Source organism: Setaria viridis, chromosome 8 (assembly GCF_005286985.2).
Source record: "Setaria viridis chromosome 8, Setaria_viridis_v4.0, whole genome shotgun sequence".
Classification (NCBI taxonomy): domain Eukaryota; kingdom Viridiplantae; phylum Streptophyta; class Magnoliopsida; order Poales; family Poaceae; genus Setaria; species Setaria viridis.
In genome coordinates, this window is record NC_048270.2 from 15,931,840 (window position 1) to 16,003,928 (window position 72,089).

Genomic DNA, 72,089 nt, shown 5'->3' on the forward strand with positions numbered 1-72,089 from the left:
TAAATGTGTGAGTGTTTTCAAATGAGAAAATGGGTTTTCGGAAATAAAGGAAAGGAATGTTTAGATGAGATGAATGAGTGTTTCTTGTGTGAAATGCCAATAAGTTGGGCTCGTACCTTTGTGGTTGAACAAGGTTGGGAGATATCCATCTTGTCATAGTTACGGACCAAGTTGATGTGCCATCTTGCCTAACTCACTATCGTGCAACCACTCGACCGTTGTGTGGGCAGCGGCTTGGCATAAATCCCACTAGCTGGTCTGTTAGCCATCAGGAGAGTTAGTGAGCAACGGGAGACCATGGAGAAGGACTAAAAACTTTGTGAACTTAGATCCCGGTTAAGACCTCGTTGGAAGGTCGTTAACCCCTTGGTTGCTTCCGTGTTGGCTAGTCGGTCTTAGCTAATGGGGAAATGGCTTTGATAGGATCTACACTGACACTAAGGTGATCGTGCTGCGGTACCCTACTTGTGGGTAAACTGTACAACCTCTGCAAAGTTAAAACCTATTGGGGTAGCCGTGTCCACGATATTAGACAAGTTACGGCTTGGACACATAACTAGTGTTTGGGTGATGGATGGTTTTCATGGTGTGAGTTGAATTTTAGAAGGTGTCTGGCAGTTGTGCCGTGAGCTACTGTGGACGGGGAGTCCAGTAGTATTAAAACTTGGATCCTTTGTGTAGGATCAACCCCTCTTATTGATTCGGTTACTAAAGAAAATGCTTTGTGAAAACCCCTTTTGAAAATGAACCCCTACATGTGTTGGAAAACCTAGCTTTATGGCAAATAAACCCGAGCCTTCTCCTTGATATATCCTATGCATATTCTTTATTGTATCCCCCTCCGTGGATGGGGTTGGACTTGTTGAGTACTTTTGTACTCATCCTTGTTTTGTTGCTCCAGAGGAAGACCCGGACTTCATCACCGAGGATTTCGAGTAGAAGGTCGCTTTCGCATCCAACGCTGCCTATGGTGTTGGCCTTTGCAGAATGCTTCCGCTGCCGTGTAGTCCTGAGTGCTATCTCTTGATAGTAGCTTGGCTCGCTACTATTGTTGATTTACTTATCATTTCGGTGTGGCTTTCGTGCCCGCTCCCTTGGGAGTTGTACGGTTTATGAACCATCTATTGAATAAATGAGTTATCAGCCTCCTGGGACTGATATTTGTATCACATTTAGTCTCCGCTGATATGGGGACTCTTCACCCGTGCCTGGGCGAAGGATGGGAAGCCGGCGGAGGAGTTGGCGATGTCGTCGGCGGTGTTGGAGAAGCGCGGGTTGAGGCCGTGGAGGAGGTTCAGGACAAGCTGGGAGTCCTGAACGGGATGGCCGACGTCGCGGAGGGTATCGGCGAGGGTCTTCATGCGGCTGTAGTACTCGGCGATGGAGGAATCACCTTACGTCATGGAGTGGAAGTCGTGGTTGAGGAAGATCGCCCGGGACTGCTTGTTGGCACGAAAGAGGTCCTCGATGGCGAGCCAAAGATCCCGAGCGGTCTGATCGTCGTCGGTCATGGCGAGGTCGAGGACAGAGTCGTCGACGGAGTCGAAGAACCTGGAGCGGACGCAGCAATCCGCTTGATCTCAGTCGGGGTCCTGGGGTCGGGGCGCCACCATGCCATCGATGTGCGACTTGAGGCCGAACTTGCCGCACATAGACTTGAAGGACGCCCATCAGGAGTAGGCGTTGGACTTCATCGTCAGCGTCACAGGGACGTGAGAATTGACGAAGATGGTGGCATCGGGTACACGATGAAGCCACCGCCGCTGTTGCCGGGCACGTCGCCGGCAAGAGGAGCTTGGGGTACACCGCCAGAGGAGCCGCCGGTGGCAGGTGGCAGCACAGATGCACCGCCGTTGGCAGCAAGGGGCGGTCCAGGAGGCGGCACAGGATTAGCAGTAGCAGCGGTGGTGTCGCCGGACTCAGAAGAGTCGGGGGAGGACATGGCGCACGACCAGGGGGGAAGCCGGTCGGGGAGGGGGGGCACCGCCTAGGGTTGCGCGGAGCAGGGGGAAGGTGCAGGGAGAGGAGGCCCACGATCTTAATCTCATGATACCATATAGAGAAGTAGATGGAAAAACACCACACACCCTAATGAGGGGGGTGACCTCTATATATATAGCCAATATGGCTTGGAGTACAAGAAATACATCAAGTGTACAAAGAAATACATCAAGTGTACAAGGAAAGGATAAATACATCCTAAAATACACATGTACTTCCTAATACTTGGTTTGGAGTATATTTACTCAACTAATAAGTTCCTACCCATATATTAGTGCATGAAACGTCACAGGTCGGTCAAAATTGTGCATAGCATTTGTCAATTGTAAGCATGCCGGTGTTGGCCACTTTTACATGGTATATCCTGTATTAGTTCAAATTTGATCTTTGTCAAAATGGTGGTGCTTGTGATGTAAATATCACTTGAGATGCCTGTCAGTTAATAGCTTGCATGACAATCTGTCGTCGATCTTCAACTACCGTTAAGGACCCATCCAATACGTGATGTTGAAGGCGATGATATATTATGGCGAAGACATGTAAGGATCACAAAGCACATTGCACAGATGTAGGTTTTCCGTTGCTCCTTCCTCTCCATCGACTGTTACAGATAATGCAATTGATGTGCCACTTGCGTGACTTTTATTTTTCTGCCTCCTGATGAGATGGATTGCTGGCAGTTTACACTTGTGTTGCTGTCAGCTTACTCTTTATCTCGAATGATGCATGTGCCTGTTAGTTCTCGATTGTCAGATAATAGTTGGGACTTGGGAGTCCTAGGTAGCTACATGTAGGGGGTGTTTGGATACCAGAAGCTAAACTTTAGCCCTGTCACATCGGATGTTCAAATACTAATTAGGAGGATTAAACATAAGCTAATTACAAAACTAATTGCAGAACTCTTAGGCTAAATTGCGAGACGAATCTATTAAGCCTAATTAATCCATCATTAGTGAATGGTTACTGTAGCACCACATTATCAAATCATGGACTAATTAGGCTTAATAGATTCGTCTCGTGATTTAGCCGAGAGGTTGTGTAATTAGTTTTGTAATTAGTTTAGGTTTAATACTCCTAATTAATCTCCAAACATTCGATGTGACGGGGGCTAAAATTTAACCCCCTCCTCCCAAACACCCCGTAGTGGTGCATGAGTAGCCATATCTGATTTTGTGAAGGATATTGGTTGATGAAAGCAACTGCACTCACAATGATGGCTTTGACAAATTTGTAAAGAAAATTCGAAGCTGTCAGGAATTGAAAGAAATCTGTAAAGAAACTTCGATTTTTTAAAAAAAATCAAGAAACTTTGAAATGGATTCTTTGCTTTTTCACTGGAACCGACCTTTTTTTTTCTTTTGAGGATGCACTAGAACTGAGGTTCGTAACAGCATGCCTTTAAGAAAAACTACGTGGCACTAATGTTGGCCTGATAGAATCGCCGCAAGTTTTCAGGTCAGAGGTGGCACTCCAAACTGGAGTATTTGTTCATACTCCCCGGTTTTTTTACTCCTTTCTGAATGCATGAACGATCCATCTTCCTTCTGAACTTGTTTACGCCGTTTGTGGGCATGTCTTCTCGAGAGGAAGAAACAAACAAAAAAGAAACAGGAGTTTCTTTCGTTATTGAAGTACACGAGCCTCCGCTCAAGTCGTTGCTGGAGCAGAATTCCCATATTTCCTTTAGAAATCAAGTGTCCGTACACGCGGTGAATATGGCCTTTTGGGTAACACGCGATGCTACGCTAGCTCGAAACTGTTACCTCGTATCTTGCCTCGGCTAAACAAGAATCGTCGATGCGAAGAGCAACTTCAAGAGGCTGCTAATCTTACCTTAATATCTTTTTACGAAAAAGGAGAAAAAACGAACTCCAACAGTCCACCCAACCTTCCCCAATTTTTTAGCAACGCTAAAAACAGCCTACCACCGCGTATATTTTAGCGTTGGCATTCCTCCCCCAATCCTGATTCCCGCACGCTCGCGTGTCCCTTCCGATGGGCCCAATACGATGACGTGGCCTGTTTTAAAATACTGGGGGCTATTTATTAGCGATCTGCTGTGGATTGATATATTTTTTGGGGAATTTTTTTTAAAGAACCCCCAATATATAATTTTAGGGAAGTTGCTCTTACTCGTCATCAATGCGCGCCGACAATAAACAAAGGCCACAATGCTGGAGCATGTAGCACTGAACCGTGTCTCGACGAATGTTTGGTGTTGCTTCGAAGATATGGGGGCCGGCGAAATTCCTCTTCGGCTATACTAGCTTCTTATCTTCTTTTTTTTTCTTTTTGTGACGTGCCTTATTAGGATCTAGATAAATAAGGGATGTTTTAAAGAAACTGTGCAGAAAATAATTTAAATGAGTTTTAAAAACTCATTTGAACAAGTTTCTCAAAGCCCTCCGATCCTTCCCCACAATATTCTGGCTTGAGACTGGAACCGATCAGCAGCGTACGTCTTCACCGGCGGCACGCGGCAGCAAAACAGGCACCAAACAAGGCACTCAGCATGCAGAACGCGCAGGGGATTCGCAACCGCAACGGCTGGCCCCATCATCATTCCCGCCACCTCTCGCGCGCACACCACGCGCTAGACTTTCCTCACACAGCTCACGCTCCACCTCAGCTTTGCGTCCCTTCTACTCCCCTCCACCGGGCGCACTCCCTTTCCCAGTCTCCCCTGCCGCCGCATGCCGTCTTCCTTCTCGCGCATGCAACCACCAGACCCGGGCCCCTCCCCCGCCAATCACACTCGTAAGAGCAGCTCCAGTGCTACAGCGAACCAAACTGACACACATAGCTTTGGTGGACTTTGGTTCGAGAGCTCCAGCGCTGTATTCGACTGCTGGCTGGGAGCAAACAATAAAAAAATCGGAATTGTAGGATGATTGAGCTGCATGGGCTGCGCGAGACGCCAGCTGTCCAGTTCTCTTGGTGGAATATTTTAATCAGAGTGGCGCTGCTGGTTCGAACCGTCTGCAAATATCGATTTTTTTTTTTGCCTGTGGCATGCTCAAGAGCTGTTTGGATACTGGAATTAAAGTTTAGCTCTTATCAAATCGAATGTTCGGATGCTAATTAGAAAAAATAAACATAATCTAATTATAAAATTAATTGCAGAAATCCTAAGCTAATTAGCGAGAAAAATCTATTAAGCATAATTAATTCATCATTAACAAATGGTTACTGTGCACCACATTATCAAATCATGGACTAATTAGGCTTAATAGATTCGTCTCCTGAATTAGCCTCCATCTGTGCAGTTAGTTTTGTAGTTAGCTTATGTTTACATCATACATTTGATGTAACATGGACTAAAATTTGACCTATCGTGAGCCAAACAGGCCCCCGGTGTGTTCGGTTCGGTCACTGGAGCTGCTCTAACCACCACCTCGCTACCTTGGCCACGGCCATGCATGAATCCCCTGGCCCTCTAGAGAACGAAAGCCTATCGCTAGGCAAGCTGCAGTACCGCCAGCATCCTTCACCTGCACACTAGCCACCACCAACCCAGCCTCTGACCGAGGCCTGTGGGGTCCACCTGCCATGGGGCGCGAGGGGGGGGGAAAGGAAACAAAACAATCATGCAGCGACGCTAGCAGCACGCGTGCGGTGATTGATGCACAGTGGTGGCGCGAGCAAGCATTCCTGTGTTAGCTTAATTGATGCCGGTCGGTCCACATGATTGTCGATAATGCCGCTCAAACCCTTAAATGCTGGGTTCTTCTTCCCCGGTCTCACCCTCTCACTACGTAGTGACACGATTATCATTGCACCACCCTCCCTCACTCACTAACTCCCGCCATCACCTCTCTAGACACAGAAAGCCACTACGGTTACCTGGCACCGGCAGCGCAGCCAGGGCAGAGCACGGAACCAACCAATCGCAGAGGCGAACGGGGCCAAGGGCAATCAGATTCAGACAGATGAGGAGCTCACCGCACTTGCTCGGAATCCTCCTCCCCCTCCTCCTCGCGCTCCCGCCGCCGGCGGCGAACGCGCTGTCGGCGGACGGGCTGGCTCTTCTGGCGTTGAAGTCGGCGGTGACGGACGATCCGTCCTCCACGCTCTCCACCTGGTCCGACGCCGACGCCGACCCCTGCCGCTGGGTGGGCGTCACCTGCGCCAACACCTCCTCCTCCGGCCCGCGCGTCGTCGGCGTGGCCGTCGCGGCGAAGAACCTGTCCGGCCACCTCCCCTCCGAGCTCGGCTCCCTCCCGTTCCTCCGCCGCCTCAACCTCCACGGTAACCGGCTCTCGGGCGCCGTACCGCCCGCGCTCGCCAACGCCACCTCCCTCCGCTCCCTCTTCCTCTACGACAACCGCCTCACGGGCCCGCTCCCCGCCGCCGCGCTGTGCGCGCTCCCGCGGCTGCAGAACCTCGACCTGTCCCGGAACACGCTGGGCGGCGCGCTGCCGCCGGAGCTCGCGCGGTGCGGGCAGCTGCAGCGGCTGCTCCTTGCCGACAATGGGTTCTCCGGGAGCGTGCCGGCGGGGGTGTGGACGGGGATGGCGGGGCTGCAGATGCTGGATTTGTCGGGCAATAACTTCTCCGGCGCCATCCCCGCGGAGCTCGGGAAGCTACCCGCGCTCGCCGGCACGCTGAACCTGTCACGCAACCACCTCTCCGGTGGGGTGCCGGCGGAGCTCGGGCGGCTGCCGGCCACCGTCACGCTCGACCTCCGCTTCAACAACCTCTCCGGCGAGATCCCGCAGTCGGGGTCGCTCGCCAGCCAGGGCCCCACCGCGTTCCTCAACAACCCGGGGCTCTGCGGCTTCCCGCTCCAGGTACCCTGCCGCGCCGCGGCCCCGTCGGCTTCGTCCTCATTGTCCCCGCCGGCCCCGTCGTCCTCGGCCGCAGCGTCCGGAGGCGCCCGGCAGCCGATCAGGACGAGCCTCATCGTGCTCATCTCGGTCGCCGACGCGGCGGGCGTCGCGCTCATCGGCGTCGTCGCGGTCTACGTGTACTGGAAGGTCCGCGACCGGCGCCGAGCCGCAGACAATGCCAAGGACAAGGGCGGCGGCGGCGATGACGAGGAGGAAGGGCGCGGCCAATGCCCGTGCCCGTGCATGCGTGCCGACGCGTGCACGGACTCGTCCTCGGACTGCTCCGACGACGACGGCGGCGGAGACGGCAAGTGCAGCGGCGGCGGCGGTAACTCCGGAGCAGGGGACGTCGGCGGCGAGCTGGTGGCGATCGACAAGGGGTTCAAGATGGAGCTGGACGAGCTGCTCCGCTCCTCGGCGTACGTGCTGGGGAAGGGCGGGAAGGGGATCGTGTACAAGGTGGTGGTGGGTAACGGGACGACGCCCGTGGCCGTGCGCCGGCTCGGCGGCGGCGCCGCCGCGCCGGAGCGGTACCGGGAGTTCGCAGCGGAGGCCGGCGCCGTCGGGCGGGTGCGCCACCCCAACGTCGTGCGCCTGCGCGCATACTACTGGTCCGCTGACGAGAAGCTCGTCGTCACCGATTTCGTCAACAACGGCAACCTCGCCGCGGCGCTGCGCGGTGAGTGCCCCTGCCCTCTCGCCTTCATCCCGGTTGCTCTGCTTTGAAACCCCCTCTGTTTCCTTGCGCTCGTCGGGCCGTCGGGCCCACCTGTCAGTGGCACGGATGGGCAAGCCACGTCGGCTTGGGGTCCTGCCTAGAACGTCGGCAGCTCGCGGCAGACGCGAACAAATGGAAGCGTGGCTGTACATATTTGGCTTCTCCATTACGATCGATGGAGACAAATCCATGGCCGTGGGTGGAGGACGTGGTCATCTACTCATCTCCTGTTAGGAACCGGACAATTTCACTCGAAGCTAGCAAAGGCCCGGCCCCAACTTACAATGGTGAACGACGGTTATTGGAAGAACACGTGAATCCATGATTTCCGTCACAATGGTCCCATGCTACCTAGTTTTATTCATCATACCTTTTGCCACCTTGGACCTTTTTTTGGGTGAAGCCAAGAGAAACTACATATATTGATGACTTAATTCGTCGAACAAAGTAGGCCCAAGAACCAAACTAACAATATTAAAATTGTAGATTCTAAATCGATGCTCTTTAAATAAGATTGTAATTATACGAAATCTTCAATATAAATTGTACTCCCTCCATTTCAAATTATAGGTCGTTTTGATTGTTTTTTTAATACATTAGCTTTTGTCACGTATTTACATATATCTAGATGAATAACAAAAACTATACATTTAGAAAAGTCAAAACGATCTATAATTTAGTACGGAGGGAATAGAACAGTAGAAGATGCATTCTATCAAGTAGAATCATAGAACAAAGACCTTTAATCATGATCCTGAAGTTGTAAAATCGGAGCTTATAGAGTCATGATTTCGACTAACTATGGAACCAACACAAGATAGGAGAACACCTATTGTCTTTTTGATCTCTTGTCCTCTTAAATATAAATATAATTAGTAGGAGGCAACCCTCCTATTTCTAAAAAAAAACCTCGATAGGTCTTTTTTGTTGGGAGTGGGAATGCCAAGAGGCGAAAGAAGCACATCATTGCACATGGCAGATGGCACTGGTTGATCTCACGCGTAGCATGGGTTGGAAGTATGGCAGCAGAGATTGAGAGCGATGCAACGCTAGAACGGGTAACAAACAAATATTGCGCCGGTGCCAACCAAATAGTCGACGGTGTGGGACTTGGGAGGTCACCTGTCAGCAGTGCGAAACAAATAGACATGGGGTCGAGCGAGGGACAGAGCCATGGCGTTATGTTAAAATTAAAGCTTCCAAAACAGGCGGGAGTGGTTATGGACCACGGTGCTCGAGCCTCTGCTAATGTTTGGGATTTGGGCATCGCCAAGTAAGAGTCGGTGTCGCCATTCTGTTCCTATCCCTGAGAATGGTGCTCCGTTTTAATGTGAATAGGGGACGCAGAAAATTGGGGACCATATAGACTCGATCGATATGGAGTATGGGTAATGGCCTGGTTAACTGCAGTTTTCTAGATATACTGTAAAAAACGTGCAAAACAGCCAAAGGGATGTACGTCCTTCGACTGACCAAGAAACAGGGGAACTGGGGAAGCCAAAAAAAAAGCAGCTGCCCTCGTTCCTTTCGGCCAGAAATCAAGCAGATGTAGGCCTGGTCTACAATCTTGCCGGCCTGGTTTCATAAAAAAAAAATCTTGCCGGCCTGGTTTAGACTCTAGAGCCTCTTGGAAAAGTTCTGGTGCGCGGGAAAAGGTAGGGAGGAAAAGGCAGAGGAGATTAGTGAGACTGTGAGAGCCTGAGAGGGGAAAGCAGCTTACACGCGTGCACAATTATATTTGGTTGAGCAATAGTTCTCCATTTTTATCAGCTACCAACACTTTTCGAAGCTGCTTTTCCATGCTGCTAGCACTGGGTGTTACATACTTAACACTATGCTCCCTTGAACAATGGATTAGTACATCCTCCCAGTTGGCTTTGATCGAAGGTTTGAGATACCACTGGCATCCGTCAAGTGCTCTCTCTCTTAATAGCGCACCCTTGCACGGCCTTCTCGGAGGCCAAGTGCAGGACGGGGTTTCGAAGCCCCGCCGGTGAGCCTCCACCCTTGGAGAGCTACCACCGGGCTACAAGCCCAGCTGCTCTCTCTCATATATTGACCGGCCACCTGCAGCAACAAGGTCGTCACGAGAGCCACGCACACGGATAGGTCTTCATCCGGTGCTGGTACCGCCGCGAGACTCCGCTGAAAGCATCCAAACCGGCCAGCCGGGAGCGTCCATGCGGTGGACCACGGCGAGCCCTCCCTCCCTCCCTTCCCATACGCGCAAATGTTTGGGCGCTGACGCGCTGGCTCGCGTCCAACCCGCTGCATGCAGCGCCGATGGTCCACTGGTCGCTCACTCACTCTGTCCTCTCTGCCCTGGCTCAGCCGGCAGTGTCCCTGTCTCCATCCTGTTCCTGCTGGTTCGCTGAACGAATTCGGCCAGGCTTTGGTCGGCGGATCATGCTAACACTTCAGGGAAAATGGCCATTTAGCATGCTGTGGGTAACTGCAGTTTCTAGGCATTGATAGGAACAAAACACCCAGAATTAAGGGCTCCAGGACCGAACGGAACTGGGGTAAAGGTGGTCTTGTCCGTCCACCGGCTGACCCAGGAACAGGGGAAGCCGAAAGGCAGCTGTGTCTGTGCCGACTCCTTTTGGGCTCACTACTGTATTGGTGTAGGGCCATGGCCCGGAAGCAATCATCTTGCAGTCGCGGAGGCAGGTCTGGACTCTTGGATTTTTTTAGTTTTAACCCCTTTTAATCTAAAATTTTATAACTAACCCCTCCCAATCTATACTAAAATGTAACACAAAATTGATTTCCACGTGGCGCGTACGTGTCCAAGTGAGGCGGCGCTAGCCATGCCGTGCATTCCAGCGTGACAAGCAACAGCGAGGTTGCTGGCTTGTTCAAGTGCACAAAATTTCAATTTATTTAGCCTTATTCGGTTCTCTGTTTTAACTAGCCAATGACCTTTTAAATTCTTTAAACTTGGCAAGTATAATATATAGTGTACATGTTCCATTTTACGTGTTTTCACTCTAAAACATGGTGTAGAAAATGAAAAATCTAATTTCAAAATAGGTTAAGTGTTATTGAACAGATGAACTCCAGTTCTAACTAAAATTGAGGGGTCTTAGGAAGGAGTTTACTGATACTAAAGATTTTAATCGTGAGCTTACTTCGTGAAACAAAAGAAGACAAGAAATAAGATTGGCACATATCCTCTGATTAAACTGTGTTGGTTGTTGTCATCCATATACAATATGGAGCTAGTGTAGATATAATATGGGTGGAACATAGGAGTTATTGGTGGCTTTATTTTGCGGAGACTCCGTGACGATAGCGTCATCGTCATGTCATAGTAAATTGTTGCTATGATATTATTTCGAGTTAATGTTTTTATAGCTGGTGATCGAGAGAGCTACTGATTCAGATAAACTAACACATGTAATTATGAAGATTTCCAGAAGGGGTCTTAATATCTTAGTGCTCACGCAAGAATTTAACCTACATCTTCCATAAACAATGGAGGTGGGACCTGCATGTCATTGTGACGGGTACCTGAGCCACGGGTACCCCTAGGGGAGCGACTCCCGAGGGCCTGCTCTCCGACCTCAGGGATGGATGGGACACGTGGCACCCCTCCGACCTCCCTCGGTGGACCTCCCTCTGACGCCTCACCCAAAGGACCGATCCCACACGGCCTCGAGGAGGGGAGCCATCATGACCGGTATGACGCGCTATGAGCATGACCCTGCGCACCTACCCACCGACGCGTCCGCGTCAAGGGTTGGGCGGTACAGTCTCGCCCACCCCAACACCAAACCACGTCTAGGAAGCGGGCCACAAGGGGTCCTGGTACGTGCACCGGCTAGAGAATGCTACCTGACCTCTTGGCGGGAGGTCGGGAAGGGCAGCCCCAACCGCATGGCGGCCGCCATTGACCGAGCGGTAGCATGCCAACTCTCATGCGTGAAGGGGCGCATGTCGCATGCCCTTTCCACCACGACAGGGGTTGATGGATGGGCAGCCGCCACGGACACACACACACAACACAATACAAGCTTAGGAGCACCCCGTTGTAAGCCTCTCACGCACTCGAGCTCAAGGAATCCAATCTGCTACCTAGCTACCTAAACTGTAGCCGTCACCTTAGAAAGATAGCGAGAGCTTGGACGATGTTTGCTTGACAAATGCGTATGTGCAGCATGCGTCTAGACATGGAGTTGGTTAACGGGCCGGCTCAGCTCAACTCAATGCGGCTTGTTGTGTAAACGAGCTAGCTCCATTCGGCTCGTTAACAAAATGAGGAAAAAAAGCTAGTTTTGGCTTGGCTCGGTCAAGCTCGGCCACATAAATTATGTTTCCCAGTACGAACCAACAACAACCATTCAAATACATGTATGATTCACACTAATGAATCAAAATTCAGAAAGATTATTCATACCAACTTAATCCACTTTAACTCTTAATTACGATTTACAAGTAATAAATATGATTTCCTTCCAAGTTAAGAACACAAAATAATCCCCCAAAAAGATAAAAGAAAAAACCAAACAAACACCGTGAGATGTCTACAAATGACGTGTATTAGGGCCTTGGAGCATGGACAGATAACTGAGTCAAAGTTTCCGTCGCTTGGTTTTGATCTCTATAGGTACAACTAATAACACTTAGCCTATTTAGAAATTGGATTTCCAAATTTCCACACCATATTTTGGAGTGCAAACACTGAAAATGGAACGTATGCACTCTATAGAATATACTTGTCGAGTTTAGCGATTATATACTTGTCGAGTTTAGCGATTTTAAAAAGTTATTAGCTAATTAAAATGAGGGAACGAAATAGGCAAAGTGATATGTATTTTTATGCACTTAAGAGTACAGGCAGGCAGCTAGCAGCTCAAAGAGCTGGTCACGGCATCTTGTATAGCGTGACTGCCAAAATGGTTTGGCGTCACTAGCTCGCCACGTCAGCTCCACATTATACTCGATTTTTGTTTATGCTATCATGGTATATTGGTCACACCATTGCATGCAATGTGATTCAATTATTAGTCGCGCCATAGAGTTTGGCTTGGAAATATAGATTGGGAGGAGTTATTGATAAAATTTTGGATTAAAAAGGTTAAAATAAAAAAATCCTCGGGCCGGAGCCTCCAAAAAGTGGTGATGGGAGCAAACAAAAGGTTCCCGGAGGGAAAAGCAGTGCCTGAGGAGTGGCGGCGATGAACAAGAACAGTGTTCATTTGATAAGAGTTGTGAGTAGATAAATCACGTAATAAACTTATCATAAAGAAAGAGGGAAGAAGCTCGTCGCTGCTTTTCTCACGGTGCTCAGCCGGTAATCAGTATACGTCAACCTTTTTGACAAAAGGGACGTGCATGTCTCTAAAGGCTAAAGCTTAGGTACGTTAACCCTCTAGGGGAGAAAAAAAGACCGTCTTTGAGCACCACATTGTAGTACCCCAGTAGTACTTGCTTGTAAAAAGTGATCATGTCATGTCCGTGCAGTTAGAAGCTTTATGCCTGTGAGAAACACGGCAGTTCTACAATGATCGGAGGCAGGGTGCTTCCTGCCCTTGTGGGGAGACAGGGCAGCCTCGGCATCAAGGAGCAGCTTTCTGCCCGGCGTGTGGTACAACACGGAAGAGTCCCTACTGATTAGGTCTCTGACCGTGCATGGTTTTACTGGGATCCTTCTATTTGCAGGGAGTCCATAGGATTACCATGCATGCTGCTTGATAAACAACAAGATGCTTAGATGCATATACATGCACGTGCTGCTATACTGTTGCTGTAGTTTGCGAGTTAATATTGTGGTCGCCACGTGTTCGTATTCATGGCCGTAGTGATGAAGTACCTACTTTTGTTCCCACCCCAATCATCTCCAGCTAACACTGCCTTAAATCGATCCATCACAGTAGTTGGAGTGTTCATTAGTGCAAAGCATGTGGCCTGAGCTTTTTTTAGGGCATAAAAGTTCTCCACCCAACGCCTTAACTGTTTTGAGCCACACGTCGTGGCACTACAGTGTTAGAAATTTAGGCATATTTTAATTTCAAAATTAAACATGTAAAATATTATCATGATAATATATTGAGTGACTCGATAACAGAATAATATGTACCAGTGTTCAAGTTTAATCTGCAAATAAGAACAAACATAACCAAAGGAGATTCAGGATGTAAGCTGGGGTGGGGCCAGTAACGGAGGCACCGGATTGCGCCGTTACCATCTGAATTAGTCATACTAATCGTGGAATGGCCTCAGTCGATGTAGTCGTACAAATTCGATGCCGTGAAGAGTCGATGCAGTGTAGTCCCACGAACGGTCTTCGGAAAGTAGTCGAAATAGTCGAACGGCCTTGAAAGGAATACCTGTTGGTGTATCTCTAGGAGGAGGAGGAGGGACATCTTATATAGGCGAGCAGGTGAACAGGGGGATGAACCTGGACGCCTAGCAGTCAGCACAGCACATCAATGGCAATCAATCCGTCGCATTGCTCATCTCGTCTCGACACGACTCGCCCACGCCCACGCCGCCAGCCCACGCCCGACCTGGCGAACGAGCACGCGCGCGTGTTGCATGCCAATCTCTTTTATCAACTTCACAAACGGTGTACAAAGAGTTCATCTTTTAAGTCGATTGAGAGCCTCCTGAAATACCCATGTGGGACTAAACACATAGCTCTCTAGCATTTATTAGTGAGCTTTTAATTCTTTTAGTTGAAATAAATAAATGGGCCAAGCCCATATATTCCAACAATCCCCACCAAGAATTTCAAGCCACACTAGAAATGCTCTTAGATCTAGTGTAATCTTTGATATACCAGTATTTGAAGGAGACTGTTAAGTTGAACTTCCATCTAGAGCTAATGCTACACTTATTCACAACTGTTCAATGGACTATGCCTTGAATTGACAGTCTTGTGCAAACAAGTTTGACCAAAACCCTTCACTGATATTAGGCTGCGAAAGCATCCCCGCGGTTTGGAGCTTATAAATTATACTCCAGGCCTTTCATGAGTTTCTAGAGATCACCCACATCTCATAGACTATGACCAGTAGTCAGACTCATATAGGTGTATTCCTAAAAAGATGTTCTGTAGGACAACATCTTTGCTTCAAAGAAACAACTCCCTTGTTTCAAATAGGCCACTTGGAACACATTAAGGTATAAACCAACCTACCATACAAGATTGAAGAGAAATGCACCTTTCACTGGAATGAGCCTATTCAAAGGTTCTCTTCTCTCAGTCAAAATTTCACCATTCTACTTCACGGGATATCCGATCACATAGAATAGGTTACCACTATAGAATAACTCACGTGGGTCTCAAGCCCAATTCCATAGATGCATTGTCTATCATATTTCGTGAAAGACCCTTTGTGAATTGATCTGCCAGATTGTTAGCAGTTTGAACATAGTCCAAAGCTATAACTCCGGAGTTTCTCAATTTTCTGACAGATTTCAACCGCCTCTTGACATGCCTTGATAACTTCATGTTATCCTTTGAACTGTTCACCTTGACGATCACAGTTTGATTGTCACAGTTGATTAGAATTGCCAGTATCAGTTTTTCAACTATCGGCAAGACCATTAGGAATTCACAAAGCCACTTAGCCTCAACAGAGTTCTGCTTCTATTGTTGACCTCGTTAAGATGGTTTGCTTGCAAGACTTCTAGGAAATAGCGCCACCTCCAAGTGTGAATACATATCCACTTATGGCTTTTATCTCATCAGCATCAGAGATTCAATTTGAATCACTATACCCCTCTAGTATCCTTGGGTGACCAGTATAGTGAATCCCGTAGTCCACAGTGCCTTTTAGATAGTGCATCACTCTCTCTATAGCATGCCAATGATCATCTCCCGGATTCGAAACAAACCGGCTTAGTTTGGTCATAGCAAACGAGATGTCAGGCCTTGTAGCACTAGCCAAGTACATAAGCGAACCAATAATTTGAGAGTATCTCAGCTAATCTCTCATTATCCTTTTACTTTTCTTTAAAATTACACTAGCATCATAAGGTGTTGAAACAAATTTGCAGTCACTATAACCAAAGCGACTTAGAATTTTTTCCACATAATGGGATTGCAAGAGTGTAACCCCACCATCACCTTCTCTTACTAGTTTTATATTAAGGATAACATTAGCCTCTCCCAAATCTTTCATCTCAAAGTTTTGAGATAAAAAATCCTTGACTTCCTTAATCACATTAAGACTTGTCCCAAAAATCAGTATGTCATCGACATACAAGCACATTATCACTCATTCACCCCCACCAAAATGATAGTACACACACTTGTCAACTTCATTCTCAACAAAGCCAGCAGACGTAAGAGTTTTATCAAACTTCTCATGCCATTTCTTAGGAGCTTTCTTGAGGCCATACAAAGATTTTAACAACTTACACACCATTTCTTCTTGACATTTTGCTACAAACCCTTCTAGCTGATCCATATAGATCTCCTCCTCCAACTCTCCATTTAGGAAAGTTGTCTTAACATTCATTTGATAAACAAGAAGACCATAAGAGGTTGCTAAGGAAAGTAACACTCAAATTGTGGTCAATCGAGCAACGGGTGAATAAGTATTAAAGAAGTCTTCTCCTTCTATTTGAGTATAGCCCTTAGCCACAAGCCTCGCCTTATACTTTTCAATAATACCATCAGGCCTAAGCTTCTTCTTGAACATTCACGTGCATCCTACGGGTTTGCATCCATAAGGACGTTCAACGACTTCCCAAGTTCCATTAGACATAATAGAATCCATTTCACTCCTTACTTCTTCCTTCCAATAGTTAGCATTGGAAGATGAGGATGCCTCTTCAATGGTTTTAGGGGTGTCATCCACGAGGTATACAATGAAATCATCATCAAAAGACTTTTCAGTCCTTTGTATCTTGCTCTTTCTGGGAGCTTCATTATTATCCTCCTCAAGATTTTCCACAAGTGTAGGCTCACTGTGTTCTATCACATCATTAGATGAACTTGTCTTATCTCTCATAAGAAAAATATTCTCAAAAAATATAGCATCTCTGGACTCCATTATTATACCAACATGCAAGTCAGGTACTTCAGATTTTACTACAAAAATCTATAACCAACACTGTGAATAGCATAACCTAGAAAGACACAATCCACAGTTTTAGGTCCAAGCTTACGTTTCTTAGTTATCGGCACACTAACCTTTGCCAAACAACCCCAAGTACGTAAGTAAGAAAGTGTTAGCCCTTCTTCTCCCATTCCTCGAATGGTATTTGTTTATTCTTTGTAGGAACACGATTTAGGACATGACAAGCAGTCAATATAGCCTCACCCCACCATTTCTTGGAAAGTCCAGCTGTATCTAACATAGCGTTAACTAAATTAGTTAGAGTGCGGTTCTTTCTTTCGGCAACCCCATTTGACTGAGGTGAATAGGGAGGTGTTCTCTCATGAATAATACCATGTTCCCTGCAGAATAAAGTAAAAAAATTTGAGAAATACTCGCCACCACGATCCGACCTAATTCATTTGATCTTTCTCTCAAGTTGATTTTCTACTTCAGCTTTATAGATTTTAAAGTAATGCAATGCTTCATCTTTTGACTTCAACAAATAGATGTAACAAAATCTAGTGCAGTTGTCTATCAAAGTCATGAAATATTTTTACTACCTTTTGTCAACACGCCATTCATTTCACACAGATCGGAATGAATTAATTCTAAAGGTGACAAGTTCCTTACCTCCGCAGCCTTGTGAGGCTTGTGAGTTTATTTTGATTCAACACAAATATGACATTTAGAATTTTTGACAGAGGTAAATTTTGGAATTAAACTCAAATTAGCTAAGCGCGTCATACAACCAAAATTAATGTGACAAAGTCTCGAATGCCAAACATTTGATTCATCAATATTAACAATGTTGTTCATAACTTTGTTACAATCATCAGACAAAGAAAAGCAGAATAAGCCTCCTCTATCATAACCTTTTGCAATGAAAATACCAAATTTGGACAGAATGCATTTGGACTCAAAGACTAATTTAAAACCATCCCTACATAGTAGAGATCCGCTAACTAGATTCTTCTTGATAGTGGGGACATGCTGCACGTTCTTCAATTGCACGATGTTTCCTGAAGTAAGCTTCAGATTGACCATACCAGCACCAAGAACACGCGCATGTGATCTGTTTCCCATTAACAAGGAGCCAGTCCCTCTAACCTGGTAAGAAGAGAACAAGGAGATATCAGCACACACATAGATATTAGTCCTGGTGTCAATCCACCACTCGGGTGAGTAACATAATGAAAGAACTATAGGTAATAAATTATCATACCCCGATGTTCCTCCAGACTCGCTTATAACCATGTTGGTAGACTTCCTGCCTTTGTGATTTGGACACTGTGAAGCAAAGTGATTCGGACTCTCACACACAAAGCAAACTCTCTTCTTCTTCTTCTTCTTCTTCTTCTTCTTCTTCTTCTTCTTCTTCTTCTTCTTCTTCTTCTTCTTCTTCTTCTTCTTCTTAGCCGGTGCAGTTGTCTGTTTAGTCTTCGCTTGGTTCTGCGGTGGCTTCTTCCTCTTCCTTTGTGGATTGGAATTGTTCTTCTGAACAAATTTGGTGCTTGAAACTCCAACAATTCCTTTCCCTCGTGTGTCTTTTGCTCTTGCCTTCTCTTCAACATCAAGAGTCCCAATGAGATCAGTGATGCTGAACTCTTGCCTATTGTGTTTTAGAGAAGTAGCAAAATCCCTTCAAGAAGATGGCAGCTTAGAGATAATAGCTCCGGCCACAAACTTGTCGGGTAACACACATGGAGCCTCTTTGCTGCAGTCTTTAAGATCTTTTGCTAGCGCCTGAACCTCATGGGCTTGTTCTACTACAGGACGGTCTTCAACCATCTTGTAGTCAAGGAACTGCCCCATGACATACAACTCACTACTAGCATCAGAAACTCCATACTTAGCCTCAAGAGTATCCCACATTACTTTGCCATTTGGCAGCGAGAGGTACGTGTCAACAATGTTTTCAGCTAGAACACTTATGATGGCACCACGAAAAAAGCTATCAGCACAGTCGAAGGCACTCCCATCCTCTGAGGTAGTGCCCTCGGGCTTTCCGTCTGCGACAAGCATAACGTTCATGGCCGTCAACCATAACGTAAGTCTCTCACGCCCACGCTTGTAGTTGGAACCATCAAACACATTTGGTTTAATTGACGTAGCAAAGCTAGATATCGAAAGCTTATCAACATTATAAGGTTTTTGGATTGTTACAAATCTAGGCATATTTCGGTACATTTTAATTCCAAAATTAAACACATAAAATATTATCATGAATATGTTGAGTGACTCGGTGATAGAATAATATGTGCCAGTGTCCAAGTTTAATCTTCTAATCAATAAGAACAAACATAACCAAAGGAGATTCAGGATGTACCCTGGGACGGGGCCAGTGGCGGAGGCACCGGATGCGCCATTACCATCTGGATTAGTTATATGAATCGTGGAATGCCCTCAGTCAATGTAGTTGTACAAATTTGATGCCGTGAGGAGTCGATGCAGTGCAGTCCCACGAATGGCCTTCGGGAAGTAGACGAAGTAGTCGAACAGCAGCGAACGACCACCAGGATGTAGATGAAGTAGCCGAACCGGGAGCGAGCAATCGCGTTCAACGCTCCCTAAAAACCTTATCGCCTGCGTATCTCGAGCAGGATCTTAGTAGCAAGCGAGGTTCCGGAGGCTCTGCTCTCAACAGTCCTGTGCACACGGTGCTAGCGATGGAGATGCAGAAAGCGCATAGAAAACTGAAGAGGGAGAAGATCGTCTCGACACGGCCTCAGCAAGATGAGCGCGCGCGTGCGGAACGTAATCTCTTTCATCAACTTCACAAATGATGTACAAAGAGTCCACCTTTTAAGTCCATTGAGATCTTCCTAAAATACCCATGTGGGACTAAACACATATCTCCCTAGCATTTGTTATTGGGCTTTTAATTGTTTTAGTTGAATTAAATAAATGGGCCAAGCCCATATATTTCAACATACAGGCCTACTGTACATTTGTTGAGATAGATGTTGTTCCTCGGAGGCTCAGAGCGCGCGAGATATTTTGTTAATGTTACTTTTTTTGAGGGAATTTCTTGTTATTTGTTACCTTATTCACAGTTGCTCGGTTGGTACTTTCTTATTGGAGAAACAAAGTCTCTGAACACTCAATTTTTCTCACTTACGGTAGCCAACGATACCTGGCACTCCTGGGTGTTTGAAGGAAGAACCTTAGATTATATATAGGCCTGTTCGGCTGGACTTATAAGCCGGTTGAAAAGCTGAAACGGCTGATTTGTTGTGAGAGAAAAATATTATTCGGTGGCTGATAAGCCGACTGATAAGCTGAAACGAACAGAGCCGCCAAAATAAGAACAAAAGAACTCAAAAGTTGCACACTCTAAATTGGGAATCACTTCCCTTTGTACTTTTCCATGTGATTTCTGTTAACCAGGCTATTATCATGCGCCCAATGACATTTCTTCATATTTTATTTGGGTTCTGAGACACTTAAATTAATCCGTTTCATTTGGATTCTAATAAGGTACGTAAATGTTCGTCCGTATTAATTTGATGGAATTTCAAGGACACAGCAACATGTTCATGATCATGAATTGTTAATTAATAATTTTATAACCATCAGAAATTCAGAATGATCTATTTTATCCCATACGCACTCAACTACTATAATTTTTTCATCATCAATCAAAAAAGAAAGAAAACAGAAAGAGCTCCAATCCACTAACCACTGTCACGCATGGTCTGTGCAGGCCGGTCCGGGCAGCCAAGCCTGTCATGGTCACTGCGGCTGCGGATCGCCAAGGGCGCGGCGCGCGGGCTGGCGCACCTCCACGAGTGCAGCCCGCGCCGGTTCGTCCACGGCGAGGTCAAGCCCTCCAACATCCTGCTCGACGCCGACTACAACGCGCTCGTCGCCGACTTCGGGCTCGCGCGCCTCCTCACCATCGCCGGCTGCACCGACGTCTACTCCGTCGCGGGCTCCGGCGGCATCATGGGCGGCGCGCTGCCCTACGCCAGGCCCGCCGCCCTGGCGGCGGACAGGTCCGGCGCGGCGTACCGCGCCCCCGAGGCACGCGCGCCGGCGGGGCCGGGCGCGCGGCCGCCGAGCCAGAAGTCCGACGTGTACTCGTTCGGCGTCGTGATTCTCGAGTTGCTCACGGGGAAGGCGCCCGAGCACGGCTCGCCGTCCGCGTCGTCGTCGTCGTCGGCGTCCTTCTTGCCGGGGCACGGCGGCGAGCAGCAGGAGGCCCCGGAGCTCGTGAGGTGGGTGCGGCGGGGGTTCGAGGAGGCGCGGCCGCTGTCGGAGCTGGCCGACGAAGCCGTGCTGCGGGACGCCGGCGCGCGGAAGGAGGTGATCGCGGCGTTCCACGTCGCGCTCGGGTGCGTCGAGGCGGACCCGGAGCGCCGGCCAAGGATGAAGGCCGTCTCCGACAGCCTCGACAAGATCGGGGCGTGACTTGTCGTCAGTTCGTCACTGCTGGGTCAAAAATGGTGCTGGAGTTCTACATTTCCCCCCCGTAATTATGCATATCGTTATTGTTCTTCTCATTTTTTATTTTTCGTTTTCTCCCCTTTGAGGCAATAATGATTTGTAGAAATATATAGCACGGGAGCTTATTTACTTTGGCATCATCAGTTTTGTGCACTAGTACGTACTTCATAGTTGGCTACACGAATTCTGACTTGTGACCTTATTTGTGCCCACGATTTGGCTTCATAAACTCGAATACCAGGAATCATTTGCAAAATTAATGGCATTTAGAGCCATTTGCCGCAAGATAAAGAGGAGCTAGAAACGTGTGGGAATTGATGGCAGAGAGGAGTGGAGCATGGAGGTGGGTCTGGCCACGTCGGAATGAGCTCGATTCGAGCTTCCCGTGGTCAAGAATGGCGGAGGCGGTCTCGATCAGGAGCACCAGCTAGCAAAGAGGAACGAGGATGCTGATGAATGGGACCCATGTAACGTGAGGGAAGGAGGCACGGAGGGATGGGGTGCATTTTGGTGTCGCCGTGAGGGGGGTGAGGGGGCTCGTATATAACTTGTAGAAGCTATATAAGCATTATGATTTTAAATTCTATGAGTCTCAAATTAGATATCTAAATTCAACATTTTATGAAAAAATCAACGAAATAATAAATTCAACATTTTTAAGAAATATGTATTAACATTTCAAAAAAAACCACCTTCAACAATTTTCGTTGACTATTTAAAAAATTTAAGAGAACGGATTCAAAATTTATCAAAATATAAACCAATTTTTTTTAAAAAAATAGTTGTTGCATTGGCTTCTTTAAGGGACTTCATGAGCCCCGTGCAAGAACTTGTCGATCCTTCTCATTATTTCATCCCGGCTTATTTAGGACGGGTCATCTGCTCCAAGAAACTCGAAGCCAATGGTCTCGCGCCTCTGTAGTGGATTGATACGGCGCTTCATCCAACTATACCCACACTAATGCCGGTGAGGCCTTGCACCTTCAACTTGATGATCTTTTTCACCAGCTCAGGCACCTGGATTGAATAGGGCATTGTGATTGACACTACCCATCAATTATTCCATAAGGGCCTCTAACCTGTATGAGGCAGAAGTTTCAGGTGCATGGATTCAAATATAGCACCACTTTTCCTTCCTACCTGTGTTGGAATCTTCCAAAGTGGAGTCAAATATATTGATCCACAAAACCTTGCCTCAACTTGATCCTAGGGCCTCTAACTATTGTCAGAATCGCCCTTGGCCATAATGATTTTGGTGATTAATGTCAACATAGTCATTGGGACTAATGTGTTTACAAGATATACCTTTGTAGGTATTTTGTAGGTCCCAAGGATGAACTCCAAAGCTATGAAAATGAGAATAAAAAGAAAGGCTTAGAAGAATCCGATGACAAATGATGGTATTGAAGCTAAGACAAAGACACGCGAAGACTTGAAGCGAATCTTGCTGGACATGTGCACCGATACATTCCACTATGATACAGTGACCATTGGCAAGATAATCGAATCACTCGATGACATGAAGAACAGCATAAAGGCTAAGGACGTGTATTGTGTGCACCAACACATTCGGTGGATATAGTGGATCACCACTGAATGAGTTGGTGTGATCGGCTTAGCTCACGATTGGCTCTAGAACTTTTGGAGAATATTTGTGGCCTCCCCAATTCATACGGAGGGCATAGTAAACTGTAGCAGCGATTGAGCCGGTGATGGTTGGCAAAGGAAGACAACGGTGCGTCACCGATCCATTCGGTGACATTCAAGGCGCATCATCGAATCAGTCGGTGATGCATGTGGTTAGAGCGTCCGTGGCTCAATGGCTAGCTGGAGTTGGACCATTGATTCATTCGGTGGTGCACACTAAGGTGCAACAAATCATTCAGTGACTGTAGTTTTGGTGACCGTGTTGGCGACAGTTAGCGCGCCAGTTTGTAAACCGCAAGCGCACAAATCATCGTAGCTTTTCCCTTAGAGTATTTCATTCAAGGTTTATCAATCCGTGGATCAATAGCGAACTGCTAGGATTTTCTATCTAGTCTAACGGATCAATCCTAACATGAAGCATTGATTACATATGAGGGGGTAAACCTGATGTAAAGATAAGTGATAAGAACACAGGTTGACCACATCCACAGATACATATGAGATAACATAACCAAGGTAACAAAAGCTATATCCTTCTAGTTGCATCTCCAGCCAATAAGCAAGCACATCATACATCTCATCCAAAGCAATCTTTAAACTACTATCTCCAGTCAACCTCCCAAAACCCGCACCTTAGACGGAAGTAGACCGTGTCACGATCCCCCTATCAATCTAGGTAGTTTAGGGCACAAACACAAGTGAACGTGTCTGAGCATCATGAAGGGTCAACATACCAGATCTAATCTCCATGATTACATGAGGCATGCTATCTAGTCTAATATAGAATTAGACTAAGGAACAAACATATTCATGATAGATAGAAAGCATAAAAGGAGGCATTGAGTCGTTAACAGATCGGATGACATGAAGAACATTGCTCACATAATAGATATATTAGATCATTACATTCGAGTACATACCATCGATGATCCACTACTAGCTTCTAAACTCCGCCATGGCACAACCGCGCAGGGAGGCCATGTTGGCTAGGATTTAGCCTAAGCTATCTCCTAGACATCTCTAAAGACTTGCGGCAACCCCCTCAGCTCCCTATGGTGTGTATCCCTTTGTTTCGCCAACTTCTAGTGAATGGATGTGCATGCCGATGGAGAATGATGATATATATAGCCTACAGATGTCGTGGATTGAAGGGTACGTCGATCATGGCAAGGAAAGTACTTGGACGATCAGCCTAGTCGATTTCCCCACCTTGCCCACCTCACATGCTCGAACCTTCGATACGAAAGTTGTAGATCTTTCTAGTGTAGACACTAATTTCACCCCAATCAGAGTCCGGATGAGGAAGATATGGCATGTGCAAGGTCTGTTGCTTCTATGGGCCTTTTGACTTTACAATCTTGAGGTTGATTTAGCTTAACCACGAGATTAACTTGCCAAATCATAACATGCTTCGCACCCTAAGTCCTCTGGAATCATGGTCCATCAAACGTGGATGCATTTCGAGGGTGAAACATGCCAAGCTGATCAGCCTATGGGCCGATCGGCCCACCCTCTTCTAGGCTCCGTTGGTGCTCGTCTTTCTTGTGTAGGATGCTTGTGTTATCCAAAGTCTAGGTCTAAATCGAGCTTGTACAGAAGTCGCCTGTTTATGTCGTATTTCCTACCATTTTGCAACATAGTCCAAAATACAACACATATGTGAATATGGGGTTATTTCACGTGCCAAGTGGTGGGTTAGTGTAATAATTAATCCAAAAACCCCATTTAAATAGCACTAAAAAGGTAGCAACAACGAGTGCCAACAATCCTCCCATGCTTAAACCATGCTCATCCTCAAACAAGTCCAGGATACTTGCTTAATCAGGAAATCAATGTTGCCCTTCGATGCCATCCCTGCACTCAGTTATACATAACAAGACACGTTGCTCTCTTAAGTGTTTAAAGTTCAAGTTGTGACCCGCTACTCATCATGAAATATAAACTAGCAATAAAGAACATACCACAAATAAAATGAATACAATACTCTTGAACCTAAGTGAACTTCAGACCTTTACCCTATTCCATCATGTAGATAATCATGAAGTTTCAAGTACTAAGGAGCATTTTTATTTTTCTTGTTCCTTTTCTTCTTTCTTTTCTGTTTTCCTTCTCCATTTCTTTATTCTTTCATTTTCATTTTCTTTTGCTCCTCAGAACTTGTGTCAACATAATCAAATTGCACTTACTTCAGCAGCACCAATCTCTCTTTGAATAAACAGGGTATATATATATTGTTCAATGCATTATTGGCTTTTTTCATTGCTTTTCGGAATGAAACTCTATTAGAGTTTTGGTGCTTTGAACTTATTTTGCGGGAAATATCGAAATATACATAAAATGGCATAATGGAGAGTATGTGCAATTATTGTACAAAATATATCATCATCACAAGCAATTCCAAATGCCAAGTTGGATGGCATCATTGCCAAGAGCTCGACGAGACGATCGAGATGGATATATTATTTAATTATTTTGGAGCTTGGATGAAAAAATAAATAAAGAAAATAATAAGAGGTGTTGATGTCATTGCTGACATCATCACCCTTGATGTCGCGCGGGCACCGTACCAGGCGGGCTCCACCTCGGGCGGACCCAGCAACTAGCGCACCACGCCACGCAGGTAGGGCGCGCGCCAAGAGGCCCCATCGGCCAGTGCCCAGCAGGGGCAAGCGCGGGCAGCTAGCCGGGGCCATGTGGTGTCCGATGGTTGGAGGCAGAGGGGCCACGGCGCGGGACGCGGGAGGAAGCGGCCTGGCCGAGGGGGCACGTGGCGCACGAGGAAAGGCCAGCGGCAGGTTTTCCCTAGTTTCTCGGGTTTAGCACAGATTCTCTCGATTTTCTCCGGTTTTTCGTTCCACCGCCTCCAGGATGCGTGCCCCACGAGTTTGAGCGCTAGGGACGTCAATTTCAGGTAGGGACAGATGTGGAGATCTCGAAATTCGAATCATCTGAATTCGTATCCGCTACAAATGTTAATATGGGCATATGTATTCATATTCGTTTTTAATATGGATGTCAAATGGATGTATACATATCCAATTTTCAGTGTTTTTCTGTGCTCGGCTCCATATTCATATTTGACAAAAATGTGAAGTATCCGACATTATCCGTATCCACCGAAAATAAAGAACGCAACGAAGCCATCTAAAACTTATTTATTACTAAATACTAAATACAAATGATATTAATTTTAATATTGCTAATAAAATAATTAAATTTACACCATTTAAACTACTAAAAAATTATCTATATGATAAATGACTAATTATGATAACATAATATTACTAGTGATATATAATGATAAATTTAACTAATTTTAATATGGCTAATCATATTAATTTTAAATACATTATATTATTGATTAAATGAATAAATTATATTTTAATGAATTAATATATTTATTTTTATTATTAAATGATATATATATGTTTATGAAAACACTTATTTTTATATTTTTTGATATATTTGATGATTTATTAATAAATATGTTGTTTTCAATAAGATATCTACTGCACTAGGTTCAAAATTACTCCTTATTTGTAACATGATTTTTGATCAATTATAAACCATCGATAAAGCAAATTGATACTACGTTATGAGTCAAGTAAGTATCCAAATGCGAATCTGAATTTGAACTATTCATTTTGTATTCGTATTAGTATTCAAATTCGAATTAAAATATGTAAATAGTGCTATTCGAATTCGATTCCATGCGTATCCGATCCGAATCCATCCCTTCTAGGTGAATGTGGCACCAGGAGAGAGTTTGGGGGAGGAATATTCCTTTTGGATGCTAGGAGTATCTCCACTCTCGCAAGACAACTCTATACTATAAATAGAGACCCCCTCCTCACTTCCAACACACACCACCAAGGAGTAAATCTCCATTACTCTTTCAATATGTAGAGTTAGGTTAGTTTAGATTAGAGTTAGAGTCGAGTCGATATTTTCCTCGAGGTTCCGGAGAAGTCTTCAGAGGTTCTGATAAATGCTCTTGTATCTTTTCTTTGCCAAAAAGTGTGTTGACCCAAAATCCAATCAATGTACCGCGTGTGCGGATGCAAGAAGACCGAGTCACTGTAACCACCAAAAACCGGCTAAGCTGGTTTTGGATATAGGCTAAGCTGGTTTTTAAATTAGGCCAAGTCGATTTCAGAAGTAGGCTAAGCTGGTTTCGTCGGGCTTCGCCAAAATCGGATCGAGAAGCGATGACGAGTGATGGTGCAGAACATGCTTCTCGCGTGCTGAGTGTTTGTTTAGAGATATGGGAAATTACTTTTGCTGGAATGTAGAAGGAATATGGGAACACACCATCACCAAAGGGCGCTCTGATATAACTTCTGGATCAACATGGGATGCGGATACAATTAGGGTATGTGCTGATTACCACGAGCAACTAGACATCGAGCACGATGATCACTGGGAATGTGGTATTCACAACTCCTATTGAAAAACTGATTTGCATAATTGTGTGCAACTACAAGAGATGCACACTAGTTAAAGGATTCGCTGATTCGCTCACTAGTCTATCGGGGAATGCAAGAAAACTGCCGGGTACTAAGGACGCGTCTGCAGCAGGCAGCGAGCACGCCCTCCACGATAAACTGATCTCTGTTGGTCCTGTGTCCAAACAAACTTGTGTTGGATTTTGGCCTATATGTGGCCCAATCTGAAAATTCGAAAGCATGCACAACCTTTAGTCCCATATTGCTAATTCAAGGAGAGGTTGCCTTGCTTAAATATGGGAGTCTCCTTTCTATGTAAAATAGGTGCAAATGAGAGAGAAGGAGACTGGTACTACATGCACGCGTAGCTTGCGCGCATCTTCGCGTGACTTGTGACCTGTACAACAGGCTTTTGTTTGTGCAATTACCATTTTTTTATGCTGAGCCTAATGGCGATTCAATGAGATTGAAACTGCCGTTTTAAACAGCAATAAGAAGCGTCAGTTTCTACAATTTGATGGTAGCGGTTTCTATCATTCAAAATTAGCAGTTTCTACTATTTTATGAGACTGTTTGATGGGGAAAACTGATGCACTATTGAGTCTATAATACCAGGAGACGTCCTGGTTGAATAGAGGCTGAAAAAACACGCTTGCATTCCCACTACTGCGCTGAACCTTTTGCTGCTGCGCCTCGTCGACCTTCAAACTGGGAAGGATCTTGCTGGTGCAACACGTCCCGACATATCTTTTGCAATGAGCAAGTTAAGTCGTTTTACTTCCAATCCAGGGAAGGATCATTGGGACGCAGGCACTACAGAGAGTGCTACGTTACCTGAGAGGTACAACCGAATATGGAATTCACTATACTGGTTATCCATCTGTTGGAAGGATATAGTGATTCCAACTGGATTTCTGATGCGGATGAAATTAACGCACGAGTGGCTATATGTTTACACTAGCAGGTGCTGCAGTTTCATGGAGGTCATGTAAACAGACCATTTTGACACGGTCAACCATGGAAACTGAGCTTGTAGCACTTGACATGGCTACTGTTGAGGCCGAGTGGCTAAGAGAGCTACTAATGGACTTGCCATTGGTGGAGAAACCAGTTCCGGCAATCCTTATGTACTGTGATAACCAAACGGTATTGATCAAAGTTATGAGTACTAAGGATAATATGAAGTCCTCGAGACATGTGAAGCGGAGGCTTAAATTTGTTAGAAAGCTGAAAAACTCCGGAGTAATTGCTGTAAATTATATTTGCAGTGAGAAAAATCTAGCAGATCCCTTTACTAAAGGGCTTGCACGGACAGCTATTTCTGTTGCAAACATGAACATGGGGTTGAGACCCATTTAGTTGCAAAGTAATGGTAACTCATTTCCTTTGATAGGAGATCCCTGATTTGAAAAATGAGAAAACAAGTTACTGCTGTAACGGGGAGTACAGATTATTTAAGATTACCCATGTTCCATATAATGTACTCTCTTCTGTATGGAAGGTTGGCTATTATGCCTTAATATATTCTAGTGTCCACTGAGGGAAAAGGTATGGTCCTACAAGATACCTAAAATGAATACACCTATGTGAGCTAAACTATTAGGTCGTAGTTCATGAGAGTGGGGTAATCTCTGGAAAGCTCATGAGAAGATTGGGGAGCAAGACCTTTAAAAGCTCTGTTTGGACTTGGCGTTTTGGCAGCCTAGTACCAGTTGCATCTTCAAAAGAAATCTGACAACAAAAAGCTATGAATTCAAGGCTTAGTCCATTCACAAGCTGCTGGAAGATGGACCTTGTTGATCTAGGTGTAAGTTCAATCCGTACGGGACTTATACTGAAAATCTAGCATATATAAAGAGTGTTTAGTACAGTAGCTTTGGAATTGATGGGGGATTGTTGGATTTTGGCCCATATGTGGCCCAATCTGAAAATTTCAAAGCACGCACAACCTTTAGTCTCATATTGCTAATTCAATGAGAGGTTGTCTTGCTTAAATATGGGAGTCTCCTTTCTATGCAAAATAGGTGCAAATGAGAGAGAAAGAGACTGTTGCTACACGCACGCGCAGCTCGCGCGTATTTTCGCGTGAAAAATCGTGTGACTTGTGACGTGTAGAGCAAGATGTTGTTTGTGCAATTACTATTTTTTTATGCTGAGCCTAATGGCGACTCAATGAGATTGAAACTGCCGTTTTAAACAGCAATAAGGAGCATCAATTTCTACAATTTGATGGTAGCAGTTTCTGTCATTCAAAATTAACAGTTTCTACTATTTTATGAGGCTGTTTGATGGGGAAACTGATGCACTATTGAGTCTATAATACCAGGAGACGTCCTGGTTGAATAGAGGCTAAAAAAACACGCTCGCATTCCCACTCGCTGCGCTGAACCTTTTACTGCTGCGCCTCATCGACCTTCGAACTCGGCGTGCACCGGACTTGAAGGGAAGCGGGATCTCCGAAACCACTGCAGCGAGACTCCTGCACGGGGCGGCAATCAAGTTTTTGGGCGGCGTCTACACGTGACCGCTTGATGACTCTGCAACACCTACAACACGTTCGACCATGTTCTACGCGAAATTATTGAGTAATGTCCCTGCAACACCTTGTTCTAATCAATATGTTGCCTGTTTACATGTGTTGTATGCTTGCGTCAATTTTCATCTATGTGTTTTTCCTCCAAATAAAATCTGGAATGTTTTTAGGCCCATATTCCAACAACTTGCATGGTGGTGTGCAACTACGAGCGTGGTATGTGCCAGTAAAAGGATTGGAAATCGAACAATTATATTTCTGGGGAACGCGAAAGAGAGACAGGATGGCACGGCTGTGTAAACAACAGGAGCATTGAGCATGTCGAGATTAATATCTCAAGAATCGTTGCACAAATGGGAGATCCCTTGTGCAGGGGTGTGTGCAGGTATATGAAACAGGTTGTGGCCAAAGGGATTGTCTACCAGAGCACTAGATAGATGGGAACGCGAGCGACAAACGGCATTCTGGCTGCTGGTTGCGAAGGAGCGACAAACTCGTCGGGTTTCAACTGGATTGGCGCTATGGCTATGGATCACATCACAAAACATAAAAAGAACAAAGAAGAGGTGATAGGGGCCTCACGTTGAGGTTTATGGTGAACGGAGGCAGGCACGACGGCGTCGGGTGGCGATGACGGGCGAGATCGCCGGCAGGTGCGGATCGTCAGCAGGGGCAGGGCTACGGCATCATCTCGGCGTCCGTGATGATTGGGAGGATGTATGTCCTCAGGGGCCTGCAATACATGGGGCTGAAAGAGGGGTTGGCTGCATGACACCGGGAAGGGCACGGCCTCTGCTCGGCATCAGGGATAATTTGGAGTTGGAGGTCGTCGTCGGGGCCTGTGATGCAAGGAGATGTGAGGAGGGAGGGCACCAGAAGGGGGAAAAAAAACAGGGGGCGGCTCAATGGCGAGGGCACTTACTGGATGTCGACGTCGGCCTTCCCACGTTTTGTAAGATGTCGACGCTGGAGGGGCCTCCACCAGCAGCACCTTGGGGTCTCGGGATGCAGCAAAACGGAGACGGCACTCAGTTTTGGTGGAAAGGGAGGAGGAGGGGAGGACAGGGAGGGGGCAGCCATGGCAAACATGAGGGAGGAGGAGGCTCGGCCATGGGGGCATCGTGATCTGATTGAGTTGGGAGACGAGAGGGGAGAGGCGGCGCCAATCAACTCCCCTTATTCCAGGGTGCTGCCGCGGCCAACCGCGCGGGTCACGTTGCATCTTTTCACGGTCGATTCGGTGGCTCCGGGGCCACCACCGCGGCGCGCAGCTTTTAGGGGAGCCCCTCGGGTTTGCGGCGTATCGGCTCCAGGGTAGGCTCCCGATCTACAATAAACACGGTCGTTTTTCTTGCGGCGCCCGCGCCTCCCTATGCTCTAGAATATTTCTTCACAAAGATGAGAAATTCGGAGACCATGTCGGTTTTGCGGAAAGGCGCCTGTCTGGCGTTTTGTGGGGAGCCCCTGCGCCGCCCGCCACCGCCGCGTGCCCGCAGCCCAAGGTGCTCCATCGCAAGGTGCGGGGCTACATGTCCGCTTCGTGCCCTGGAGAGTGTGCTGGACTGCTTCGCGGCTATTAATGGGGCGTCTTCCTGAGGCCTCCTAGGCCTGGCCACGTCGCACGCAGTCTGAGTTGCCACCTCCCGAGGTCTTAGTGATGCACTTGATTGCTTTGTGCGGATAAGGGCAGTCCCAATAGGAGAAACCAACCTAGTTTCCATAGTCTAGGATATTGTATCAAGAAATCATCCTTCACAATGCAACTTTTTTATCTAGAGTCTAAATAAAATCCAACCAATCATTCTCCCTTCTAGTACCAGATCCTCTGTGCATCATATAAAGGAGCTCGAGTGATGGGTAGCAGCGGTGCAAGCGCAAAGGATCCTGCAGTAATTAAGAAGAAACTACTTGGGTCTCCCCAATGCAGAATCGCTGGTTTCTTGGCTCATTGGTGCGCGTGAGGACTTGGTTTCCTCTCTAAGAAATGGTTTCTCTCTCTCTCCATAATAAATCTGCTGCCACATCAGCAAATTGCTTAGTTGGCATGACAATTAAGAAGGATAGAAACTATCATCAATGTCCCATTGGGACTGCCCTAAGAACGCGTACCCGCAGCCTGAGCTGCCACCTCCCGAGATCCTAGGCTACGTGCGCTCGTCCCGCTGCATGAAAGCCTCTTGAGCTCTCCCTTTTTTTAAAAAAAATCTCCACGGATACATCGCCTCCCTCCCCCTTGTCCACCCATTAATCCCTACCCCTCGTTCGGCCGCCCATCGACGGACGTGACGCTAGGGCGGAAGAGCGGCGACTAAGGTTCGCCCTTGCTCGCCGCCGGCCAGCCCCACCCGCCTCCGTGCACCTCTCGGAGGGCGCGAATCGAGACGCCTCCTCCCGCAGCAGGACGTCCGCCCACGCCAAGCCGGCCTGCCTGCCTCCTCCCACACCCTGCTCCGCCAACACCGACGCCCTGCTACTGCCGGATCCGCCTCAACAAGATCGCCAACCAGACAGCCTCGGCCCCGCTGCTACCACCCGCCGAGGAGGGGCCCGCGTCCTGCATGGGCGCATTCGCCGTGGCCTTCCACGTCTCGAAGGCCAACCTCGACCGTGCCACCGCCAAGCCCGGGTTCTTCGGGGCGCGCCACACCACGTGGCTCAAGGTGGCGGTGTATGCGGGGAGGAGGGGGTCCACGTGTGGGGTCAGCTGGGGAGGTTGCTAGGGAAGGTGGTAGTGCCCCCTGACCTCAGGACCGCTGCCGCCAAGCCCGTCGTGTTCCATAGCGGGTGGGTCGCCATCGGGAAGCGCCGTGCAGGGTGCAAGCCGCCGCCGGCGGGGGCGGCATTCGGCGGCGCTGGTGCCGGCCACGTGCAGCTGAACCTGACCGCGGAGCCCGACCCAAGGTTCGTGTTCGAGTTCGACGGCGAGCTCGCAGGTGCTCCAGGTGCAGGGCCGGATGAGGCAGCCCATGTTCACCTGCAAGTTCTCCTGCCGCAGCAACAGAGACCTCCGCTCAAGGTGACCACTCTTCCTCCCGTCTCCTCAGTGCATTCAAGCAAATGCGGCTGATTCCTGATGGAAGAATCGATGGAATCCAATCCATGCAGGTCGGTGCAGTCTGATCCGGGGAACGGCGGGTGCAACTGGCTGGCCAAGTTCGGGTCGGAGCGGGAGCGCGCGGGGAAGGAGCGAAAGGGGTGGTCGGTGACGGTGCACGACCTGTCGGGCTCGCCGGTGGCGCTGGCCTCGATGGTGACTCCCTTCGTCGGCTCCCCGGGAACCGACCGCGTGAGCCGCTCCAACCCGGGCGGCTGGCTCATCCTCTGCCCCGTCGACGGGACCTGGATGCCGTGGGGCCGCCTCGAGTGCTGGTGCGAGCGCGGCGGTGCGTTTTGCTCACATATAGATCCTTTTCATGATCCAAAGTAATATGAAGTCCCCTTAGCTATTTAGGCTCTTATAAATTTGTGCTGCAGGAAAATTTGATTGTCAGGGGTGGAACGGGCTCCCTAGATGCTTCTACCAATGACACGCATGTGGTGCAAATAGTTAAACATCCAGGAAAATCCTTATGTTCTCAATTGATTCTTGGGGCTAAAGGCTTAGGCAAAGCTATTGTCGCAATCCAGGATGTTGGTCTTTCTCCTAAAGCAACAACTTACTCTCTGGTACTTTTCTTCCCGATTCTCTTGATACTTTTTATACTAAAGTCAACCAAGTGCCTTCTGTTGCATACTATGTTTGTACTTGTCAAATGGCCATCAACCTCCCTTGAGCCATGTTCCTGTGTCCATGCTTTATTTAGCATTTCTCTTGGGATAATGATAACTTTGGGTATGTACTTGTCGTCCTTAGTTCAGTCGATTTTCATCAGATTATACTTCATCAATAAAGATGTGCTAATCTTCCTTTTAGTCCATTGTATTTCGAACTGACAATAGCTTCTCTGCTGCTGTTTTGTTGGTTTGCAGGCTAGAGTTGCAAATGTTGACTGGATTCAGATAATCGCAGAGGAGCACATCAGCCTTATGGTATATATAAGGGTCTGAATTTTTATTATAATTTTATTTTGTTTGCATGCTGATTCTTTTTTTTTCAATTTATAGGAAGGAAGCACAAAGGATTTTCAAATGTTAGCTGGCACCCAAGATGGACCAACATTTGGTGATTCTCAGGTTTTTGCTAGAGGCACACTACGGGAAACACTTAATTTGCCGAGTGCCTGTGGCACTCGGCGAAGACCCAAAAACACTCGGCAAAGGTTGTGTCGGCAAACAGGACTTTGCCGAGTGTTAAAACTCGAGCACTCGGCAAACATTTTGCCAACGGCCAAAAAACACTCGGTGAAAAGACACACTCGGCGAACTGGGCGTTGACGGCGTCGAGGCTAACGTCAGCTTTGCCGAGTACCAGACGGTAGGCACTCGGCAAACACCACGGCTTTGCCAAGTGCCAACACACGGCAAACATGGCCACTTTGCCGAGTGTCAGCACACGGCAAAGCCGTGGTGTTTGCCGAGTGCCTACACACGGCAAACACGGCCACTTTGCCGAGTGCCCTGGCCCTGACACTCGGCAAAGAAGTGTTTTTTGCCGAGTGTTTTGGCCAAAACACTCGGCAAACAAGTGGTGCCTGGAGCTGCAACTGCCACCTTTGCCGAGTGTTAAAGCCAAAACACTCGGCAAAGGCTCCTTTTTGCCGAGTGTTACACTCGGCAAAGTGTCCAGTACCCCCCCTTTTTCCCGTTTTGTCACGTATAACGGACCCCTCTCAATTCACAATACACATCATCACAGGCATTTGTAATAAACAATCACATGCATAATTCACAACCACCATTAGAAACATTATTCATAAACATCACATGCATAATTCAATATAAGCACGAAACAATCCATAAATATAAGTTCAAGTCACAATTTAGTTTCAACCAAGTTCACAACCAAGTCTAGTTCCGTGGAGGCTAAGGAGACCACTGCGACAAATCTTGATCTTCATTATTCGAAGCTGCCGATTGATTCTGCACATAGGATAGGACATTCTGACCTAACATCTAAAGTTGTCAAAATTAAAGTATTGAATCTTAAGAACAATGTGTCAAGTGACTCACAGGAGTAGTTGTGGGTGGCTGAGGCGGAGGGAACAGCATTGGCGGTGGCGGAGGCAAAGATTGACCCATGCTCGAAGCAAAATTCTGCATGTACTGGAACATCTGGTCCATCCTCATCCGATTTTCTTCCTCCATCCTCCGCCGCATGTCCTCCATCTGCGCCGCCATCTCCTCTTGTTTCTTCCTTGCTTCTTCCACCTGGGCCTACAATATTTCATTGCAATGTTATAATGCAAAGCTAAAGTATAACAACAAACGAACGATGAATGGAAGAGAAAGAACCTGGAAAGCCTCCATCTGGAACTGTGCAGTGGTGGGTCGTGGCCGTATCGCCGGGCTCGAGTCCGTGCTCTTAGCTCGGATCTGGGAGAGAGTGGGAGTAGAGGCCATGTCGATTACGCCGTCGCCAATCCAATATCGGCCATGCTTCTTGCCTCCTCCCACCCTCATCACGATTTCTCCGTCAATGTCCTTGGAGTTCGGATCGAAGTCTGGCTCGTGAACCTCCCTAGCCATCTTTGTATACTCGCTGACGCGACTGTGTATGCTAGGATGGCTGTACGCCTCGGACAGGTCGTCTGGGTTGAAATCGATATCGGTCGTCACCTTTCCTTTTTGGAGAGGACCCATGCCTTGAGCTGGGAGCAAGGTCGGCCATCATGTGACGCCGACTGCGGCAAAAAATACAAAATGATTAGGAATCATGTAGAATTGAACGTTAGAATAAAGAATTGAAGTTGCGTACTCATTTTTCTCTATATTCATCAAGGCTTAGGCTGCCTTGATGGTGTGGTGCAGTTAGCATCTGCAAACGCCGCTGCCGGCAAGCAAGGTGGTTCTCCAACCACCTGGGCTCCAACCACACGTCGACCATCTTCTCCCAGCACTGGATATGCGCACGACACCACCACGGAGGCACCTACATCATCAAGCATGTGACATATGAAAAAGAAATTGAGCCTAATTAATCTTAAATAGTAAGTATCAACGTTCTTTACTTACCCTCATGAATTGGTCCTTGGTCAGGTTCATTGTCCTTGCCTCCTCTTTTCTAACCTTCATCCGTCTGTATTGAGAGTGGAATTTGATGATGGCCTGGATGCGCGCCTCGTAATGGATGTCCTTCACGAGCTTCTTGGCGGCTACATCACAGACGGCCTTCGCCTTAGCCTCGAATCCCTCCTGGCATCTACAGAAATCCTGCATATAGATGCATATACAGTTATTCTTTCAAGAATGTCGTGAACATAGATGATGTATTGAGAAATTTAGTGCGAGGAGTACTTACCCACAGCTCGGTCTTGACCCGCTCCGCTATGTTGGGGAATCTCATCTGTTGATGATCAGGGACGTCGGGGGCGGCGACGTAGTGGTCCGACGTGTAGGCTGGCTGCTGCTGTCCGGCGTACACCACCAAGCCAGGGAAGTGAACCCTGCACAAAAGGCTAAAGATCCCGTTGGCCTTACGGTTCTGGTCACCCCCACTGAGCTTAATCCAACTCCTGCACAAGTGATTAATATAAATTATTAGTTTTTGTAACTTTCAACCTAAGAACATTATTGAGAATATTTAAAGTTACTTACTTGGTCCCAACCGGTTTAATCAGCGGGCGTAAATGCTCAGGTATCGGACGCTTCGGGAGGGATGAGGGACCTCGCAACCATATCTTGGACTGGGCATCCCCTGCCTCCCCGTCCCCCTCCTGCTCCTGTTGCTCCTCCTTCTCCGCCTCCTCCTGCTCATCGTCCCCAGAGGCGTGTGCGGAAGGTAGCTCCTCCTCCTCCTCCTCCTCCTCCACCTCAGGTTCAGGCGACGGGGGCCTCGCCGCTTTACCCTTCCCTCGAGGCCTCTGGACCACCTCCTCCTCTTCCTCAACCCTACGTCGAGGCCTGCCTCGACGCCTCCCTCGACCGCTTCCTGAACGTGACCCTGACCGTGAACCAGTCCCTGTAGCGGCCAGTCTCTCGCAAATCGACGTGAGCTTCCTCATACCGCCCACCATTTCTCAATGACCTACAATTAAAAAGAGTAAACCAGTCAGCATAGATAAACAAAACATAATTACAAAGATATGCAAATTATAAATAAATTATAAATAAATTAGTACGACTCATACATGTATTAGAAATAATCATCATGATCGGGATTAACTGGATCATAAGTCTCATCATCACTATCACGCGTGTCGATATAGTCAAGCCCGTGCTCCGAAGGAGGAATGTCGTCATCACTGTCATTAGCTAATTGTAATCGTTGAAGTAATTCTAAGTCCTTCACATTCTGAACCTCGTCTCCACCGTCCTCTACAGCAACCCTTTCGTTGTCTACTTCCATTCTGATCGCTTCGGTTAAATCTATCACAAAACTCCCTTCGAGCCCATCTTCTTGGAATAACTCTCCTTCGTACGTGTTGGGGTCTATATTGTAATCTACATTGTTTGGTACAGGTAGTTTACCGTGTGGCGATACCTTGTACACAACATCCCAACCCTTAAGACGGTTGTCGGTTTGGCACGGGTATGACAAATAATAAACTTGCGTGGCCTGGTGAGCCACAATATAGACATCGTCTCCTAGTAACATGGATGACTGTCGAATTTCAACTAGCCCAAGATTAGGGGCCCGTCTCACGACAGATGGATCAAACCAATGGCATTTGAATATAACTGGATTAAGAGGTTTGCACCCATGAGAAGTTAGTTCATATATTTCTTCATTTCTTCCGTAGTACTCGACCCCATCAGAGCCTGGCATAAAAACTTCGGTATTTGTGGTTCTTCGATTGGGCCGACTCTGCTCGTGTCTGGTTGTGTGAAAACGATATCCGTTGACGTCATAACCGGCAAACGACCTGACCCTATAGTCAGAGCCATTGGCAACCTGTCTCAACTCGACATTCATAGACGCATCGGTTCGGCCGTGCAAGTTCAAGCAGGACGGTTCGTTATATTAATCGTATGTATGAGAATCGACAAAGAAATTGGATTGTACCTTCTATTTGAACCAAGAAATGAAATCGGGCATTCCATTTCCTGCACCCTCTTTGAGAAGAGTCTCAGCTTCGTGCGGGTACGGTTGCCTTGATTTATGCCAGAATTGACGATGAAATTGCCTGTAGCAACGAGAAATATACGTTTAGGCAAGAGAATCGGGACTAGTTCGAAACAAGTTTGTTGAGAACTTACATCATGTACGGCTCCACCTCAGATAGGTTGGTCAACACATACAGCATGATAGAGCGCCATTCTTCATGGTTCAAGATCTTGCGGGTCGCACCACTTGCACTTCCGAGTTGCCCTCGGAAAATGCTAAGGCTCAATTTATCTTCGCTGGCATTGTAACAAGGAGGTGGATTATGCACGCTAGGAAGGTTGTCAGCGTAGTATTTTGATGTGAAGTTTGACACCTCCTCCAGAATGTATACCTCTGCAATGGATGCTTCAATTTTGCACTTATTCTTACATTTAGTTTGAAGAACCTTTTGACATCTCTCAATTGAATAGCACCAACGACCCTGCATAGGCCCCCCCATTCATGCTTCATACGGAAGGTGTAGAATCATATGCTGCATTGGATTGAAGAAGCCTGGTGGAAAGATCTTCTCTAACTTACAGAGCAACACAGGCGCCATTGTTTCCATTTCTGCAACCACGGTACGAGATAACTCCTTCGCATAAAGTCGGCGGAAGAAATTGCTCAACTCCACTAGCACCTGCCACACATGCTCAGGGACATAGCCTCGAACCATCACTGGAAGTAGGCGCTCAAGCCATATATGGTAATCATGACTCTTAAGCCCGTTGATTCGCATAGTTGCTAAATTCACTCCCCTCTTCAAGTTCGCTGCATAGCCATCAGGGAACATTAACATTTGGAACCATTCTAGAACCTCCCTCCTTTCGGCCCTCGTCAGAATGAAATCGGCCTTAGGCTTCCTCCACGACTTGCCAGCTCTTGGAGGCGCCATGTTTAGCTGTGGTCTGTTGCACAACGTCGCTTGATCCACTCTAGCCTTAACGTTATCCTTTGTCTTGTCAGGAATGTCCATGATGGTACCAAAAATTGCCTCGGCGATATTTTTTTCCGTGTGCATTACATCAATGTTATGTGGAACAAGAAGGTCATCAAAATAGGGAAGATTCCACAAGCACGACTTCTGCGTCCAAGCATGTTGCTCGCCATATCCCAAAAAACCACCTTCTTCATTATTGACCTCGAGAGCGTCTAACTGAGCACGAACTGCGGCCCCTGTCATCATCGGCGGTGCGGGGTCTGTAACTATGACATCTTTGGTAAAGTTCTTGATGTCTCGTCTGAATGGATGATCAGGAGGGAGGACTTGTCAATGTTTGTCGAACAAAGAATATTTGCCACCTTTCGACAACCAAATGAACTTCAAAGATGCTTTACATACTGGGCATGGGAACTTCCCGTGAACACACCATCCACAGAAAATCCCATACGCCGGCAAGTCATGCAGGGAGTACTGGTACCAAACATGCATCTTGAAGTTTGTCTTTGTGGATCGGTCATATGTCCATACCCCTTCCTCCCAAGCATGGAGCAAATCATCAATCAGAGGCTCCATGTACACACTCATATTATTCCCCGGATGCTCTGGAATTATCAACGACAAGAATATATTATGTCATTGAAAGAGGACGCCAGGGGGGAGATTCAGGGGGATAACAAAAATGGGCCAACAGGTGTACGGGACGGCCGCCATTCCATAAGGATTGAACCCATCTGTTGCCAACGCAACGCGTACGTTACGGGCCTTTAGAGCTTTTGCAGGATAAATCGCATCAAAGCTTTTCTAGGCTTCAGCATTGGATGGGTGTACCAGCTTCTCAAGATTATATCGACGGCCATTTTTGTGCCATGTCATCTGTTTCGCAGATTCTTCAGTCATGAAAAGCCGTTGGATCCTCGGTATGAAAGGAAGATACCGTAGAACCTTCACAGGAATTGCGAGCTGCTTTTTCTGACCGTCACCAGAGTCTACCTCTAGAAACCTAGACGATTCGCACTTCACACAGTATTTTGCTTCCGCATACTCTTTCCTAAATAAGATGCATCCCTTCGGGCAAGCATGTATATGCTCGTATGGCATCTTAAGTGCACGAAGGAGTTTCTGTGCCTCATACATGCTCTTCAGTAAGATGTGACCAACCGGGAGCAGGCTTCCAAAAACCGTCAACATAATATCAAACGCGTCTCGACTCAAACTAAACTGAGACTTCAAAGCCATTAGGCGTGCAATGGCATCTAGTTGAGAAACCTTGGTATGGTCGTGAAGGGGTTGCTGTGCCGCAGACAACATTTCGTAATAAGCCTTTGCGGTAGCCTCTGGCTCCTCCTCCCTACGTGCTTCTTCGAAGTGTGCTTCATGATAGTCATTTAACATGTCTGCCACCCGGCATCATCATCATATTCCTCGATGCGTTGTCTCAAGACCTCCTCTCTCCCACGATCAGATTCACCATGGTAGATCCACCTGGTGTAGTCTGACGTAAATCCGTTCTTCACCAGATGTTTGCTCATGTCTAGCTTGGTTTGCCGACGCATATTTCCACATTTGCTACACGGACACCAAGTCGATCTAGCTCCTTTGACATTTGCAAACGCCCGTTCCAAGAAAGCATCCATCTTGTCAATCCATTCATTGGTCAACGTATTCTGACTAGTGCGACCCGTGTACATCCACTGATGATCCTCCATCCTCTAGTATATAAGCGAGTAATACAAAATTCACATTGCATATACACGTTCCTATATTGTCTATTAGGTAAAGATAGGTCCTAATCCCACCCAAGGATGTGTAGGTGGGTTTAGTATCCATGGTCTACTCCGACCCGAGATAGAATTTCGGCAGCACCTCCCAGCTGTTCTCCAAATACACGTCCTTGATAGGAGATTGTGTATCTGGAGAACAACAGGGAGGTGCTGCCGAAACTCTATCTCGGACCGGAATAGACCATGGATACTAAACCCACCTACACATCCTCGGGCTGTCCAAAAAACGTGGACAATTCAAAACAGATACGGTTATAGATATGCAAAGATCTGCATATTTCCAACCGTATCTCCTTCGAACGGGAGATGCCTAACTAGGTTACGTGATATACGAACATTATACGGAAATAGAGGTGTAGGATGCCTCACCTTGCTATCCTGCAAAGTGAAGACTCGAGGACGGTAACGTAGGCTCTCCTGAAAAAAAAACATACTCCTGTCAAGTTAAAATTTCGACAGCACCTCCCCTGCACGGGGAGGTTTCCTACACCTGCATCAAATAAAACGGCTCAATGGCCGACAATCACATCTGCAACAATACAACAGCACGATGGCCGACTCCACAACAAGCACTGATACATAATGCATGACAATATTTCAAGCATGATAATATTTCAAATATTCAGGTATTGCAGATAATATTCAGTTTAATCAACTCACCTTAGTGCCGGGACCGGGGGCGGCGTGTCGGGGCCGGTTGGGGGTCGGGGCTGGCCGGGGGCCGGCCGGGGGTCGGGGTTGGCCGAGGGCGGCCGGGGGTGGCGCGGGGCAGGCGGCGCGGGTTCGGCGAGCAGCGCGGGCAGGCAGCGCGTGCGGTGCGTGTGCGTGTGCCTGTGCGTGTGCGGGTGTGTGCACGTGCGTGACTTAGGGCCACGGCTTAATATCCAGTCTTTGCCGAGTGCTAGATCAGGGGCACTCGGCAAAGGAATTTTGCCCCCCGGAATTTTGACTCACGCTGCCACATGGACCCACGGCGATATTTGCCGAGTGTCCGAGGGAGGACACTCGGCAAACATATTCTTTGCCGAGTGCCTCATTGCGACACTCGGTGAATAAGTACCTATATTGCATGTGCAAAGTAGTTTTAGTAATTAAAAGTATGTAAACTTCGCATAAACCTAGTCAAATTCACTAAACATTGCGTATTTCATTTTTTAAGTAATATTATTCCATTATTTCATGGATTTATAGCTCATATTGAATTTATATCTATTAAATTCATATACTTGCAATTAATAAATAAAAATTATCAAACGGATCCGAAAAATTCCCAAAATTTGACATGAACCAATCTATGTTCTCTATGGCCTATAAAAATAAATTTGAGCTCAATGACAAATTCAAATATCGATTCAACTCAAAATCTTACCGGATCCTTCCAACTTCTACGAATCCTCTTCGGAGATGCTTCGAATTCTAAGCATCATATGTCAAATTTATGCGAAACCTTCTCAACATGCGAAATCATAGCATCTTGGAAAATCTCGTGATTTTCAAACTTCGTTTGTATTTTTGAGAATTAAAAAATCATTCGGCAACACGTTCGTAGTCGTGTTTCCTTAACAAAATGTTCGAAATTTCTTTTCATTTTCTGGATGATACCTCAATGTGGACTCACTAACATGAATATGATTTTTCCACTCATATTATTCCATTATTCCAATCACCTGCAGTTCAATTTTGACTAAAATCAACAAATTACTTTAAATGAAATTAATTGATTAAATATAGCAAACAGGTCAATAAATAGTCCACCTTCTACCATGCAGTGCCAAATGTCATACATGTGGAGTATAAAAAGTTTGGAGGGTGGAGGAGGGAAATTTTTTTTTTAGTTTTGCCGAGTGTGTCAAAAAACACTCGGCAAAGCTTCATGTTTGCCAAGTGTCCCATAAAAACACTCGGCAAACATGAAGGTTTGCCGAGTGTCGCGCCTAACACTCGGCACACCCTGAGCTTTGCCGAGTGTCCCCCGTCGACACTCGGCAAACAGCTAATGTCCGTCACAGGCTTTACCGGACGCCGCACGTGCAGGTCACATGCTCAAGGGTTTGCCGAGTGGATTTTATTTGCCGAGTGTCCCCCGTGAGTTTGCCGAGTGTTTTTTTTGGCACTCGGCAAATCATATTTTCGCCGAGTGTAATATGTTTGCCGAGTGTTATCAGGAATACACTCAGCAAACGCGGCCTTCGCCGAGTGCCCGCAATAATGCACTCGGCAAACAAATTACACTCGGCGACTTTAGTGTTTCCCCTAGTGGCACTATGTGTTTACTTCATATTTTCCCTTCTGTTTTTTAAATTTGATTTTGTTTCTATTTTGACACTTTTCTGGTTTACATTTGTCTTGACTCTATGTTTAGTATAGTCATTTCAACATTAAAAAATATATTATCCTTTTCAACTGTGTTATCTTGTTGGTTCAATACTGCAAATACAATTGTTATTTGTGCCTATGATCTGTTTTTCCCTTTTCAAATCCTAATAACGTGACCGTCGAATGCCTGTCTCAGTCTTTGCACATTTGAGTGGTTACCACTGTATTTCTTTGAGGTTGCTAATTTGCTCTATTCTTTGCAGTTCAAATATATGGGCATTGAGTTGCACCTTGGTGACAAGACTCTGGAGCTTATTAGTCCAAGCGATTCAATTGATGGATCCAGATTTTCAATTAAAGCTGCAAAAACTGGCATAACATCTCTATATGTAAGTTGACAATGCTTATTGGTTGATGACCCTTACTATGCCCAATCCTCAGGTCAGTACTAGGCAACACTCTGGACAAAGAGTTTTGAGTCAGGTTGTAAAGGTGGAGGTGTACAAACCATTGCAAATACATCCTGGGTATATACGCTCCCCCCTTTAATTGAAAATTTGGGTCCATCAATTGAATCGCTTGGACTAATAAGGTCTTTTGTTCTAGTTGGAATTTTCAACTGGGATAAAATCTTCTTCCATATAAAACTAGAAACTCTTCTTCCTCCCCCAGCCAGAGCCACTCCACCTGACCGAGAGCTTCATCCTCCTCTCCATGGCAAGCAAGCAGCCTTAATGGAGGTGCTGCTCAAATTTTTTTTATTTCGGGGATTTCATTCATCCAAAGTGTTGTGAAGGTTAGCTACTTCATCCTCCCTTCATTATTGTTATTATGCTTTGTTTTATGCTTTAGAGAGGGAGAAAAATGAGTTTTTTAGAACGAGGGAGAATGGAGAGGATTTTTATTTATACATGTTTTTGAGCGGATATCTTGCTTGTTATATATGATTCATATTAGTTAAAAAAACTTGATCAATATTAGGTATGGAAAAAAATAGAGTAAATATATTTTTAATATTTAGTCATTGCAATAAAATTAAGATAAATAAATTATAGTTGTAAGAAATAGAATTTTATCATTGCTACAATTTTTAATGTCACTATACTTTAACAATAATTGTATTTCTTTGACCAAAAATTTATTTATCTCATGTTTATTGCAAGAACTAAATATTATAAAGACACTTACTCTATTTTTTCCCTACCTAATATTTATCAAGTTCTTAATGTAATACGAAGTCCTATGTTCATTTCCACGTAATACGATGCAGATGGACCGACAATAGATATATCACCTCTGTTCCTCCAATCCTAGAGTACGTGTCTACACATGGTATAAATGTGCTTACACTATTCTCTAAACATAACTCAATCTTCTACACAGTCTATGGAGAGTCACCTCCGCCCCTCTAGTACTAGAAAATAATGGGAGAACAAAACAGCTTCGAGTCCACAAATTCGGGTTGAATATCATAAAAGAATTTTGAAATAGTATTCCAAATGTCTTTTGAAGCCTAATTCTCATAATAGAAGTATGCTGGCCCAATATCCTATTTAGGCAAAGATCTGTTCACTGACCTTGACCTAGCGGCTTTTGGTTGGTTTTGGGTTGCCACCATGAGGCATGCTCCGTGAACAGATCTTTTACCTAGACGGGATATTGTGTGTGTGCCACCATACTTTTATTATGAGAATGTGACACTTGCTCCAAAAGACATTTGTACAATTATTTAAAGATTCCTTTATGATATTCAGCTCGAGTATGTGAACTCGAAGATCTTCTGTTGTACCATTATTTTATGGTATTGGATATGTGGAGGTGACTCTCGATAGACTTCGTAGAAGATTGAGTTATGTGCAGAGATGGCTTGGAGGGCGAAGATTTTGCTATGTTGTACCATTATTTTAGGATAATTGACTACGTGAACTCCACGAGATGACCTATATCTGGAAAAGAGAGATAACGGACAGCACTAATTACGTCCTGCCAGTTACACTCTCAGCAAGGAAGAGAAGGATAGCATGTTTGAATGCATGAATAGTATCAAGGTTCCATATGGGTACTCCTCAAATATAAAGGGAACAATAAGTATGAAAGAAAAGAAGTTCATAAATCTCAAGACCCATGACTACCACATGTTGATGACCTAGTTGCTTTTGGTTGCACTGAGGGGTATTCTACCGGAGAATGTACGATTTGTGCTCGTAAAGCTATGCGTGTTTCTCAATGCAATTTCGTAGAAGGCAATCGATCCAACCAAGCTAGTAAAGCTACAGAACGATGTGGTACAATATCTTGTCAGCTTTGAGTTAGTATTTTCACCATTCTTCTTCAATATTATGACGCACCTCCTAGTTCACTTGGTCAAAGAGATTACTATTGTTGGTCCAGTATTCCTGTACAATATGTGGCCTTTCGAGAGGTTCATGTTGGTCTAAAAAACTATGTTCTTAATCGTGCCCGTTCAGAAGGAAGCATCATCAAGGGATATGGAACAGAGGAGGTCATTGAGTTTTGTGTTGATTTTATTAGCTCAATTAATTCGATTGTGGTTTCCAACATCATGCCACGAGGGGAGGCTGCGGGGAACGGGGATCCTTGGAAGAAAATCAAGTTTGAGCAATAATACTGATTTGTTTCACAAAGCACACTTTATTGTTATTCAACAATCATCCTTTGTGCCTTCGTATATCGAGGAACACAAACAGATTCTATTTCCTCAATACCCAACGAAATCCGATACCTAGATTTTACGTCATCACATGGATACTTTTCCCTCTTGGTTGCGTCAACACCTAATGAGTAACTCCGTGATTCACTAACAACTCACTTGGTTAGTCAGGAGACATTCTAGCACAATCGTGAAATTTTAAGGTTACGAGATAAATGGTTATACATTTTACATGAGAGCCCAAGACCAGAAAAGCACCAATCAGAATAGTGGTGTCCGCATAGATGCCATAGACAGCAATAGGAGTAAGGACTCGTATTATGGTTTCATAAAAGAGATCTAGGAACTCAAATACGGACCGCTGAACATCTCTCTGTTTCATTGCCAATGGGTGAAACTAACTAGAGGTGGTGTAACGAAAGATCAGTATGGAATGACAATAGTGGACCTGACCAAGACTGCATACAATGATGAATCATTCATCCTTGCTAATGATGTGCACGAGATTTTCTATGTGAAGGACATGTCTAGCAAACCTAAGAAAAATTCAGAAGATAAAGAAAAAGCATGGGAGTCAAAGCGCCACATAGTTCTTCCAGGTAAAAGAAAAAAATCGTGGGAGTAGAGGACAAAATAGACTGGTTAGATGATTATGATCAGTTTGATGGCATGCCTCCATTCGCTGTCAAAAGTTGATCTAAGCATCATGCTAGCTTGAAAGGAGGCCCTGTACTTACACCAAGATCATGACCAAGAAACTTTCATCAAGAAATTTTTTAACGTTACCTTGTAATGCACTAAATATGGTTCACCTTTATGCAATGCTCTATGGCCCCCAGAACCTTTGAATTATATTGTAATGCTCTACGATGAAGATTTATTCGATCAATATAAATAATGTTAACTTAACCAGATACATCAATTGCGTTTTTTGCGCGTTGAAATTATTAAATTGAATAGTTCGTTGATGATAGTGATGCATTAAAATAATTATTTTAGAAACTTAAACAACTAGTATAGAATTAATGACTGATTCAAACTTATTTTAAATATACTTGTTAATTTAATATATTTTTGCATGTTCAAAATATTTAAAGTTTTTATTTTTTTCTTTAACAAAACTAGTGGAAACCATATATAAATTGTAATTGCAAAACATGCGGAAAATGAAAAATCCCACTAAAGGGCCCTTCGTCCCGGTTGAAATCCCCCTTTAAATGGGACATTTTCAGCTCCCGCGCAAAAAGCACCCTTTAGTCACAGGTGCAAATTGTAACCGGGACTAAAGGTGGCCTTTGCAAACGGGACTAAAGGCCCTTTAATCTTGGTTGCAAAGTCAACCCGGAACTAAAGGGGGTTAAAGACACGCCCTTCTCCCCTGTGCCTCTCATCTTCCACACTTGTCGATCCGCCGCGCTACGCCCGCTCGTCTCCCGTCTACCGCGCTGTCGCCCCGTCATCACCTGCCCCGTCGTCGTTGCGCCGTCGCCCACCCCGATGCACCGTCGCCCTGTACGGGCCGACGCGGCCCCCCTCCCCGCGCACCCGAACCGTTGGGGCACTTGCGTAGCAAGGGCCCCCTTTTTTACTATTTTAATATGCATTACTATGAATTAGTAGAAATTACTATAATTATTTATTAGAAATACTTAGAAAATTAGTATATTTAATTGTTCGTGTAACATTCACATATTTCCAAATTACTAATGTTTACTATTCAACAAAAACTCTTGGAGAATGAGAGGATTTTGGCAATATGTGAAGGTCTCGTAGGATTCCTGGTGGACGAGATGATAAATTCCGCGGGAGAATTTTATTACGATGGACGTTCAATAGCCGCACCAAGCAACAACACGACGGGAGGATCCTTGGAATGAAGAGGATAAATTATTGTATATATAGTAATTGTATAAATACTAGTTTGATGTGTATAATATACAAAGAATTGATGTGATAAATACTAGTTTGATGTGTATATATATTATTGTCATGAAATATATATACGATTTGCATAAAATATTAATATGAAAAATAATTTGAAAAAAGTCTTAAGTACTAAAGGGGTACGTGCATGCGCCATGCAGGCGCGCATGTAGGCGCATGCACGTACCCGCTTTAGTCCCGGTTGGTAAAACCAACCGGAACTAGAGGGGTCCGTGCTGCGCCTGGCGTGGCCGCCCTTTTACTCCCGGTTGGTAAAAACCAACCGGGACTAAAGGGGGTCTTTAGTCCTGGGTGAATACCACCCTTTTATCTCGAAAATTTAGTCTCAGTTGGATTTTCGGGATTTATGACCCTATCCAACCGGGACTAATGCCGCATTTTCCACTGGTGATTAATAACTTGCTCTCTTCTATGAATTTATGCCAGCTATATATACATCCTGTGAAGTTTTATATGTTCTTTTGGGGATGGCACTGCTAGCATGCTGTTGCCAGATCATTGGCATTTTAATTTTACTTTTATGGAGAGGAGTACGGGGTGCTGAGTTTTATCTTCCTTAGCTTTCCGTTAAAGGTGGTCCAAAAACTGAAGTTTACATTGAGTACTCAAGTTTGAATATGGAAATTGTAGAGGTTCAAAATGCTCCTGGGAAGCTGTCTGCAAAGGCTGTGGGGAACTAAGTCAATTTGAGATCATTTATTCCTGATTCTTGAATCTGGATTACTTATACATTCAGTGTACTGACCTATTTCACTATTTAGACTGTACGTGCTGCTGTTTTGGCAAATGGAGGTACTTAGTCTGTGAAGCTTTTGGAAGAGTCGAAGTGGATATCCCAGTGGCTATGATACTGAATACTCAAAGTGACCCTCTTTGTATTGGCTGTAGCATGCCAATCTATCCTTCGCTGCCTAAGGTATACTTAATACCTGTTTGCTATCTGCTTATCTTCACATGTTTGATATTATTTTAACATGACAATGCTTCCCAGGGAGATCTATTTTCCTTCTATGAAACTTGCCAAAGTTACAGTTGGATGATAGCAGATGAGAAGGTCAGAATTCAGAATACTCCTCTACTTTCCTTCTATATTAGTTAATCTGTCACTACTAAAGAACTGACTTTAGATCCCACCCCTTTTAGTCTCGGTTTAATTTCGGCCCGGGAGAACAGGGGGCGCGCCACGGTAGGCTGGAATGGGGCACACCTTTACTATCGGTTCTATTTTTGCAACCGGGACTACAGGCCACCCTTTAGTCTCGATTAAAATGACTAGTTTCCGGGCACCAACGGCGCCACCTGTTACCCCCGGTTAGAGCCACCAACCGGGACAAAAGATCGATCTTTTGTCCCGGTTGGAGTTATCAACCGGGATAACCGTTTTACTCCCGGTTGGTAATTCCAACCGGGACAAAAGATTGTATTTTTTGTCCCGATTTGCGTTACCAACTGGGAGTAAACACCAACCGGGACAAAAGCTCTAACCTTTTGTCCTAGTTGGATTTACCAATCGGGATAAAATCTTATCTACAAGAGCCCTTTCTTCCTCCTCCACTCCTCCAGCCCCAGCTACTCCACTCCACAAAGACAGAGAAGCTCATCCTCTCCATGGCGCCGAAGCAAGCCTAGGGGAGGTGCTGCTGAATTTTTTTCGTCATTTCGTGGGGATTTCACTCATCCAAAGTGTTGTGAAGGTTAGCTACTTCATACTTTGTTCATTTATTGTTGTTAAGCTTTATTTTATACTTTAAAGAGGGAGAAAAATGAGTTTGTTTGTTGTTAAGCATGTAGAGGATTTGTATTTATACATGTTTTTGAGCTACAATGTGATGGATAGTTTGAATGTGAGGGAGAATGGACAGTAAATGTGAGGTAGAATTGAGATTATTTCAATTTTATGTATTAGGGAAAAATTAGAGTAAATATGTTTTTAATATTTATAAATTATCTATATAAATTGTAGGTGTAATTTCATACTTTAGTACTTTTCAGATAGAGGTATGGAATTATCCATTTTTAGAATAAGTAAATTATGTGGGAAATATTAAATTTTTTAATAGTTTAGTATTTTGTAAATTAAATATGACCTAAATAATTTGTGTATTTCTATGTAAACTTTCAGCAATATTTGAGTTTGTCGTTGTGTATCATGTTGTTTGCTTCTGAAAATTTAATTTGTGTATTTCTATCTAAAATTTTAGCAATGTGATGGATAGTTTTATTGTAATCCATTTTATTGATGGCTTGCGTAATACGATGTAGATGGACCGGCAATGGATGTATAACGCGGACAGGCGAAGCAAGGTGTTTATTGCTGGCATGAATAATTTTCTTGAAGTGGCCAAAGTGAACAAGCCAGAGAATGAGTTCATATCTTGTCCATGCGCCCAATGCAGTAAACAGAAGTGCTATTCGAAGACTTCCTGGGGGACTATTCACAGCCACTTGTTTAGATACGGTTTCACACCTAACTATTTGGTTTGGACCCGTTACAGCGAAAGAGGGGTTGTAATGGAAGACGGTGAAGAGGAGGAGGATGATGACAGCATTCCAGACTGCGCTATAAGCCAATCTTTTGCAGATACTACAATGGGTGAGGCTGGGGAAGATGAGTTTGCAGAAGATGGCCATACTGACGACCTCGGTCAGGTTCTTAGGGATGCACACAGAGATTGCGAAACTCAGAAGGAAGCATCAAAGTTGCAGCGCATGATAGATGATCACAGAAAATTGCTATACCCAGATTGCTAAGGAGGCCATAAAAAGCTAGGTACCACACTAGAATTTATGCAATGGAAGGCCAAAAATGGTGTGTCCAATAAGGCATTCCAAGGGATGTTGGAAATTGTCAAGAAGATTTTTCCCGAGAATAATGAATTGCCATCCACAATATATGAAGCTAAACAGATTGTTTGCCCTCTGGGATTGGAGGTTCAGAAGATACACACATGCCCTAATGATTGTATCCTCTATCGCGGTGCTGAATACAAGGATCTGGATGCTTGTCCCGTGTGCGAAGTGTTGCGGTATAAGATTAGGAAAGATGATCCTGGTGATGTCGAGGGGCAACCTCCCAGGAAGAGAGTTCTCATGAAAGTGATGTGGTATTCCCTATAATACCACGCTTGAAGCGCTTGTTTAGGAACAAGGTGAATGCTAAGTTGATGCAATGGTACAACAAGGAATGTAAGGAAGATAAATGTTGAGATACCCCGCTGATGGGGCTAAGTGGAGATCAATTGATAGAGCATTCCCGGAGTTTGAAGGTGATCTAAGAAACATAAGGTTTGGTTTAAGTACTGATGGATTCAATCCATTCGGTGAGTTGAGTAGTGGTCATAGTACTTGACCTGTGACTTTATGTATGTTTAACCTTCCTCCTTGGATGTGCATTAAACGGAAGTTCATTATGATGCGGCGCTTATCCAAGGCCCAAAGCAACCCAGCAACAACATTGATGTGTAACTAAGACCATTGGTTGATGAACTTTTACAGCTCTGGAAGGAAGAAGGTGTACATGTGTGAGATGAGGATAAACAAGAGATGTTTAACCTGCGAGCACTGTTGTTCGTAACCATCAATGATTGGCCTACACTAAGTGATATGAACCCGCTAGGGTTGATTCCCGATCTTTCGATGAGAGGTGTGGGATAACTCGATTGGTCGATGGAGACGATGTTCACAGCCCGACTATAGCCTTCCAAGCTGCGCCTTAGCAACCGATACACCACCTCCAATGGCTGCCGCGGTCTTGTGGAGCGCGTCACCCGGCTACTAGGGCAGTCGTCCAACAAGCAATTGAAGAACAAGCAAGAACAAGTAGAACAAGCAACTCAATTGCAAATATGGAGATGAAAACTAATCTGAACTCATAAAGTTGGGTTTCTGAATCGAGTAGAACGGATGGTCTCGTTGACACACGCGTCTACAAGGAAGTAGCAATGGCTAAACTTTCAACAAAACAAAACCGAATCTATTTGTGGCAGCTCTAATCCTTATTAATACCTAGGAGAATGACCAGGGGGGTGTTGAGGTCGTGCTCCAACCCTAGGACATGTCCCTAATGGACCCAACATGATACACGGCCCATTGGGCCAAAATAAGGTGATGCAGCACCTCTGGATAGAAAACCTCTCGGTAGTATTTCGGTGATTTCAGCCGCCTCAGAATAGATATGGACATGAAAATAGACTTCATAAGAATTCCAAGGAGTACTTGAACGTCTAAAAACGGAGTCCGGATGAGGTCATGGCGGCCGTTGCAAGTTGGGCCAGAGCTGCAGTCCGAATCCAGCACCAAAACGTGTTGGATTGGATCTCTTTCTTTCCTTGGGCTAAAAGTGATGTGGTGGCCTGGTGGAGGACGTTAGGAATACTTGGACTTGGCCCCCAATCTACTTCTTTGGTCCTTCATACCTTCCATGTGTGTTTCACACTATTTTTGATCCATGTATGGCCTGGTGCATGTTTTGATGTTGGAGCATGGAGCGACGGCCATGCTGCATGGCCACAACCAGTAATGCTTCCCTTCTTTGGTCTTACCCTGTTGCATATGGGAAAAACTAGAAAAACTTTGCAAGATATTATTAGTGTTAGTGCAGCCCTCTATTTGATCATGGTATTGTAGCCCAAAAGGATATTTCAGATTGGAGCAAACATAAACTTTATGCACCAAATATTCTCCTTTGTTGTCATATTTGCCAATTTCATGAAGTGAACAATGATTAAAACTTGGCAAACCAGAATCAAATTTAAGTTTCTCTTTTAGACAATTTAGATTACACAAAACATCAAATTCAATATAACCCAAAGTATTTAAAGAGGATAGCAAATTCAGTTCATCTTGTGCACAAGTAATAGGATGAAAAAGTTTATCTTCAGCACATTTGTATGGTTCCAAACTAAAATTATCACACTTATTCACTACTTGTGGCATAGAAGTAAAAGAGTCATCAGCACAGAAGTCCTCTTTGTCACAAGGAACAGCAAGTAATTCATTTTGTGACAAAGGAAAATCGATAGTGGGTTTCACTATTTGTTGCTCTTCATTAGCATGCAGAGTGGACAAATTTTGGACATTATGAGTCACATCATTCTTGCAATTATTCATAGATAATACAATCTCCTTTTCAACATTGAGAGCAAGACAAAATAATTGACCAATATGGCTATAAGAATTGTTAATTAACAAGGTTTGAATTTCAGAATTGAACCCTCTCATGAACCTACTTATAACATCTTCCATGCATTCATCTAATCCACCAAACATGATACAAATTTTAAAATCATGGAAGTATTCTTTCACAGTCCTACTATCTTGCTTCAAGTTGTCTAATTTTGCAAGCAAATAATTAGCATAATATGCCGGAATGAATGCATCTCTAAAAAGAAATTTGAAGTCTTCCCAAGATTCTAGAACTTTCTTACGCCTACAAATGTGTTTCCATTGTAGCAAGGCAAATTCAGTCAAAATATTAGAGGCAATATAAATCTTTTGTTTCTCAGATAGGTCATGCTCATCAAATTCATTATCTACTTTTAACTCCCAATCAATATAAGCTTCAGGATCAAACTTACCATCATATAACGGCAAGTGTTGAATGACATCCTGAATATGAGGGTCGAGTTTCAACAGCTTAAAAATCTCCGTATCACCTGCCATGATTAGTAGAAAACAAGAAACACAAAAATAGTATTTATCCTCCTATCAACTACTAGGATGTGTCGGTTGTAATTCTCTCAAACTCAAATTGTTTCTAACAAGCCCTTACAAGTCCTTACCAAGCCAAACAGGAGGTGACGGGAACCAACAAGTCTACAACCATGGAGAGAAGTGTATCGGTGCCGCAGCAGTAAAAACCTATCAAGCTGTAGTCGAATATGTGGATCTATAGGTGGGCTAAAGCAAGAAAATATACTAGCACCACGTTAGTCACAAAAGCAAGTTGAATAATCACTCAACGGTGGTACGGTGCTGGTCCTAGCCTAGACCATGCTAGAGACGCGAGCCTGGACACAAAGGAAGTCACAACACACCACCGGAAAACAATAGAGAAGCACAACGAACAACCCCTTTTCTTCCTATTTTTTTGTCTTTCTTTCCTTCTTTTTTGTCTGTTTTTTTTTCTTCTTTTTTTTAGGGCGTCCTCAAATCTGATTATATGAACAAAAGGACTTCACAAAAGTCACACACCACACAAACTTTTTCCGAAAGGACAGGGGTATTCTGAAAGGATAGAAATCAGATTCGAACTCAAGACAGCAACAAGGCAACTGTCAATTCAGACTCCAAACCGATTCCAACTCGAACTCAGCACCACGTGGGATTCGGTATTAAGCAAACTCAGAGTCTTACTCGGACTTGAACACAAAGATGTATTCAGATTCAGCCAACATAAGGTTTTATATGGTAGCACACGGCTATGACTAGAATGTGACAAGAACTCGAAACTCTAAAGGACTAAAACTAAGACCAGCAACTCGGCACAATCGATGCAACCAAAAACTCTACAAGCCCTAACTAAGTAGTGCTAGCAAAGGCTCAAAGGGTTTATAGGATTGCGGGTAAACTAATCTACTATTTTTTTGGCTTTTTCTGGACTATGGGAAAGTAACACAGTCAAGGATTGGAAATCTCTCACCGATAAACCTTGCTCTGATTACCAACTGATATGAACCCACTAGGGTTGATTCCCGATCTTTCGATGAGAGGTGTGGGATAACTCGATTGGTCGATGGAGACGATGTTCATGGCCCAGCTACAGCCTTCCAAGTTGTGCCTTAGCAACCGATACACCACCTCCAATGGCTACCGCGATCTTGTGGAGCGCGTCACCGGCCACTAGGGCACTCGTCCTGCAAGCAATCGAAGAACAAGCAAGAACAAGTAGAACAAGCAACTCAATTGAAAATATGGAGATGAAAACTAATCTGAACTCATAAAGTTGGGGTTCTGAATCGAGTAGAATGGATGGTCTAGTTGACACACGCGTCTACAAGGAAGTACCAATGGCTAAACTTTCAACAAAATAAAACCCAATCTGTTTGTGGTGGCTCTAATCCTTATTAATACCTAGGAGGATGACTACGGGGGTGTTGAGGTCATGATCCAACCCTAGGACATGTCCCTAATGGACCCAACATGATACACGGCCCATTGGGCCAAAATAAGGCGACGCAGCACCTCTGGACAGAAAACCTCTCGGTAGTGTTTCGGTGATTGCGGCCGCCTCCGAATAGATATAGATATGAGTCTAGATCCATATGAAAATAGACTTCATAAGGATTCCAAGGAGTACTTGAACGTCTAAAACGGAGTCCGGATGAGGTCATGGCAGCCATTGCAAGTTGGGCTAGAGCTGCAGTCCGAATCCAGCAACAAAACGTGTTGGATTGGATCTCTTTCTTTCCTTGGGCTAAAAGTGACGTGGTGGCCTGGTGGAGGACGTTAGGAATACTTGGACTTGGCCCCCAATCTGCTTATTTGGTCCTCTATGCCTTCCATGTGTGTTTAACACTATTTTTGATCCATGTATGTATTTCTGAAATTGACAACGAATACACATCATGGTGCAGCATCAATTCATCAAATGTATCACATATAATTATGATAAAGAATTGTTTCACCTCGGAGTCAAAATATGCCAATATGGTTGTATCCGAGCATGTGATATCCTCATCACTAAGTAACCTTTCGGGATAGACAAATAAGGGATATCGAGCCTGCACCCATTGCTTAGATGACACAGATAGCATGTACTTGAAGCACTGTAAGAAGGTAGTCTATATGGGTCATCGTTGATTTCTCCATGCTCACCACCAGCTGAGAGAAAGCGGGATGAATTTCAAACGGGTGCTAGAAAATCGTAAAAAACCTTTACACCTTAATGGAAAATGTGTCTTTAAGATGATAAAGGATGTAAGGGTAGTATTTGGAAAAGGTCTTGGTAGCCAACCTGTTCCGAACAACGATGACGGACATGCAGCCATGTGGAAGAAGAAGTCAATATTTTGGGAGCTACCTTATATGGAAACCCTAGATGTCCGCAACGCAATAGATGTGATGCACCTGATGAAAAACCTTTGTGTGAATGTGCTAGGCTTCATGGGTGTTTATGGGCCCTCAAAAGATACACTGGAAGCATGACGGGACCTTAAAGAAATGGGCCAACGGGATGACCTACATCCGGAAAAGAGAGATAATGGACAACACTACTTACGTCCTGCTAGTTACACTCTCAGTAAGGAAGAGAATGATAGCATGTTTGAATGCTTGAATAGTCTGAAGGTCCCGTATGGCTACTCCTCGAATATAAAAAGAATAATAAATATGAAAGAAAAAAGTTCACAAATCTCAAGGCCCATGATTGCCACATGTTGATGACCCAGTTGCTTCCGGTTGTACTGAGGGGTGTTCTACCAGAGAATGTTTGATTGCCGCTCGTAAAGCTATGTGCGTTTCTCAATGCGATTTCATAGAAGGGAATCGATCCATCGAAGCTAACAAAGCTACAGAACGATGTGGTGCAATGTCTTGTCAGCTTTGAGTTGGTATTTCCACCATCTTTCTTCAATATTATGACTCACCGTCTGGTTCACCAAGTAAAAAAGATCAATATTCTCGGACCAATATACCTGCACAATATGTGGCCTTTCGAGAGGTTCATGTCAGTCCTAAAAAACTATGTTCTTAATCGTGCCCGTCTAGAAGGAAGCATCGCCAAGGGATATGGAACAGAGGAGGTGATTGAGTTTTGTGTTGATTTTATTGACTCAATTGACCCAATTGGGGTTCCAACTTCAGGCCATGAGGGAAGGCTGCGGGGAATGGGTACCCTTGGAAGGAAAGTTTGTTTGAGCAATGATGCTGATTTGTTCAACAAGGCACACTACACTATTCTACAACAGTCAACCTTTGTGGCTCCATATATCGAGCAGCACAAGCAGATGTTAGTTTTAAAAAACCCGATGAGATCCGATGCCTGGCTTACAAGAAGCCACGTGGAAACTTTTTCCTCCTGGTTGCGCAAACAACTTATGGGTAACTCTAAGATTCACCCACAGCTTGCTTGGTTAGCCAGGGGATCTTCTAGCACAATTGTGAAATTCCAAGGCTACGAGATAAATGGTTATACATTTTACACGAGAGAGCAAGATTAGAAAAGCACGAACCAGAATAGTGGTGTCCGCATAGATGCCATAGGTGAAAATAGTAGCATGGACTCTTATTATGGTTTCATAGAGGAGATATGGGAAATCGAATACGGACCGCTGTGCATCCCTCTATTTTGTTGCCAATGGGTGAAGCTAAATGGCGTAACCAAAGATCAGTATGGAATGACAATAGTGGACCTTAGCAAGACTGGATACAGTGATGAACTATTCGTACTCGCCAATGATGTGCATCAAGTTTTCTATGTGAAGAACATGTCTACCAAACCCAAGAGAAATCTAGAAGATCCATGGAAGCCAAAGTGCCACATAGTCCTTCCAAGTAAAAGAAAAATTGTCGGAGTCGAGGACAAAATAGACCAATCAGATAATTATGATTAGTTTGCAGGCATGCCTCCATTCGCTGTTGAAGTTGACCCTAGCATCTTGCTATCCAAAGAAGAGGCTCCGTACTTGCGCCGCGATCATGACCAAGGAACATTCGTGAAAAAGAATTTTTTTAATGTTACAGCGTTAAATTTGCTTCACATTTATGATTAATTTCATATACTACTTGATACAATTTCATGTGTGCTTAAATTAGTTGTTTTCATGTGTATAAATTATTTAATTGATAATTTCTTGATGATAGTGATGCAGTAAAATAGTTATTTAAGAAGGTAATATAACTATTGTAGAATTAATGAGTCATTCAAACTTATTGTAAATATAATTGCTAATTAAATATATTTTTGCATGTTTGAAATATGTAAAGTTTTAATTTTTGCTTCATGAAATCCAGCAAAAACATAAAAAAATATATTTCTAAAAAAGAAGAGGGAGATGAGAAATGGGAGAGGGACCTTTTATCCCAGTTTGTATAGCCCTTTATCTCAGTTCGTAATTAGAACAGGGATAAAAGGGTAAATTTCAGTTCCCGCCTGGATGTGACCTTTTATCCTGGTTCTAGTTACGAACCGAGATAAAGGATTGTCCTTTTATCTCGGGTGCGTCAAAATCGGGATAGAAGGTCAGGTCTTTTATCTCTGTTGCTTACAAACCAAGATAAAAGGGTTGACCATTTATCTCGGTTTGTAAGAAGAACCGAGATTAAAAGGCCATTTATCTCGATTCTTCTTACAAACCGAGATAAATGGTAGGGGGGTGGATAAAAGTAACTAGCGTTTCTACTCCCCCCGCACCCGGTAACTTAGCGAAATTTTTACTCCTCTCTAGCCTCCGCATCGTCTCCGTCGCCGGCTCCGCGAGCGTCACGTCGCCGCCTCTGTCCCCGTCATCACCGGTTGTCTTCATCCCCATCGCCACCTCCTCTCCGTCCGCACCATCGTCCTCCACCTCCATCCGCGCCGCCGTTCGTCGTCGTCTGCGAGCCATGTCCTCTCCTCCATCCGGCGCCCCGTAAGCTCCCTCGTCCGTCCGGCGCCCCGTCCTGCCTCCTCTGTCTGACGCCCCATCCTGCCTCCTCCATCCGGCGTCTCGTCCTCCCTCCTCCGTCCCACGCCCCGTCCTCCCCCGTCCTCCGTCCGACCTCCGTCCGGTGCCCCATCCTCCCTCCTCCGTCCGGCGCCTCGAGCCCCGATCCGCCTCGCGCGCATTGCCGCTGCGGCCACCCTCGCGCATCGTCGACCTTCCTCGCCCGCGTGCGTAAAACCCCGGCACCCAGCGCTCTAGAGTTATAAAATTTGGCAGTGATGATGCAAGGCAGTGATGCAAGCCTTTTTTATTTACTTTTTTCTAGTTACAAAATTAATAGAAAATTTTGGATTAGTAAAATTGTATAGGAAGTTAGAATAAATTTGGCAGTGATGCAAGGAAGTGATGCAAGCTTTTTTATTTACTTTTTTCTAGTTATAAAATTAATAGAAAATTTTTGATTAGTAAAATCGTATAGGAAGGTAGAAATTCTTACAAATTTTACTAATTAGCAGAAATTTTACTAATTAGTACAAATTTTATAGAAATTCTAATAAATTAGTAGAAATCTCTATAAATAAATTACGCTTCAATTTTGATAGAATTCAGTAGAAATTAGTATAAATTAGTATGGTTTCATGTTGTTTTTCTATGAGTTCATGTATGTACATTAACTTGTAATACATTAAAGACATTTCATGTAATTAAGGTTCATTCAAGATTTTTTGTGTATTTTTTAAGAAGTTTTCATGTAAGTTTAATTTCGTGTACGGTTTCATGTGTACGTATCTATGATTTCATTTATATACCTTAACGTACATATAATTACGATTTCATGTGTGTTTGGAGTAGTTGAGATGGCGGACGATGAGAATGCAAGGTTCATGCTGGAGGACATTATTGCTGGTAGAGATCATAACGTAATGTACACCAAAGAAGAGAGTAACCAGGCGGACACATACCTCAACATTGAAACCGATGGCAATGAAGAGCCCGAGCAAAAGCTTGCCGCGGCGGAAGATACCGCCGAGGTATATATCATTTATAACGTTGTACCCCATTGAGAATGTCTTCTTCTTTATTATTATGTACTAATTAACGAATCTTGAACTGTTAGCCATCTGGATCGGCGAACCCTAAGAAGACACGAGGTCGAACCATGGTGATGGATGGATCACAAAAGCTAGAGATCACAGAATTGTCAGAAGACGGCAAGCCGGTTGCTCCCATCGATGTGGCAATCAAGTACGTGACTCAGCTTGGGGCAATGGTAAGGGACAATGTGCCCATCATCTTCATGAAATGGAGAGGCAAAAGAAATGATCTGGACGCACTACCGCAAACAGAAAAGGATATGCTATGGGAATAGGTCAAGCAACATTTCATATTTCTCACTGGATTTATTGAAAAGGATATGAAAGTGTGGACGCTGAAGAAGATGGCCACACAATTTCGAACATTTAAGAAATTGCTATCAAAGTACATTAAGGAGGACAAAACTCCAAATTTCAACGAATTTCCAAAGTTGAGCGGCCACTGGGAGGCATTTGTCGAGTACAAGAGGAGCCATGACGGTCAGCAAAAAGTCAACACCAATGTTGGAAATGCTAGTCATAAGAAAGAGCACCATAAGCTAGGGCAAGGTGGTTACAATACAGCAATGCCCAAATTTTGCATGATGGAACAAGACCTGCTCGAATGGGATATCGTACCAGTAACTCATGAATGGAGCCAACGAGCTAAAAATTTATTTTTTTGCTCATGGAGGCAAACTGAGCCAAGAGGATGGGACGTTGATCTTAACTAAGGAAATACGTCTGAAGGGCGAACAGGTCGCCAAGAACATTGAAGATGTTAAGGGTAGGAGGTTGGTGGTGGATCGAGAAATGGATGAGCTCACATTGGCCCTCGGGAATCCTGAGCACCCAGGACGTGTCCGCGGGTTCGGGATCGTTCCGTGGAAGTATGGTTTCAAAGAAGATAGAGACTCGTACAGAAGCCGCAAGCGAAGAAAGGATCAGGCTGAGCAGAGCTGGCGGCAAAACCTAGAATCTCAAGTGCAATCTATAGAACAAAGAATGCATGACGAAGTCAATCATCGAGTGGCCCTTTCCCAATCAGGAGCACAGCCCGATCCACAGGACCAGCAATAGTTCGCTGTTGATTTCATCAGGCAACGCACCTCCTGTGAGCTGCATGTACTGGTCGGCAACCTGACTGTTAAGATATACTCTTATACATAATTAATATTTATGCAATAATCTTCTCAATCCATCAATCCACCACACCTCAGGATTGGAGTTTAATAATATCTTTATTTCTGTTATATGTACAGGTAGCGTACGCGAGTGCCTTACCAAGCTGGGCAATGCAAGCAAGCCATGGCATGGAGATTCCACCTGGCTATGCTAGTGTCTCGGTAGAGCAGCTCGTTGATCGCCAATATGAAGGCTATGAGCTCCAGCTCCCGGGAGGCGTTGGGGAAAGGATATTAGGAGATGTGGTTCAAGGAGGCATCATTCTATGGCGCAAATGCTACATCATCATCTCGGGCATGGAGGCAGCACCCCTCCCGGAAGAACCCGAGCTGCAACCATCTCCTCAAATGGCAAGACCGACTTCCCTACCACGGTCAATTCCAGGACCATCATCACTAGGACCATCACCACCAGGACCTTCAGCACCAGGACCATCATCGATGCATGCTCGATCAAAGTCTCCATCTCCACATCCAGCTGGCAACAACGACAACAACAACACTCTCCCTGCTCACCGACGACGCCGGGACTAAGAGCAGTCCCGAGCAAGGTACTTGCAGCCCTGAGAAAGGAACCTGCTGGAGACCCGATTATGAAGTCGCTACCAACGGCTCCCAAGCCAACACATAAAAAGAGGAAAACAAATAAGGAGCCTGAAGTGACTCCTGAGGAACGCTAGAATGCAATGACTCAAGAGGAACGCTGGTCCAAAATCCAAGCAGAATGAAAGGAGTTGTTCAGGAAAAGGGCTGAACAAAAAAAAGTAAGGGAGATGGAGACACAACCAACAATTGATCCAACTAAATTACAATTTTTTCAGAAGATGTCACATTCAAACAAGGAGGTGATGAATATAGGGAAAAAAAGAAAAGGAAAGTCATCTTCAAGTGTTGTTGATCGTCGCCTTCATCATCTACCAGAAGGAGACTCTATAAGGATAGCAGCAATGCTCAAGTCTCAACAAGATCAAGTTTTGGAATTCATGAAAGAATTTGGAGTGCGACTTGATCAATGTATAGAGCTAGGTGGTCACGAGCCAGCAGCTTCACAGCCATTTCAACCGAGATGGACGTTTGAGCTAGGAAAGTCTATGGTAAGGCCTGAGTTGGTAGAGAGCCTATCACCAAAGATGTACGAATTCCATGAATGGTACAAGAAGACGTCCACCGACCGGACTTCCATGTTCGCCCTTAAGGTAAAACAGATAGATTTTTACGGCGAAGGTGAGAAATGCCTCTGGCTAGAATTTAAAGATATATATGAAGTGTACCATCAAGATGCCCTAGACGTCTCTCTCATCAGTGCCTGGGCTCTGTAAGTATCCATTTATTTATATGTAAATTTTGGACCATATCATTATTTTTTATGCATGCGTCGTCCTACTAACTTTGTCTTCCTTTTTATGTAGGCGGCTAATTCAGAAGTGCCGACAAGAAGGATACTTACATGTTGGCTTCATGGATCCATCCGTAGTTAACCAAACCCAACTACGAGATTTTACAGATAAAACATTGGTGGAATCTTTCAATATGCTGGACCTTTAAGGTGGCAAGAGCTACACACTACTTCCATACAACTTCAAGTAAGTGTTTGTACCAAGTAAGTGTTTGTACGTACGTATACCATCTATCTTAGTATCCTTTTTCTTATCTAATTAATGAATATTTATGTACACAGTTACCACTGGATCATAATAGTAATTGAGCCTGATAGAAGCCGAGTTACTAATCTATGTGGGTACTATATTTGTGAGAACATGCAAAGTTTTTTGTCACACAAGGCCAGGTTGACGCCGCAGGAAAACAGGAAGTACGTAATATAAAATAATACTATAAATAGTTAATTGTTTTCTGGCTCCTTATATTTAATTGTTCATGTAACATTATTCACTTCCAAATTACAGATGAAGAAAAGAATAGACACAATATGCGAAAGTCTCGTAGGATTCCTGTTGGACAAGGTCATAAATCCACAAGGAGAATTTCATTACGGTGGATGGAATTAAGAAGCACCGAGGAACACCTCGACGGGAAGACCTCGATGAAGATCCTAGAGCTATATAGCTAGCTAGCTAGGAATTAATTGTATTATATATATATACTAATCAAGAATTTTATATCTACTAGCTAATTGTATAAGAATTGTATATATAAGTATGTAATAGTTAAATTGATTCGTTTAAATACTATACATAGTTTGATTGATTTCATTAATTATAAAAAACTCTCAACTAACTAAAGGGGTACGTGATGCACGAAATTATAGGTGCCATGCAGGCGCATGCATGGCGCTGTATACACGCACTTTAGTCCCGATTTGTTTTACAAACTGGGACTAAAGAAGAGACATTTAGTCCCGATTTGTAATACCAACCGGGACTAAAGGCGTTTGTCCAGCGCCTGGCATGGTAGCCCCGTTAGTCCCAGTTGGTTTTACAAACTGGGACTAAAAGAGGGTCTTATATCCCGGTTAGGGACCCGTGATAAATGACCACCCCCTTTTATCTCGACGGATCAATCCTGGATGCATTTTCAGGAGATATGCACCCTACGAACCGGCACTAATACCGAATTGTCTAGTAGTGTTTACTAAAAAGTTATTCTGCCTTAGGTTGTGATATTCCAATCAGCTACATCTTGGCAATACAGACTTGGCCAAGGATCAGAAGGAAAAAACAATACATGGTTTTCCAATGGCTGCAGCAATTCTTTTATCAACCATATGACTGGGAGGTACTGCATGGAGCACTATATTGAATTTGCAGTGAATTGCTTTTGTCTATAGCACAGTTGACTCTTGACTGCCTGAAAATTGAATATACTGAAGTAGTGTTTGTATTTGGTGCTCATCTTTAGTTCAGCTAGAGACCAAGTATGCCCTAATATGTTATTTCATTCTTGTAACAGGTCTGCTGGGAAAACCAAAGTTTCCATTTCAGTTACTTGTGACTTCTTGCTAGCTGGCACCACTGGGTCTGTTGTATCATACAATGCCTCCAAGATCATTCTGGTGGTTACAGATCCTCCCCTTGCACTTGTACTTCCTATAACTTGGTTGTTCCCACCCTTTTATACCTACTACGAGCCTTTTTCCTAGATCAGCGAATTCACTTGGAGAACCGGACTCACTTGACCTGGAGTGTTCGGTTGGGTATTCTCTGCTAAGGGGCAGTGGTAGGGGTGGTTCTGCGATCCAAGATGCTAGCATAATTGATGGAAGTAAGATTAGGACTGGAGAAAGTAATGCAGTTGATTGTATAGAAGCAAAAGACTACGCAACTGGAAGAACAGAAATAGCATCATGTCTACGAGTTGCTGAGGTTGGATGCTGAGACTCATGTTATTTTATTTTGACTGCCAATTATTTACTTATGAAGATCCCTATTTGTGTTTCCATCTTTCTTCTGAACTAATTTTACTGCACTCAATTAAAGTATAAAGGCCTAATAGATTTATGGAAACTGGAAAAATCATGATGCTTTACTTTACTTATGTTGTGTATCTAACATATTCATAAGAAATCTTTACTAATTCTAATAAATATTAAAATATTCATGTTTGGCATTGCTATGGAGATAGCTAATTAATGTGTCCAAAAGTGCAAGTAAAAGGCCACACATCTTCAATGCCAAAGGAAAGCTTAAAAGCAGATCACATCCAATTGTCAGACTGCAACATTCTTTGTCATGGGATTACTATACTCTCTTTATGTTTATGTGGATTCAAGTGAGAAATTGATCTTATGCGTGATGTTTTCTTTGATGCTGATGCTGTGATAATAATTATTCAGGTTGCACAAGCACGGGTAGCTGCAGCAAAATCATCAGTCCAGATTGCCTATCTATCCGTAAATGATAGAGTTGAATTGAATATAAAATATGCTGATGAATTAGGTAGATCAATAGCTCCTCGGTGTCCCTGCCTCCAAGGGCGGGCGGTTCGCAATCAACCTGATGGCAGCGCAGCCGTTCGGCCGGAGCGGGTCCCCCCGGCTGCAGCCCCGTGGCAGCGGCGACTTCAGGCACGGGCTCTGGCCATTCGGGAGCTTCCGCGGGTTCGTGATGTCGGCCACCGTGCAGGGGGAGGGGCGGTGCAGCAAGCCCACGGTGGTAGTGGGCGTGGCCCATGTCGGGTGCGCTGAGGGCGCCGCCGCGTTCGTGGCACTGGCGGCTGCCGTCTAAGCAGCACGGATACGGATACGCGTATCGGTATCGGAAGGATACGGATACGTGGATACGGAAATTTCTTAAATAACCCGATACGCGGATACGTTTTAACAATTTTATTAATAAATAGATAACAATGCATATTAAATTACAAAATAGATATTCAAGTTCAACAGAGAGACATTTAAGGTCTATTACATTCAGAATAACATGATAGCAGGTTTTTATTTAGGAAATTAATAAAAGGTAGTAGCAAACTAGCAATATAGGATAAGGATAGCATCAAGCCATCAACATCAAGCTTCTTCCTCGACTTCCTCATTCTCCTCCACACTTTCAACCTCAAGATCACCCAATCCAAATGATATAGTCTGCAAGTCAGGCTCATCAATGGAGAGGTCAGCAACTTCAAGAAGACCTACACCACTAAGGGAATCAAAAGAATCTCCTCCAACATCCCACATCCTTGTCTCTCCTGTCTTGTATGCATCAGTTCTTCTTGACAAATGCCTCAGAGTTGAGTGCACAAAGACCAAATCTTCAGCCTGCTCAGGAGTTAAGGCATTTCTCTTGACACTATGGATGAAGCTATATGTGCTCCAATTTCTTTCACAGCAAGAAGAGGAGGCCGGTTGGCTCAGCAATTTTAAGGCCAAACTCATCAATAGAGCGACAGATTGTCCATGATTTGTCCACCAAGTCATTGGGGAAACAGCCCATCTATCATGTATAGAATCAGGATCATTGAATTCTTCTGAACAACTAGAAAACCTTGAGTATTCTTCCTTTACTTTAGCCAACTCTTGCGGTATGCGAAAGAACTTCTTGAAGCAAGTCATCCTCATTTGTGATACCTCCTTATCCTTGTGGGGGGGGGGGTAGTCGACCAGCACCTTCTTCAAGCCACTTGTTGCTGTAAAATCTGCATTTGGCAATTTAGCATTACAATTTAGAACATGAGCAACTGAAAAAATAAAGGGCAAAGAATCTGAATTCTGAAATGTATAGTGTATAGTGTTACCTTGGATTGAGTGAATGAGCCAAACAATGTAGTGGATTATTACCTTTTGTCCACCTAGCAATCAATATATCATGAACAACAGAGTAGAGGTTTGACTCCTCATTTGGTTCCTTCCCTTCATACAGATATATCTCTTTCTTCACTTTCTCAATCATTGAATCCCACATCTCATAAATTAAGTGAAGACATGGGGTGTCGGTGTCCGCAAAGCGTATCATATCATAGATAGGAGTAGTGATCCTAAGAATGTAATCTACATTGCCCCACCAGACATCACTTAGTATTTTTTCCTTTATATGTTGGGCAGTTGAAGCATCCTCTTTGTAGATGCTCCATTTGTCACTAATCACCATGTGTTGGAGAGCTGCTTTTACCTCAACAAACCGTTTTAGCATACACACAACCGATGCAAATCTTGTTTCAGCAATAGAAAGCAACTTCAAATGGCTGAACTCATTGAACATGGAAAGACGCATGCCATGATTCATTATGAAATTCTTGATCATACTAGCCTCAACTTTAACATCATGTATAAATTCTAGTTGTCCCCAAACATGCATATCCTCATCAGTAGGTGTCCTTGGCAGTTTAGGTTCACATATATTTTTCATAGCAAGGTTGAGAGTATGCACTACACAAGGTGTCCAAAATATGTGATCATTTTCAGCTTCAATTAAAAGACCCGCACCTTTGCAGTTTGCAGCATTATCTGTGATGATTTGTACCACATTTTGTCGACCTACTTCATCAATAATAGCCCTCAACTTCTCAGCAATATATTCTTTTGACTTGTATTCTCCGTCACAATTGTCAGCCCTCAAAAACATTGGAGCTTTCTCAGAAACAGCAATGAAGTTGATGATTGGCCTCCTCTGAGGATTTGACCAACCATCACTGCAGATTGTGACCCCTTTCTCTGGCCATGTGCTCTTGGTACTCTCCAATAGAGTCTCTATGTGCCTTCTTTCTTGCTTCAGGAGTAATTCCCTAGCCCTGTTATACCCAGGGATTGTGTAACCTTGCAAATTGTGGCTGCAAGCAAATGCAAAAGCTTCTCTAAAATATGGGTTTCTCAAAAAGTTGAAAGATATCCCTCCAGAATACATTGCTCTAACAATTAAAGCATCCAAGTGCTTGCGGTCTTGCAATGCCCAAGATTTTTCCAACATAGAAGCAGGTCCCCTCTTGTTCTTCTTGTTGTAATTGGCTGAAGAAGGAGCTACAGGCAAAGCAACGGTGCGTGTCTTTGCTCTTTCCACCAGCTCCTTGCACCTTTCCACTTCCCTTGTCATCTCACTCAGCATTTCATATGAAACCTTTGGACATTTGCTAATCCCTTTCCCTGATTTCTACAGCAAATGAGCTTCAACTCTAGTGTAGCTGCTGCTTTTTTCCAATGGACAATAGTTGCATCTCCATAAAGCATTTCCTCCACCAGCTTTAGGCCTCTCTAGAATGGTGACATGATCCCACAGCGGAGCCTTGATATCAATTGCTTCTCTAGATCCAGATCCCACACTACCACTAGCAGTAGCACTACCACTACCTGCACTACTCAAATTTGGAGATGCCATACTGGTCGACAATGAACATTGGACAAAATCAATAAGGCTCTAATCAGTAATCAGGAAGGGGTAATGGCCTTTGGCCTAATGGGGCAGGCCGGCAGGGTGCACTGGCTCTAAATCAGATTGGGGAGGGAGAGGAACTCACGGGCACGAGCGGGGCCAGGGGCTCGAAGAACTCGCAGGGGGCCAGGGGCTCGGCGGCGTTGCAGCCGGCCGTCGCGGGGGGCCGGCCGGGCGCAGCTCCTCGTCGCCGTCGCGGGGGGCTGGGGGCTTCTTGTCACCGGCGAGGGCGGAGGTTGGCCGCCGGACGGGAGGCAGAGGCGGCTGCGCATGTGAGGCAGAGGCGGGCAGGCGGCTGCGTGAGGTGGTTAAGAGTAGGGCAAATGAAGATTGGGTGGTGGTAAGTTGGGCTGGGCCGTATCGACTGGGCCGAAACATTTCCATTCCTTAGTTTCCGACCCAAATAAGCAAGGATACGCCGACACGCCGCGGATACATATCCCGGCCGTATCCCAAGCGTATCCGTATCGGATACATATCGGATACGGGATATGCACCTTCATTGCCGTATTCGTGTTTCTGAGGCTGCCGTCGACCTGAGCATGGACGCATGCCGGCTCTTCTCGTGCAAGCTCCGTAGGGAGCTGTCGGCGTCCCGCGCCGAGCTGCTGTGGTGACCTGCGAATGGTGGCGGCATTGCGGGAATTGGAAGGAACTGTACAGCAGCAGCAGTGGTAGTGTTGTGGAGAGGATGGTGGTGAGGGGAAGGGGACTGAGGGAGATGAGGGGTGGTTCGTTTGTGATCTCGCCTGGTCGCGAAAGTTTTGGTGCGGCGATCGGGTGAGCTTTGTTCTTGTGTTTTTGGTTGCGGAGCGGAGGTGATCACTTGTCAGTGATTCTTGGATTGTTTTGTGATTTGAGAGTAGAGGTTTTGTTGTTGGTCTTCTAGGTGCTTTTTAAAGTCTAGAAGCAATCAAATTGAAGCAGTAGCAGTAGAGGGAGTAACGAGCGAAGCTGTGTCGGTGTTTATGCGCTGAATTTTGAACGCTTGTGCTGCTACCGAAGTGGTAGCAAGATGTGTGTGGGTGGAATGGGAACAAGATTTTCTCATCAGTTTCTTCTTCTTTATTTTTTTAAAAGTTTTTTTACGGTGCACAATACTACCAGGTGGTAGTATGGAGTATAGGCTGTTTTTTTTAATACGGTTAAAATTGTAATTAACAAAACATATATTATTCGTGTTTTGTTCCGAACTACATTTTCCCGCGCGCCCTCTCCCAGTGTTCACCTGCCGCTACCGCCCACACGCCGTGGCACCTGTAGCGCTCAGCCGCCTCCGCCGCCACCGCCCGCACGCCGCCGCCGGCTCTTCCTCCCTTTCTAGTCCGCCGCCTCCAGCTTCTCCAGAATGCCGCCAGCGCTGCCGCCACCTCCTCCTCCTACCTTCCCAATTCGCCGTTTCCGCCTCCTCCTCCTCCTCCTCCTCCCTTCCCAGTCCGCCGCCGCCTCCTCCTTTTCCAGGTCGTCGCTGCTGCCTCCTCATCCCCATTGTGGCCGTGGCCAGCCGCCACTCCCTAGGTCGCATCCGCGCCACATCATCCACATTGTCGCTGTTACCATCCGCCGCCGCCTCCTCATCCCCGTTGTGGCCTTTTTTTCTACTTGTTTGTCAAGGTGAGACTTCAGCAGAAGTCAAGAAGCGCATAAAGAGTAAACTTCAAGTCTCTACCGAGGATTTTTCCAAGGTGATCCATTTCTAGAAGTTTATTTTAAGGATGGTGTGATAATATATTAGTATTAATAAATAATACCAAGATTTCTGATCTGGTTCCTCTAATCAGCAGAGTTCCTGTATTATCAGAATTTATCAGTTACCGGATAGTTCTGTTGATCATACGTGAATTAGATGCACATATTTTGTCTTGTAGAATGGTTTGTAAATTATAATTTGATCTAAGATAGGAAACAAACATAATGAAGTGAAATTTAATTGTAGATCTTTAATTTGTAACTTCCAGGCACGACTTTTGGATTGTTTCTATTCTTTTCGTAGTGATTTGATTTGATGTAAACATGGCAACATAAATTTAGGATAGTAGCATAACACCCTTGCCCTGTTTACATGACAATATGCAATTATTGGGTGATCAGTGTTGTACTGTTAGTGATGTAGATTGGACAAAAAGAAATATTTGCCAAGTGTGATTACTGTGCTAATATAAGTTGGGCAATTATAGATGTGGTAAGCTTTGTTAGTTAGGTTGGGATGAAGAACTTCGGTACCATCCTATGGTGATACAAAGGTATTCTTTGAAGTGGTTGTGATACGTTTATTTTTTTTTCTTGCAGATTACCGTAATGGTGGCAGAAGGGTACGTTAGTCTGGAGGAAATTAAGGAGTATAAGAGTGTTGTAAATCAGACTTTTACGAGGGAGGAAGATTTTGATGAGTTTTACAATGATTATGCATACTATAAAATGTTCAGTATCAGAAAGGACGTTATTCACAAGAGGCGCGTCAATGCTGCGGCTTCAGGTTCTTTACCTCGACGAAGCAAAAGGGTGGCTGGAGTTGACCCATGTTCTCCGGGACCAGTCACCACCGAAGCACAAAGGGGGGTATGAGGAGTCTAGGTTTTGCGTGCAATGAAAAAATTGATCTCAAGACTCAAGATGCCTACTTCAAGATTATGGGGAGCCAACTCGCTGAGAGCCATGTGGCTGCCATGGCGGCTATCTTCGGCTGGAACATCGAAGAGGACACTGAGGTTCGAGCAGGGGACTTCCCTTAACTTCCTGGTTTCAATTTCCCAGTCGAACTTCTTTTGTTCAGTCATGAATCCATCTCTATTCTGATTTGGAATGCGCGTGGCCTTAACTAAAAAAGTCGGTGTAATGCTGTATGCGATGTAATACGTTCCTCAAATGCTCCTGTGGTCTGTCTTCAAGAAACCAAAATTGCTATTATGAATCAGAGAATTTTCCTCTCAGTTTTTAGCACTACTTATGACAAGTATGTGGAACTGCCAGCTGATGGTACGAGAGGAGGGATCTTGATTGCCTGGAAAAAGCAATATGTGTCGGATCCTAGCTTCCAAAGTGGATAATTATTCTATCTCAGTTCAATTTGAGGAACAAGAAGGTCGCAATTGGTGATTTACAGGAGTCTATGGTCCTGAAGATGATGTTGATAAGATAGCATTCTTGCAAGAGCTTTGTGATATGAGAGCTTTATGTTCTGGCCCATGGCTGATAGCAGAGGACTTCAACTTAATATACCAAGCTTCTGATAAAAATAATACCAATTTGGATCAAGCAATGATGGGTTGGTTTAGGCGCTTCCTAGATGATGTTGAGGCGAAAGAAATTCCTCTGTTAGGAAGGAAATACACATGGTCTAATGAAAGATCTTCTCTCACCCTCGTGAGGCTTGATAGAGCTTTCTACTGTGTTGATTGGGAGGATATCTTCCCTGATGCTCTCCTGCAGAGCAGCGCCTCGATTGTGTCTGATCATTGCCTACTGGTTTTGGGTTTGAAGCTCAGTACAAGAGGCAAGTGCAGATTCTATTTTGAGAGTTTTTGGACTAAAATGTCCGGTTTTACAGAAGCAGTTCAGCAGAATTGGAATGCTCCAGTATCTTCATCTCTGCAAACTTCAGAGACTTAGCAGGGACCTTCAGAAATGGGGCCAACGGAAAATTGGTAATGTCAAGCTTCAGCTAGTGATAGCCAAGGAAATTCTACATCATCTTGAGATTGCTAGGGATTCCAGGGATCTTTCTCCAAGTGAGGAATAGCTGAGGAAGAAACTTAAGCTTCACTATTTGGGATTGGCTTCTCTTGAATGTACTATTGCTCACCTCTGTTCTAGAGTTCTGTACTTGAAGGAAGGTGATGCTAACACATCCTTTTTCCACCAGCAAGCCCGTTACAGGAAGAAGAAAAACTTCATTGCAAAGTTGCAAGTGGGTGATCAAACAGTAGTCGACCAAGAAGATAAACAGGAAGCAGTCCTGCAGTTTTATGAGAATTTGTTGGGCACGACTGAGGAGAGGGAATATACCATTGACTTTGCAGAAATTAGGATTCAGTAGCATGATGTCTCTTCACTGGAGAGCCCTTTCATAGAGGAAGAAGTATGGACTACAATAAAGGAGATGTCATTGGACAAAGCCCCAGAACCTGATGGATACACAGGCAGATTTTATAAATCTTGCTGGGGTATTATCAAAGATGACATCATGTCGGCTTTATTGGCTATACATTAAGGTCATGTGGCTCATTTCAGGCTGATAAACATAGCTTTCATCTCCCTTTTACCAAAACAGCAGGACGCCAACTCGGTCAAGGATTTCAAGCCCATAAGTTTAATTCACAATTTTGCCAAGTTGGTGACAAAAATCATGGCCAACAGACTAGTTCCTCTCTTGCCAAGCCTGGTTCCTCCCAATCAGAGCGCTTTCATTAGAGGAAGGAACATACATGATAACTTTCTTTTTGTACAATAGATGGTCAAGGCTTTGCATGGGAAAAAACAAGCACATGTTCTCCTAAAGTTGGATATCTCAAAAGCCTTTGACTATGTCTCTTGGCCTTTTCTGTTGGAGGTTCTTCGCCATCTAGGCTTTGGACAGTGGTGGTGTAACCTTATATGCTTGGTGCTGTCTACTTCGTCTACTCAGGTATTGGTTAATGGTGAGCTGGGGTCTAGTTTTTCCACCATCGTGGTCTTAGGCAGGGTGATCCTCTCTCACCCATGCTATTCATCTTGGTAATGGATGTTCTCAATTCCTTGATAAAATATGCCACCAGATACCACCTTCTGCAACCCCTCGCGGCTCAACAGACCAGTCATAAGGCTTCTTTCTATGCGGATGATGCTCTTATCTTCCTTCGGCAATGTGTGGATGATCTCAGAACAATGAAACAGGTTTTGGATATTTTTGGTTAGGCCTTTGGACTCCATACAAACTTCTCCAA

General features: G+C 44.8%; 1 protein-coding gene, 1 long non-coding RNA gene and 1 pseudogene across 2 annotated transcripts; all 3 read left to right on the plus strand.

Annotated features, from left to right (window-relative positions):
• The first annotated feature begins 5,561 nt into the window (after window positions 1–5,561).
• On the plus strand, window positions 5,562–21,310 carry LOC117833432 (receptor protein kinase-like protein ZAR1). Its single transcript, XM_034712908.2, has 2 exons — window positions 5,562–7,509; window positions 20,308–21,310. The coding sequence occupies exons 1-2, from the start codon at window positions 5,718–5,720 to the stop codon at window positions 21,012–21,014; spliced, it is 2,499 nt and encodes an 832-aa protein (XP_034568799.1). The 5' UTR covers window positions 5,562–5,717; the 3' UTR covers window positions 21,015–21,310.
• Window positions 21,311–30,305: 8,995 nt separating this feature from the next.
• LOC117834332 (uncharacterized) lies at window positions 30,306–33,079 on the plus strand (annotated as a pseudogene).
• A 79-nt stretch (window positions 33,080–33,158) lies between these two features.
• On the plus strand, window positions 33,159–33,997 carry LOC140220113 (uncharacterized). The gene is made up of 3 exons (XR_011898942.1): window positions 33,159–33,341; window positions 33,645–33,704; window positions 33,780–33,997. It is a non-coding gene; the product is annotated as an uncharacterized lncRNA (long non-coding RNA).
• Window positions 33,998–72,089: the final 38,092 nt, after the last annotated feature.

Excerpts from the sequence above, each read along its gene's own strand:
- LOC117833432 (XM_034712908.2), top strand. The coding sequence starts at position 5,718 with ATGCTGGGTTCTTCTTCCCCGGTCTCACCCTCTCACTACGTAGTGACA. Across the intron at positions 7,510-20,307 it reads CCTCGCCGCGGCGCTGCGCG|GCCGGTCCGGGCAGCCAAGC; the intron begins GTGAGTGCCCCT and ends TGGTCTGTGCAG.